Source organism: Pan paniscus, chromosome 10 (genome assembly GCF_029289425.2).
Source record: "Pan paniscus chromosome 10, NHGRI_mPanPan1-v2.0_pri, whole genome shotgun sequence".
Lineage (NCBI taxonomy): Eukaryota > Metazoa > Chordata > Mammalia > Primates > Hominidae > Pan > Pan paniscus.
Window position 1 is genome coordinate 121,664,231 of NC_073259.2, and position 72,089 is coordinate 121,736,319.

The 72,089-nt window shown below is 46.0% G+C and overlaps 1 non-coding gene across 1 annotated transcript; it reads right to left on the reverse strand.

Moving 5' to 3' along the window:
• Positions 1 to 23,616: 23,616 nt before the first annotated feature.
• LOC112436781 (U7 small nuclear RNA) lies at positions 23,617 to 23,679 on the reverse strand. Its single transcript, XR_003025475.1, has one exon. It is a non-coding gene; the product is annotated as a U7 small nuclear RNA (small nuclear RNA).
• Between the last annotated feature and the right edge of the window lie 48,410 nt (positions 23,680 to 72,089).

Consider the following 72,089-nt stretch of genomic DNA (forward strand, 5'->3'; position numbering starts at 1 on the left):
TCAACAGGAACATCTTTTGGTTAATATTTTGCTGTGGTTTGAATGTGTCTCCCAAAATTCATGTGTTGGAAATTTAATCCCTAATGCAACAGAGTTGAGAGTTGGGACCTTTAAGAGATGATTAGGTCTTGAGGGTGCTGTCCTCATGAATAGATTAATGTTGTTAATGTGAGAGTGGGTTTGTTATCAAAGTGAGTTTAGCCCTCTCTTGCTCTCTCTCCCTCTCTCACAGCGTGTTGCCTTCTGCTATGTTATGATGCAGCAAGAAGGCCCTCACCAGTTGCAGGCCCTTGATCTTGGACTTCCCAGCCTCCAGAATCTTGAGCCAGATACATTTCTGTTCATTAAAAATTACCCAGTCTGGGGTACTCTGCTATAGCAGCAGGAAACAGACTAAGACATAGTTCCTCAGCATTTTATTCTAGGTATATACTTTTAGAAAGTGGAGGTGGATGGAGCAGAGTGTGTGGCATTTTCCAATTCTTTACTTAATATATCTTCACTTAATTTATCTGTCAAGTCAGTACAGAGAAATACGCCTCATTAATAAGATCCATTTTTGAGATGTGGTTTGGAGTAAGAGAAGGGAAACATTTTGTGCTTTGTCTGATGTTCCTTATTCCTTGCTTTTTGTCTTTTTTTTTTTTTTTTTCAGGGGCAGGGCCTGATGAAGTCTAGATGGGTGAAATTAGTAGCCAAGCTAGGGTACTCAAGGTACTTGATGCCTCAGCTGGAAGGAAAGAGACCCAGAGGTCCCCAGAATGGTGGAGCAATGCTCTCCAGCCAAGTAGGAAACCCTTATTTTGCTAGAAATGATGAAGGGCTGCTTTGGTCCAAGCTAGCAACTGTGGCCCAGGCTCATGGTCGCTCAGTATTAGCTTGAGACACCTTAAAAAGATGATGTAGCTCACCTCGCTGAAGCTTCCATAGACTGAGCTGCCAGAGCTGGCCGGGACCTGGGAAATCTCCAGATGAAGGTGACTTTAGAGCCAGGAGACCTTATCTAGTTGCAGCTTGGTGAGACCCATGACACATCCTCCTCCTCCCTGGGCCCCAGTTTCCCATCTGTAAGAAAAAGAAAGTGGAGTGGGTGTTAGCATTAAATGAGAGCTTAGGAGATGCCAGGTGCTGTGCCAAGTTCTTTACATTTGATGATCTCATTTTATCCCCAGCAACTCAGCAAGGTAGGTACTGTTAGAAGAGGAGCCATGATTCAAAGAGATGAGAGAATTTCCCTGAACAGATCCAAATGATAAATACAGGGGCCAGGATTTGAACCTAGGATTGCCCAACTCCAGAGCCCAACCTCTCGACCCAATGGCCTAAGATCCCATGCCTTAAACTGACTTTCCCATAAAGACAGCCACCAAGGGGACTAGGAATGTGAATGTGTCTTTAGTGGGCTTGGGTTTGACTTTCTCCGACATTGTGTTCCTTACAATCTTCTGATGCTCTTGGCCTCTTGGAGACCAGGCTTTGGATCCTACTCATTCTTGCATCTCTAACATCCTGTGCATTGCCCTGTGCACAGAAGCACTCAAGAAATATTTGTGAAGTCATTTCATAGAGCATCTTTTGCACTCCTCTTGTACATTGGGCACTGTCCTAGGTGCTAGGGATAAATAATGAAAAATAATAGTGAGTAATAATAATAGTATTCTTTGTCTTGTGCTAGGTGGTTTGCTAAATGTACATAGGAATGCACACCCACTGTCAACTTGTTTAGTACAAACCTCAAAACAACCCTACTATACCCTCAATCCTTATATGAGAAAAAAGCTCAGAGAGGTCAAGAACTTTGTTAAGGGCACACAACTGATAAATAGTAGTGCTGGGATTTAAATATGGGTCTGTCAAGCTCCAAAGTACTCTTTGTCACTAAATTGCATTCTTCCATCTTCCCAATCTCTGGCTTCAAGTTGCTCACAGCTTACTTCAGTAGACAGGATATAGGCACAAATAACTATAATAAGAGGTAAGAGGGGGTAGGTACCGTCAGAGAACTGTAGAGAATGAACGAATAATGCAGATTTTGTGAGCTTAGAAGATGGAGAACCTACTTGTAGTTGGGAAAACAAGAAAGGTTTTAGGAAAACACAGTGGCATGTGCATTGGGCATTGGGAAACAGGTAGAATTTGCAACTGCAGAAATTGCAAGAGAGGAGCTCAAGGTGGGGTAAATGTTCAGAAGTGAGAAATTGCAGAGCAGTTGCAAGAAATGTAGGATGTGAGTTTTTGTGGAGGAAAAGAAGAGGCAGGGAAGGAAATAATAATGATTTGGACACAATGTATCTTATTAACTTAAATAATTTGTCAGTTGTTTCTTTTGCATTTTGTAGGTAGACAATCACATCACATATACATAATGTCTCTACCTTTTCAAACATCATATTTTTGTGTTTTTTTTTCTTGTCTTATTGCATTGGTTAATGCCTGAAGTACAATGTTGAGTAGTGGTGGTGATCTTGGGTAACTTCATCCCCATCTTGTATTTAAATGAAAATATTTTAAATATTTCACCAATCTGTATGTCACTTGATGAGATTTCATTAGGAACTGGAGTTGAAACAAATTGTATCTGACACATTTATGAGCCTCATCAGATTCTCTTGTCTCACCTGCTTCCCAGACCTTAGCTGTTTGGTCAGCCTTAGTCACCAACAGCAGCCAACTCACTCCACATAGTCTCATGCAATTCTGCTGTCTAGGGCTGATCAGCTACTAGCCCCGCGTCTCTGACTTTTCTTGTCACTTTTGGACTTAGGAGAAATATCACAACACAGTGTATGGCTTCCCAAGCAGCTGCCAGTGGGGCTGTATGATGCAGCCCAGAAATGCAGGGGAGTTAACCCAGGGGAGAATCTTTGACCAAGAGGATCAGAAGATAGGGAGGGAGCTGATCTGATAAATTCCCTCCTTCTTCCTCTGGTGGACTAGTCAGAGGCACAACCACATGGAGGTGCCCTGCAAAGCTGAGCAGCCCATTGGCCAAACAACCTGCTTTCCTTTCCCAAGAAGCAGTGAGCAGCATAGCAATATATCACCTTGCCTTGCTCCCATCTTCTCCTGCCTTAATTCCTCCTTCTCTCACTCTCACTGCCTTGGGTTGTACCTTTTAACAAGTTACTGTTTTCTGGAACCTGCACAAGGACATTTTCCATATTCCTATTCAGCATTTATTGAGATAATCATATCATTTTCCTCTAAGCTGATAATGTTGTGAATGTCATTGACACTTTGTTCCAAAACATGCTTGTATTCCTGGGATAAACCCAACTTGGTGAGCAGATCTTTTTGCAGGTGTGGAAGAATCTGTTTTCCATACTGTCGTATACCTTGTGAGTGTGGCTGTGTGTGCACACCTGGCCATACAAAGTGCCACAGCCTCTCTCGTTTCCAGCCGTGTTTCTCCTCTGCAGATGGAGTCAGGCAGGCTGGCAGCTGGAGATGATGGAGGTGGTGGCAGCAGCTCTGAGGAGAGTGGGAGGGGGAGAGAGTGCAGAAAGGGTGGTAATTAGAAACCAGGCGGTATCACAAATCTCCCAGCCGCACTGACACCCGGGGAGAGTGATCACACACTTGGAGTCAGCCCAGACAAGTGTGAAAGCTCTTCACTCCATCTCTAGGCAGTAAGAGGAAGGGGAAGATGAGGGCTTGGGTATCCACAGCCCCACCCCCTGCACTCAACCCAAGAGAACCATGAGGTCATCCTTGCACTCCCCCTCCCTCAGCTGTGACCTGGGTCAGGGAACTGTGACTCAGAGGTGTGGAGGAGCAGCCCAGAACCCTGTAAAGATAAGGGAAAGGTCCTGGGATGATGTGGCCCTGGAGAAGGAAAGGTGAGGAAAGAATTCATCGTGGCATCCAATCAAGGCTAGGTAGTCTTTAACAAGCAAACTCAAACTGGCCCTCATCAGAAGTGGCAAAGCATGCTTCCCAAGGTTGAAAAATTAGTCCCTGAGGAAACTGGAAATTAGTATGGGTTGAAAGGCTCCTGTGTGTGTGTACCAGGGATGAGTTAGGTTATTTCTCAACAATCCTGCTGTTTGCTGGATGAGGAAGTGGCAGCTCAGAGAGGCTGCGTCCTTGGCCTAAGGACACACAGCTCTGCAGTGGTGGAGGGGAGATCTCCCTACTTTGGAAGCCATTCATCTCCCTTTTCCCCTAATAAACAAGTGGAAGCTCTCCCTCTATGGGACAGGTGCTTGGAGGTTCAGGGTGTTTTCAGCAGCAGGGAGGTGGGCAGGTGGCCTTTTGATTCCAAAACAATAAACAAACAGGAATGTAATCCCCCACCCACTGGAGCTAGCTTCTTTTTGGGCCAGTGACTTTGGTTCCAAGGGAATTATAGAACTAGAGATTCTTCCTCTTTCTCTGGTTGCAGCAATTCCCAACCCGGGAAGGTGGCCCAAGTGAGCAGCCTTCACTGGCCACAGTGCGAGGCTCTATGGGTGATTCAGGTGTGCCCTTTCCTTCCCTTCTCAGGCCGGCCTCCTCCCTAGAGTGGATACCTGGTAAGAAGTAGAAAACTGGAGAGGTGGGGCCAGCCCATGGAAGGTTCCCCAGATCAGCCCAAGAATTCACATGGAGGATCCGTAGTGGGGTGTCCCAGCCTCTCACTGACTCACTTGTCACTTGGCTCCTGGCTTGTTCTGTTTCCAGAACATTCCAGAATGGCTTCTGGCATGGTGTTACAGGAAAGGAGTCCCAATCCAGACCCCAAAAGAGGGTTCTTGGATCTCATGCAATAAAGAATTCAGGCCGAGTCCATAAAGTAAAGTGAAAGCAAGTTTATTAGGAAAGTAAAGGAATGAAAGAATGGCTACTCCATAGGCAGAGCAGATCCAAGGGCTGCTGGTTGCCCATTTTTATGGTTATTTCTTGATGATATGCTAAACAAGGGGTGGATTATTTATGCCTCCTCCTTTTTGGCCCTTTTGGGTAACTTCTTGACATTGCCATGGCATTTGTAAACTGTCATGACGCGGGTGGGAGTGCAGCAGTGAGGGCGACCACAGGTCACTCTCGTCACCATCTTGGTTTTGGTGGGTTTTGGCTGGCTTCTTTACTTATCCTGTTTTATCAGCAAGGTCTTTATGACCTGTATTTTGTGCAGACCTCCTATCTTATCCTGTGACTCAGAATGCCTAACCATCTGGGAATGCAGCCCAGTAGGTTTCAGCCTCATTGTACCCAGCTCCTGGTCAAGATGGAGTCACTCTGGTTTAAACGCCTCTGACAACGGGGCCTCTCTACTCCTGCCTTTTCCTTTCTCTTGTAACACCCTTGATTTAGGCCTTTGCTTGGCTGTTTTCTCCTTGACAGTGAGGTCTCCACTCTGCAGAGAGGACTTCCCTGACCAAAGTAGTTCCTATTACTCTACCTTTTTTTCCCCCATGGCACTTATTACTGCCCATAGGCAAATTAACAAATAAGTTAGACACAATAATTTTTGTCTCCTTTCCATCCCATGCTCTGCTTTTAAGTGGTGGATTTTGTAAAATCTAGGATCTTGGGTATCTTGATCACTGCCGAGGCTGGGTACATAGTGGATGTTCAATAAAATAGTTGTTGAATAAATGACTGAATTAATGAAGGGAAAGCACGTAGGCTCTGCCACTTACTAGTTGCATGACCTTGAGCACGTTACTTAACTTCTCTGTGCCTCAGTTTTCTTATTTTTTAGGGATAAGGTCTCACTCTGTTGTCCAGGCTGGAGTGCAGTGGCATGATCCTAGCTCACTGCAGCCTCGATCTCCTGGGCTCAAATGATCCTCCCATCTCAGCCTCTCAAATAGTTGGAACAACAGGTGTGTGCCACCATGCCCGGTTAATTTAAAAAAAAAATTTTTTTTTTTTTTTTTTTGTCAAGACGGAGGTCTTGCTATGTTGCCCAGGCTGGTCTCAAACTGCTGTCTCAACTGTTCCTCCCGCCTTGGCCTCTCAAAGCTCTAGGATTACAGGTGTGAGCCACCATGCCTGACCTAGTTTCCCTATTTATAAAATGAGGGTGACAGCAGGACGCTCTTCTTGTGGTTGTGGCCATGAGACAATGCAGACAAGTCCTCTTATATCCTGGTCATCACTGGGTAATTAGATTACAAAGGAGGAAAGTGGGGCACAGAGAAGAGTGGCTGGTCCTGGGTCCCAGAGAGCATCAGCTGCAGGTGGAGATTGTTACTTGGATGTTCTGGCTTCTGGCATTCCTTCCTTGAGATGCTGGGACTCCATTCAGTAGGTCCTAGGATGCCATCTTAGAGGCCTGAGCAAGTATAGCCATGTCATAATTTTTAAAATGAAAGTAGAGTTTTAGAAAAAAGCATCTAGCAGACAGATGAATGTGTCCCTAGAGAAAAGTGGCCCCTGAGTTCCAGGTAGGGATGTTCATAGCAGCTCTGTTTGTAAGAAGCAAAACCAGGAAATGATCTAAATGCTCCAAGATAGGAGAGTGAAATTAATGGTGCTTTTCCCGTTGTGCGGAAGACTCAGCTGTTGGAAATGTGGATGAACTAGGGCTCCACACAGCAACCAGGAGGGATTTCACAAACTTGGCCTGAAATGAGAAGGGCAGTATAGCGTAGACAGTGGTCAGTCCTTCCCAACCAGGGGTAATTTTGTCCCCTACCCTGGCCGGGGACACTGGACAATGCCTGGAGACATTATTGGTTGTTACAATTGGGAGGTTGGGGGGTCCTACTGGCGTCTGGTGGACAGAAGCCAGGGATGCTTCTCAACATCCTGCAGTGCACAGGACAGTTCCACCACCAAGAACCATCCAGCCCCACATGTCAATCAAGCTGAGACTGAGAAACCCTTCAGTGGATCATGCTATTTAGATAAAGCTCAGAAACATGCTAAGCAAACTGCGTGTTTAGGAATATGTACATTCTTGGCAAAAGTATAAGGAAATGCATTTTACTAGATTGTTCCATGAGAGTGGGATTTTTGTTTTGTGGTTGTTCACATGTTAGATGCTTCGCCATCACCTTTTAAATGAGTGAAGTAATTACTGATAAACATCAAGTTTGGGATAGTGATTATTTCAGGGTGGGATGGAAATGGAAAATGCTTTTTTGTATATCCTTTTTTTTTTTTTTTGAGACTGGGTCTCACTTCATCACCCAGGCTGGAGTGTGGTGGCACAAACACGGCCCATTGCAGCTTTGACTTAGGCTCAAGTGATCCTCCCACCTCAGTCTCCTGCATAGCTGGGACTACAGGCATGTGGCACCATGACTGGCTAATTCTTTTATTTTATTTTTTGTAGAGATGGGGTCCCTCTGTGTTACCCAGGCTGGTTGCAAACTCCTGGGCTCAAGCAATCCTCCCACTTTGGCCTCCCAAAATGGTGGGATTACAGGCATGAGTCACCATGCCTGGTCTTTTTATGTCTTAAATATATTTCATAACAATAAAAAATTCCCTGAGAGAGGGGCAAAAACAGTGTATTCTTCCTACTTTTAAAGACAGACTCACCTCTGATCTGGGCTCCCCCTCTAACTAGCTTTATGATCTGGGCATGGTGATCAGTTTGAGTCTCAGTTTTACTCATCTGTAAACTAGGTTCCTACCTCCTGTATTTGCCATTTAAAAATGCTGACAGGGTATGATGACTCATGCCTGTAATCCCAACACTTTGAGAGGCTGACCACTTGAGGCCAGGAGTTCGAGACCAGCCTTGCCAACATGGCGAAACCTTGTCTCTACTAAAAATACAAAAATTAGCCGAGCGTGGTGGCACACAACTGTAATCCCAGATACCCAGGAGGCTGAGGCAGGAGAATTGCTTGAACCCAGGAGGCAGAGGCTGTAGTGAGCCGAGATTGCACCACTGCACCACAGCCTGAGCGACAGAGCAAGTCTCCGTCTCAAAAAAAAAAAAAAGACTGTTTCAAAAAATAAAAAAAAGATGTAGCACAGCGGCTAGGAAAATACTTGGAAAGATCTGAGGAGCAGGTAGTATTAATTCCTTTGTTTCTGTGGCTCCCCCTGCCCCTCCCCTTCATCATCCCTGAATCCTATGGCTCTATGTCTTTGAGGAGGGTCACCACTGAATCTTCAGTGGAGACGCAGCATATGCACGGATGCTACATACATGTAGTGAATTTGCAAAACTAAAGGAAGAATTTTTTAAATTTCTGGACAAAAGGCAGCCAGCAGTTGGGGAGGGGTTGGAGGCAAGCAGGGCTGTGCACATATATATGTGAATATGAAGACATGTACATGTGTACATGTGACTGTGAATGACTATATGTGTGTGAGCCTGTGTCTAGGCATGTGTATAACTATGTGTGTGCATGTGTGTGGTCTATGAGCACATATGTATCTATGTGCACATTTGATATGTGTGTGTGTGTGTGAGTGTGTGGTGTAGGCATCTTCGCATATGTGATTGTGTATATGCATGTGGTTCTGTGCCTGAAAATGTAAGTGTGGATGAGAGAGGTGCACACAAGCACATATATAAGTAAATCTTCATTCACGCATGCAGGCATCTGAGTGTGTACCAATGTATATGTATTTGTGATTATGTGCATGCAAGTGTCTACACCCTACTAAAGGTATATGTCTGAGTCTCTCTCTCTTCCTCCTTCCCACTTCCCCCACTCCTTTTCCTTCTCCTTTTGCCCAGGTGTGCTGGCCTGAGAATGACCACCTCAGGTGAGCCTCCTGGATCTCTGGCTTTGGGCATTCCCAGCAGGTGGGAGGCAGCTTAAGGCAGGCTCTTAGCAGGTGAAAATCCAGCTCCAGCCCCCGCTGAGCCCCAGTGAGAAAGGAATTGCCTGCAGGCTCTTCCCTAATCCTCCAACGGAACCTCCCTCGCTTACCTCTCTCTGTGGTAACAAAGGATCTTTCTGCTCTGGTGGTCACATTCCTGACAGCTTAGTTCAGAATGGGGGAAGGGACAGCAGGATTTTGGGGCGCCGTTGGGCAATTTCTATTGGCCTGAGTTTCCTCCTCTGAGAAACTGACAGAGTGGGAAGAAGACAAGCAGCAGAAGGGTCAGTAGGCAAAACTGTATTGCTGATGTGGTTAAGTATTACCAACCTCCACGCTTCCCCATTTCAGACTTAGATGTGCTCAGCAAGTGTTTACTGAAAACCCGGTACTGGGGGCCAAAAACCCAGAGATGAACAAAAGGCATTTTTCTATTTTGGGGAGGTGGTGTTGAAAGTGGAGATGGGAAAGGAACCTAGGGACACAGATTGCCAGAGTCCTGGTCAAACATGTTCCAGGAGGCAGGTAGGGATTTAAAACCTTTCTGCAGGCCGGGCATGGTGGCTCACGCCTGTAATCCCAACACTTTGGGAGGCTGAGGCGGGTGGATCACCTGAGGCCAGGAGTTCGAGACCAACCTGGCCAACCTGGTGAAACCCCATCTCTACTAAAATTACAAAAATTAGCTGGGTGTGGTGGTGGGTGCCTGTAATCCCAGCTACTCAGGAGGCTGAGGCAGGAGAATCACTTGAACCCAGGAGGCGGAGGTTGCAGTAAGCCGAGATCATGCCATTGTACTCCAGCCTGGGCAACAGGGCAAGACTCTGTCTTTAAAACAAACAAACAAACAAACAAAACCCCACCTTTCTGCAGCTCCATTTCACTGGCCTAATTAATGTCCATATTCTTTGCTTTGGCATTCAATGTCCTCTGTTATCGGGGGAGGGATAACTGGAGAAGGTTTCTTGTAGGTACCGGTATGTGAGAGAGAACTGGACCCTACAGAACAGGTAGAGTTTGGGGAAGTGAAGATGTGAGGGAGGGGCCTTTAGAAGAAAGCTCATGGCTTAAGAAGGGGTCAGCTTCTGGACCTTGAGTCTGGTTGGTCGTCAACCAAAGAAATTAGCGTGGTGACAAGGCTGTGCTAAATTCCATGTATTGATATTGGTGCATGGTGGAGAGTGTTCCAGTTGGCAAGGTGACTTCATTCCTGTTACTTTACCTTTTCTTCTCAACCCAGTGAGGCTGATGTTATTATGTCCATTTGACATTTGAAGAAATGGAAGAAAAGGAAATAGTAGTGACTCACTCCAAGTCTGCACAGGGCTCAGGCCAGTACTCCTTTTTCTATAGCACAGCTGCCTGCCCTGCCCCTCTGTGAGAAGAAAGTCCTTGAGATCCCAGGGCTGGGAGATCTCTTGGAGGATGGCGGATTCCTGTTACTTTTGTTTATACTTACTTACGTTTTGACTTTGTCATCAAACATCTGTTCCTTAATGTCATCACTAGGAACATGCTTCTGTTCCTATAAGTTCCCCCATTTATCCGGCCACCCTTCCATCCACTCCTCTATTCATCTACATTTTTAGCACTCCTATACATCCACTCATCCATTTATTCATCCTCTTACTACCTACTCATCCATCCATTCATCCATCCACCCATCCATCCATCCATCTACTCCCCCCAACCCACACATCCTACTTTCTCATTCATCTGCCTACTCACTATTCACCCATTCATTTCCCCATCAGTCCATGTATCCATACACCCAGTTATCCATCTTTCACCTATCTATCCATCCATACGTTCATCTATCAATGCCCTCTTGTCTGTTCACTCACTTATCCATCCACATACCCACCAATCTATACTCCTATCCATTCATCCATCCATCCATTCATCCATCCATCCATCCATCCATCCATCCATCCATCCATCCAAATACTCACCCATTCATCCATCTACCCACTATCCATTCTCTTACTTACCCACTTATCCATTTATATACCCATTTATCCATCCACACATTGACCCATCTACGTATCCACTCATCTATCCAGCCATCCACCTGCAGATTTAGCCAACCCACAATCATCTACTCATCCATTTATTCATTATTCACCTGTGTTAACCTCTACTTCATTTACCCACCACATCCATCTACGCATCCATTTACCTACCCATCTACCCACTCAGCCACACACCCACCCAATTCCCAATCAACCCTAGACTATCTACCTACCTATCTCTTTGACCAACCAATCAACCATCCATCCAAATACTCAACTGATCACCCTCCCATTAATCCATTCATCCAGTCACCTACCCACCCACCCATCATTCCTGGGCACAGACTCATCATTCCATGTGAGAGTTCAGGTTGGTCTACCCAAGCCAGTGCTGCCTGCTTACAGGGCTGCCATGACTCATCTCACATGCAGGAAGGGGAGGTGGAGAGGCAGTAACTTACATGCAATCTGCCCTAGGGTTTATTTTTATTTTTATTTTTATTTTTGAGACAGAGTCTTGCTCTGTCAGCCAGGCTGGAGTGCAATGGCACAATCTTGGCTCACTACAACCTCAGCCTCCTGGGCTCAAGCGATTCTCCTGCCTCAGCCTCCTGAGTAACTGGGATTACAGGCACATGCCACCACACCCAGCTAATTTTTTGTATTTTTAGTAGAGATGGGGTTTCACTATGTTGCCCAGGCTGGTCTTGAACTCCTGACCTCAGGTGATCCACCTGCCTCGGCCTCCCAAAGTACTGGGATTACAGGCGTGAGCCTCTGCGCCCGGCGATTTCCCCTAAGGTTTAAAGGTCACCTGAGTGCTCTTTCTTCCAGGCCCAGCGGTAAGAATTCTGGTAACTGAAAGAAAAAGAGAAACAAGGAGACAGAAACCTGGGGAAGGAGTGGAGAAGAGAGAGGAAATGATAGAGACCAGTGAGTGAACTAAAGAAGGGGAAAGAGGCCAGGTGTCATGGCTCATGCCTGTATTCTTGGAGCACTGCGAGGCTGAGGTGGGAGGATCGTTTAAGCCCAGAAGGTCGAGGCTGTAGTGAGCTATGATCCCGCACTGCACTCCAACCTGGGCGACAGAGCAAGACACTGTTTCAAAAAAAAGTAGGGGTATGGGGAGAAAAAGAAATAAACATGGGCCGGGCGCGGTGGCTCACGCCTGTATTCCCGGCACTTTGGGAGGCCGAGGTCGGCGGATCACGAGGTCAGAAGATCTAGACCATCCTGGCTAACACGGTGAAACCCCGTCTCTACTAAAAATACAAAAAATTACCCGGCCATGGTGGCAGGCGCCTGTAGTCCCAGCTACTCGGGAGGCTGAGGCAGGAGAATGGCGTGAACCCTGGAGGTGGAGCTTGCAGTGAGCCGAGATCGCGCCACTGCACTCCAGCCTGGGCGACAGAGTGAGACTCCGTCTCAAAAAGAAAGAACGAAAGAAAGAAAGAAAGAAAGAGAAAGAAAGAAAGAAAGAAAGAAAGAAAGAAAGAAAGAAAGAAAGAAAGAAAGAAAGAAAGAAAGAGAAAGATGCGTGCAGAGAGAAATAGGAAGCGGAATACAGGAACAAGGGAGAGAGACAAATAGATGATCATATGTTATGTGGGCGGCGGTGGCGGGGGGTGGGTGGGGAGGAAGCAGAGGCTAGAGTGTCCCTAGCGTCACGCCCTGTCGCCCTCCCCTGAGCTCCCGGAAGCCCATGGGGCCGCGGCCAAGTTTCCCCGCCTCCCGAGGAGAGACAGAGAAGCCACGAGTCGCCGGGTGGGCGCGGCGCTCCTGGGCTCACCGGGGCGCATTGGCACTGGCGGCGGCTGCGCGGCCTCGGCCGGCCCCACCATCAATTAAGCGACCGCGGGGTCCGGCGAGCGGCAGCGTCTGTGGAAATTACCTTTTGATTTCTTAATTACATTGTCCTCACCTGCAGCTCAACCCGCCTAGGAGAGGCGCGCGCTGAGCTCGATTCTCCGGGTGCCATAAATTAGGACGCCAGTCGCCGGCGAACGCTAGGGGCTTCCAGTGTACCTTCCAGCGCAGCCCGCAGGCTATTTTTATCTCCCTCAGCACCTCGGCACCTCGGAGGAGCTTCTGCTAATTCACTACCCCGACACCGTCTCATTTCCCCTGCAACCAAACCCAAGTCTATTCCCAGGCGTAGGGGAGTTGGGCTCTCACAGACCTGGGTTCCAAACCCAGCCTCTGCCAGGCCCTGACTGTGTGACCCTGGGCGAGGGCATCCACCTCTTAGAGCCTCAGTTTCCCCATCTGTAACATGAGAATAAAACATAGCTCCCATTTGTCTGGAGGGTAAGGCTTAAAGGAACTGCGCCTTGTGAAGGCTTAGTCCCACTGACTCTGATTCATTCGTTTCGTGAGTTCACCTTGAGTGCCTACTGTGGATCTAGTGCTATTCTAGGCTTTGCAGATAAGGAGATGAACAAAACAGTGTCTGACTTCTTGAAGTGAGCAATGGCTATGATTTATTATTATTATTATTATTTTATGATCAAAAGGTTCCGGGGTTTTTGAGACTCTTGGCGGATGCTGCAGATGGGTGCAGGGAGACATGAGGGTGCTGCTGGGGAGGGCAGGTGAGGATTTAGGGTGGAGGAATCGTCAGGTTGGAGTGGAGCTGACCCACAACACAGACATAAAGGCATCCCAGAGATCAAGGTATTTGACAGATGGGGGAGTGACTTCTCTATGCCCGGCTCAGGCACTGGTAGAGCTTGGGTCTGACCTTTCAGTGTCTTCTCTCCCCACAGCTTGGTGATGCATGAAGTGTGGTTCTAGACCAGCAGGTTCAGCCTCATGAGAATTTGTTAGAAATGCAAATTCTCAGGCTGAACCCCGAGACCTCTGAAATTAGAATCTCTAGGGGTGCATCCAAGGAATCTGTGTTTTGACAAGCTCTCAAGGGGGTTTTTTATGCCCAGTAAGGTTTGAAAAGCACAATATGGCCGGGCGCGGTGGCTCACACCTGTAATCCCAGCACTTTGGGAGGCTGAGGTGGGCAGATCACTTGAGGTCAGGAGTTGGAGACCAGCCTGGCCAACATGATGAAACCCTGTCTCTACTAAAAAAATGCAAAAATTAGGCGGGCATGGTGGTGCACGCCTGTAATCCCAGCTACTTGGGAGACTGAGGCAGGAGAATCGCTGGAGCCCGGAGGCAGAGATTGCAGTGAGCCAAGATCATGCCACTGCCCTCCAGCCTGGGGCAACAGAAAAGAAAAGAAAAGAAAAGAAAAGAGAAAAGAAAAGAAAAGCATAGAATTGCCCTAACAAATGCAGGGTTTCCCTTGTTCACTGCCTTGATCTCAGAAAATGGATCATTGTGCCTCTTTTTATAAGAATTCAAGTTGCATCCAGACTGAGACATCCCACATGCTATAAACATGTACTTCAGGGGCTCCCAGACCCACTGACACACAGGTTAGAGCCTGTGTCATAGCCCAGGCTCACGTTGGGATTACCTGGGGAGTCTGAGAAAGTTCAGATACCTAGGCCCCTCCTCAGACCAATTCAATCTGCATTGCTGGGAGAGGTCCTGAGTCTCAGTCTTCCAAAGCTGCAGGTGATTCTGATGTTAAGGGAGGATTGATAGCAACTGCCACTGTAGAAGCTGACCAGAGTGGGAAGTCAGAAGTCTCCATTTCCAAGCCCAGTAGTCCTGCCACTGACTCACTATTTGGGGCCAAATATGGTATCCCCTTCGGCACTCACCTAGGTCATATTCTGTCAGTTTATCAGGTCAGAAGCAATTGGAGAAACATGCAGAAAAGGCAGGTTCTACATGGGGTCCCCCTCCTAGAATTTGAGCCCTATGTAGGTTTGAGGTAGGGCCTGAGAATATGCTTTTTATTTTATTTATTCTTTTATTGAGACAAGGTCTTGCTCTGCCCTCCAGGCTGGAGTGCAGTGGTGTAATCATGGCTCACTGTAGCCTCAACTTCCCAGTTTCAGTGTGATCCTTCTGCCTTAGCCTCCCGAGTAGCTGGAACTACAGGTGTACCACCACACCTGGCTAATTTTTGTATTTTTTGAAGAGACAGATTTGCCCAAGTTGGTCTTGAACTCTTGGGCTCAAGTGATACTCCCTGCCTTGGCCTCCCAAATGCTGAAATTATAGGTGTGAGCTACCCTGCCTGGTGAGAATATGCATTTTAAAAGAGCTGCCAGGTAAACTTTGCTACAAACATCCACTCTGAGAGATTCCATGGGAGCAGCAGAGCAGGCAAGTTAAGGACCTGTTTGAACCCTAATTTCATTTTACATCACAATCCTGGTTGTCTCCTTTCCAACCCCTTCTCTCACCTAATTTAGAGTTATACTTTTTTCCTCTTTTGAGCATGTTTATTTAAACTCCTTTAAATTCATGTGTCTTGATATTTTTAAAATATTAATTGATAGCCAGGTGCAGTGGCTCATGCCTGAAACCCTAGCACTTTAGGAGGCTGAGTCAGGAGGATGGCTTGAGCTCAGAAGTTTGAGACCAGTCTGGGCAACATGGCGAAACCCTGTCTCTACTAAAAATACAAAAATTAGCTGGGTGTGGTGGCACCTGCCTGTAGTCCCAGCTACTTGGGGGGCTGAGGAAGGAGGATTACTTGAACCCAGGTGGTCGAGGTGGCAGTGAGTCAAGATGGTGCTACTGCACTCCAGCCTGGGTGACAAAGTGAGACCCTGTCTCAAATATATATATTAGTTGAAGGAGACAATTTTTGGGGGGTTATGGGGGAGAAGGTTCCCCCTCCCGCTGTATATGTTTATCAAATATTGATCAAAATTCTCAAAAATGCTTCTACTAAGCTCTTGCTTCCAGAAAAGGTGGCATAACAGAGACCAGATTTATTATCCTGCCTTAAACAACTGGAAAACCAGACCAAATATTTATTTATTTACTTTTACTTATTTAGTTTTAACTTTTATTTTAGGGTCAGGGGTATATGTACAGATTTGTCATATAGGTAAACTTGTGTCATGGGGGTTTGATGTACAGATTATGATGTTGTCACCCAGGTACTAAGCTTAGTAATCAATAATTATTTTTTTCTGATCCTCTCCCTCCTCCCACTGTCCACCTTCAGGTAGGCAATGGTGTCTGTTGTTCCTCTTTCTGTGTCCATGTGTTCTCATCATCTAGCTCCCACTTATAAGTGAGAACATGTGGCATTCGGTTTTCTGTTCCTGTGTTAGTTTGCTAAGGATAATGGCCTCCAGCTCCTTCCATGTTCCTGCAGAATACATGATCTTGTTCTTTTTTATGGCTGTGTAGTATTCCACTGTATATATGTACCACATCTCCTTTATCCAGTCTATCATCGATGGGCATTTAGGTTGATTCAATGTCTTTGCTGTAATGAATAGTGCATGAATGTGCATGTGCATGTGTCTTTATGGTAGAATGATTGATATTCCTTTGGGTATATTCCCAGTAATGGGATTGCTGGGTTGAATGTTCTGTTTTCAGCTCTTTGAGGAATTGCCACACTGCTTTCCACAATGGTTGAACTAATTTACACTCTCACCAACAGTACATGAGCATTCTCCTTTCTCTGGCAACCTTGCCAGCTCTGTTATTTTTTGACATTTTGACAATAGCCATTCTGACTGGTGTGAGATGGTATCTCATTGCGGTTTTGATTTGCATTTCTCTAGTGATGAGTGATGTTGAGCTTTTTTTCATGTACTTATTGGCTCCATGTATGTTTACTTTTGAAAAGTGTCTGTGCATGTCCTTTGATTATTTATTTATTTATTTAATTTATTTTTTGAGATGGAGTCTCGTTGTTGTTGCCCAGGCTGGAATGCAATGGTGCGATCTTGGCTCACTGCAACCTCTGCCTCTCAGGTTCAAGCGATTCTCCTGTCTCATCCTCCTGAGTAGCTGGGATTACAGGTGTGTGCCACCATGCCTGGATAATTTTTTTTTTGTATTCTTAGTAGAGACAGTGTTTCACGATGTTGGCCAGGCTGGTCTCAAACTCCTGACCTCAGGTGATCCGCCCGCCTTGGCCTCCCAAAGTGCTGGGATTACAGGCATGAGCCACCACCCCCAGCCCTTTGACCACTTTTTAGTGGTGGTGTTTGTTTTGTGCTTGTAAATTTCAGACAAAATATTTAAAAGCAACGGTTTTAGGCACTGAACAACAGGCAGTCTAGGTCTGTGTCACTGAGAGAAGGAAAACGAAGAACGCTCTGGGTTTCCAAGCCATAGCATGGGGAGGGGAAACCCAAAGCGCTTGATAACTTCCTGAGTGAACTCAAGATAGAGCTAGGAGTTCAAGGAGTCCAAGGGGGTAGAATTTATGGGATGGGGGAACTGGAGAGTAGAGACCTTCCTGGGGAGATAACTCCAGAAATCAGGAGAGGGGTGCTCTTATGTCCTTGGTTCTGGGTTCTGTGCATTTGCCAGAGGTAACTTCCTGAAGCCAAGGAGAGAACCACCAAAAAGAGTGGGTAGAACAATTCCTAGATCTCACATAGGGCTGGGATAGCTCATGTGACCATGGACAACCCTCATAAGAGACCAGCCATGGGGTAGGATCCTCAGAAGAGTATAGCTGTAGGAGTGGGGATAAGTTATCCCTAGATGAAAGACTGCTGCTTTGACACTGCCCTAAGAAAACATAAAAACAAGATTTGAAAGCTACAATTGGTTCTAAGTAACTTAACTGTTTGCTAGAACAAAACTCAACACTATTTAAAGGACTACAACAAAACTGAGCAACCAAAAGTAAAACTGTTTTTCTTATAAGGTTAAACGTACATTTATCGGATCCAGCAGTCCCACACTGAGGTAGTTATTCAAGAAAAATGAAAATGATATTCACACAAAGACTTATACTGAATTATTATTATTATTATTACTATTATTTTTGAGATGGAGTTTCACTCTTGTCACCCAGGCTGAAGTGCAATGGTACGTTCTTGGCTTACTGCAACCTCTGCCTCTTGGGTTCAAGTGATTCTCCTGCCTCAGCCTCCTGAGTAGCTGGGATTACAGGTGCCTGCCACCACGCCCAGCTATTTTTGTATTTTTAGTAGAGACGGAGTTTCACCATGTTGACCAGTCTTGAACTGGTCTTGAACTGACCTCAGGTGATCCGCCCGCCTCCACCTGCCAAAGTGCTGGGATTACAGGCATGAGCCACTGCTCCTGGACTATATTGAATTTTTTACAGTGGTTTTACTCAATGTACCTCCAAACTGGGAAGAATTCAAATATCCACCAAATAGTGAATGGATATCAAGCAGTGTTACTTCCACATACAAGGGAATGCTACTCAAGAGTAAAAATAAATTTACTACCGATGTACACCACACCATAGATGAATTTCAAAACCACAATGCTGAGCGAAATTAGTCAGGAATGAAAGGTTACATAGTGTATGATCCCACTGATATAAAATTCTAAAAAAGGCAAAACTATAGTGATGGAAAGCAGAACTTGGTTGCAGGGGGCTGGAAGGGGGTTGGGTGTGGGGTGGGAGAGGGAATGATGCCAAAGAAGCAGTTTTCAAGTGATGGAAATCTTCTATTTCATAATTGTAGTGGTTGTGTATAATTTGACAAAACTCATTGACTTGCACACTTAGAATTGGTTAATTTTATTCTACGCAAATTATACCTCAATAAAGCAGATTAATAAAAATGTTCATGCCCTCTGGCTACAGAATTTTACTTCTCAGAAGGTATCCCAAGGAAATATTCAGAATGTGGACAAGGATTTATGAACAAGGATGGCCTTCAAAGAATTGTTCCTTATGGTGAAAAATTATATACAAGCAAAATATCCAATTGTAGAGGTGGGATGAAATAATGATGATATGTGCATAGGATGGATTGCTGGGCAAATTATTAAAATAATTTAATGACCTGGGAAAAATACTCATGATGAAATGCCTGCTGAAAGACAAAATGTGAGCTAGGAGTGCAGATACCTGTGTTGAATCCTGGCTGTGCCACAAATGGCTGTGTGATGTTGGGAAAATGCTTAGCCTCTCTAATCCTTGATTTTCTCATCCCTACAATGGAGATGCAAGTAACACCTATTGTACAGGTTGCAGTCAGGATTAAATACAATAACACTAGTAAAATTCTTAGCATTTGGCATGTGACAAACATGGTAAATGCTAGTGAAGATTATTTGCTATGACCAAAGTCCATAAATGGCAGGACAGTTGTCTAAAATTCTCTGTAAAGGATAAGACAGAAATATACAAGCTTGTTTAGCGTGGTCATCTTTAGGCTATGGAAAGGTAGTTTATGTTATTTTTTCTCCTTATACTTGTCTTTATTTTTCAACTGTTCTGTAATAAGGATGTGTTACTTGTAGAATCAGGATCAAACCAATAAGCGTTGTAAAGAAGAGTTTCCTTTGCATTCCTGAAATTCTAAAAATGTATATAGAAGCATCATTCTAGACACAGAGTATTGATTAGGGGGTATAAGGTGGAGATGTGAGGAATACAAGGATGGGGAAAATATGATTCTTGCTTTCAAAGTGTTAGGTGGGCATGGTGGCTCACACCTGTAATCCTGGCACTTTGGGAGGACCAAGTGGGCAGATCACTTGAGGTCAGAAATTGGAGACCAGCTTGGCCAACATGGTGAAATCCTGTCTCTACTAAAAATTAGCCCAGCATGGTGGTGTGCACCTGTAATCCCAGCTAGTAGCCTCCCTAGTAGGGAGGCTGAGGCAGGAGAATCACTTGAACCCAGGAGGTGGAGGTTGCAGTGAGCTGAGATCGTGCCACTGCATTCCAGCCTGGCTGACAGCGAGACTCTGCCTCAAAACAAACAAACAAACAAGAAAAACAAACAAACAAAATAAAAACAACAACAAAAAAACAAACCCAAAGTGTTTGCAACATACTTGGGTATATACAGTTGTAAAACATAGAAACAAATAATCCTAACACAAAATGGAAAGGACAAGCAGCAAGATCTGCAGAGGTACAAGTAGTACAACAGAAGTGCTGTGGCAATGCCCTAGAAGGAAATGTTGGCGTTGCCTGGGAGCAATGGGATGGCTTCCCAGAGAATGAGTGATCAAGCCCAGCTGGGAGATGAACAGCACTCCTTGTGGAGGGCACTGCATGAGCAAAGCTCTGGAGTTGAGAATGTGCAGACCATCTTCAGAGGATGATGAGTTGACTGTTGAGGCTTGATTGCGGGGTGTGTATGACAGAGGGGAGGGGGAAGATAGAGGCAGCCAAGCTCATGAAAGGTCTTGGTTCTAGTTTTGGGGCAGTGACCACGTGTCAGCACTGTTCTGAGCACTTCACAAGTGTTTACACTTTTAAACTTACGAAACCCTGAGTCAGGCAGTATTTCAAGCTCCGTTTTACAGAGAGCAAACCGAAGCATAGACACAGGAACAGATTCGGTCACGCTCCCTACAGCTAGTAGGTGGCAAAACCGGGACTCAAATCCAGGCAGTGTGGCTCCCGGTCCCTGACTCCTTGACACAGCCCTGCACTGTGTAGATCAGGCTTGGATATTTTCCCTTTGCAATAGGAGGCCATGGATGGTTTCATACAGGAACTAAAAAGTGACTTTGGCGAAGACGTAATCCTGTTCTCTACATCAGAGTAATTGCTTTCTCTTTCTTTCCTACACAAAAAGATGTTTGGGAAGAAACCAAAGGTGATCTGCTGTACAGGGGATAGGAGATGTGGATTTAACCCTTCAACTCTGACCCTCTAGGAGAAGCAAGACGTTTCTATTCCGTGCTGTGGATTTCTTGTCTTAATAAAGTTGGAGCTGGAAGGAGGAGGAGAAGAAAAGGGAGTGTTTCTAAGTGGGGATAAAAAAATCCCCACAAAACCCTGAAATTTCATCTCAGCCTCAAGTGGAGATTAACCATGCCAAAAATCTATGTTATTGATAACAATAATAATGACGATTATTATATTTTATTTTTCAATCCTGGTAATTATTGTACATTAAATCATTAGCATTCATTATTCCTACAATGTGTAATTAGGACAATGGTGGATAGATTGCTCTTGACTGTAATGAAGTTTTTATGATTGTAATTTATTGGCATCAAATTACCTTTCTTAAAATGAATCTGAACATCGCATTCTTAATTCTGGGGAGGGGGTGGCAATTATTTTTAATTAATGTTTCTTGTTTGTGCCACACAGGGGGAGCTGTCTGACCAAGCCAATTCTCTGGGTCTGCAAGGAAGTTAACCAAGAAGAGCAAAGACATTCTTGAATCAGTATCTATCACGAAACATTTTCCTTTTTCCTGTCCCCCACCCTGGTTCCATCTCCCCTCCTTCAAGGCAGTGGCCACAGGAAAAAAAACACCCAACCATTTACCATATGATTAGCCGTGGAGATGGGAGATGATGATGCAGATTGTTTAAGTCAATTTGTTGCTAGGTTTGAGGAGAATATTTTTTTCTTCCTTCAGAAATGGCTTAATTGGGCTGGGTGCAGTGGCTCACACCTGTAATCCTAGCACTTTGGAAGGCTGAGGTGGGCGGATCGCTTGAGCCCCGCAGTTCAAGACCAGCCTAGGCAACATGGCAAAACCCCGTCTCTACAAAAAATACAAAAATTAGCTGGGTGTGGTGGTGAGCACCTGTAGTGCCAGCTACTAGGCAGGCTGAGGTGGGAGGATGGCTTGAGCCTGGGAGGTAGAGGTTGCAGTGAGCCAAGATCACATCATTGCATTCTAGCCTTGGTGACAGAGCCAGACCCTGTCTAAAAAAAGAAAGAAAGAAATGGCTCAATTGCCAGCCTGTGCCTCGGGGACTATGTGTATGTGTCGGGTGGGGGTGGTTAGGCAGTGGCTCTTGGTTTTGTTGTCTGTAAATTTTATTGTGATGATTCATATAAGATGGCAAGCTCTTCTCTCTCACCATCCCCACCCAACAATTGGCTAAAGTGGCCTCTCCAAAGATATGAATCTACTTCTTGTTTCTAGAAAGGCCAAGTGAGAAGTCTTGGGGCACGTGTTTCTACTGTTGTAATATGAAGTTGCCTGTATTTGACTGGATTTGACCTACAAAAAGGGCAATTTATTTGTTCAAACAAATCTATCCATCAGGATGGTAATCAATGAAATAACTCCTTTCCAAAGATGTTGATTAGCAGGGACAGAAAGGCCATTCGTTTTTAGGCAATTGAGTGAGCAAGAAGAGTGTTTGTAAAGAAGGAGTATAAGGAGAGAGGAGGGGGCAGACTGAGGGCTACACAGAGAAGAAGTGGCCTGGAGAGAGGGACTGACTTACTTATCAACCATCCTACACCAAGCATAGGCCAGGCCCTTTCTGTGCGCATGTTCAAGGTGATAAGTGGCACTACCCTGGATCTCTCTGACTTCCAGACACCTGCACTTTCTACTGTTCCAGAAATGGACAGCTATCAGTCATTCACGTCTTAGACTAGACACAAGACCAGCCTGATCTTTTGCCTCCTAAACTTGATCTTGGTTTCCTGGTAAAGGAACATTAGGCTTTACTGAGCTGAAAGGGAAGTAGTTCTAGATCCTGAAGACTAAGTTTCTACTGCCCCTATAGCCAGACCAAAGGGGCAGATGTCTACTTCATCTGTGATGGTGACATTCTACACCCTGGTTTGAACAGGGAGACTTTTGCCCTGTCCAGGAGGGATCTGGTGTCATGTCTGTGCTGAGATTCCAGGAGAACACACAGCCTTTGATACTCTGTATGTGTAAGGGGCTTGTGACATTTACAGTTGTCTGGTGAATATTGTTAAGGAGGACTGAATTCAGGGTAGGCACTTCTGTGGTTGGTGGTGGCTGGGGCAGGGCTTGGATCTGTGGTCAGGACTCAAGGGACCCTGACAAGTTACTACAACCAGCACCTTGGGTCCAAATTAGTTGACAGCACCCATGGATAAAGACATGGTCTTCTAGGAGATGCTGAGGGCCCCCTGGCTCCATGGAGATGTGATATTGAGGGTCTGGGATGGGCGCAATTTTCAGCACCAAGGACAGAGGCCAAGCCAAGCCAGGACCGGGGACCTTCTAAGGTGAGCTATACATAATCCTATAGTTTTTAGAGATCTCCTGGTGTCATTTTGTGCAAGCTTCTTCAGTTGGCTTTCCTCTTTCTTGCCTCTCAGGGCAAGAATCTTGATTCTTGGATTCTGATATCTTATTCTAGCTCTGTCACTTATGAGCTGGGAAAGTTTATAGAATGGGTTAATAATTGGTTGGCTTGAAGATTAATGAAATCCTGCCTATAAAAAAGCAAAGCAAGGTACCTGGTAAAGTAAGTGCTCAATAAGGGGCATTTGTGGCTATTATTCTGGAGGTGGAGTTGGTAGCTATGATTAATAATAATGATGATAGCAACCTCCACTTATCGAGTCCTTACTATATCCTAGGCTCTGTCTTAAATGCTGTAAATGCAATACTTCACTCATTATCTATAACAACCCTGTTACAGATGAGAAATTGAGGCACAGAAAGGCTAAGAAACTTGGCCAAGGTCACGCAACTGGTAAGTGGTAGAAATGGGATTTGAATGAACCCATGTGAGTAGAGAGTATAACGCTTATACTATTATGTCAATGGCCTCAATAGTTCAGCTATGAACATTCAACAGCTGGAAAAATAATAATAATTACTATTATTATCATCATCACTACCACCAGTTCCAACATCATTTATCTATTACTATTAATTATTAATTGATTCTCTACCTTCTCCCACCTCTTTCAAGAAGTTTGATCAAGGGACATGATGGGCTAAGCAGGAAGGTGCCATGACAGAAGGAAAAGATTTCCTAGGAAAAGCATGAGGCATGGTGCTGGGCACCTTGGAGGATGTAAATACAGGTCCCAAATTTGGGGGACTTCAAAGCCTAGTAGAAGAGGATTTTTTCCCCTTTTCATGTGGGTGGTTTTCTAGTGAAAACTGAAAACCTTTTAGATAAATTCTTTTAAAAAGCTGTAACACTTAGTAGGGAAGGTAGACAGTTAAACAAATAAGCACAGCACTAAGGTATAAACTACCACAGGTAAGATACGAAATGCTATGGGGAATCAGGAAGACAGCTATTTTCAGTTAGGAGTTAACTTTACGGAGGTCTGAGGGAGGAAGACTCTGAACTAAGCATGCAAATACAGGCAAGACTGGGACATCGTGCCAATGAAGAGATGTTGGAAACAAAGCAGCCTGGACTGAGGCTCTTTCCTTCCTCCTCTTCCTCATTTTCTCCATCCTCCTCTCCATCTTGTCTTTCTTCCTTCTCTTTCTCCTTTCTGTTCTTATTCTTCTCTTCTTCCTCCTCCATTTCTTTCCCTTCTCTTCTTTCTTCCCTTTGTCCTTCCTTCTCCTTTCTCTTTCTCTTCTTCTTATTCCTCCTTTTCTTCCTTCTCTTCCTCTTCCTTCCACCTTCTCCTAATTATTTTATAATAATCAATTGACTCACCATATTAGAGAATCAGCCAAAGTCTGAGGACATGAATGCTGGTAAGCCTTCCTTCCAGCTGTTTGCTTCACACTTCAGCCTTGGAGTGGAAATGCAACTCTAAGTGGAAATTGGGGTAAATTCTATTGTGGGTGAGGCAGCGTTTTTGCCAAGGAGGACAAAGCTTAATACCTACACTCAGGAAAGGCAATTAGAAGAATAAATCTGGTCAACCAGACCTTGGCACAGACCCAGCCCTGTCCTATTCTCTCTGTGTAACCTTCAGCAAATAGCTATACATCTGTTTCCACCTCCGTAAGATGAGGGTAAATTGGGATTCTCTCTTCAAGGGGTTGTCATGAAGGTTAAATGAAATAATCGATGTGAATGTATTTAGCATCATACCCAGCACATAGTAGATGCTAAAAAAATGTTCACTTCCCCATCTCCTTTAATTAATGAATCTCTATATTTAAAATGGGGTCTGTGGCTTTGGAGCGGGAGCGAGTCATGATGGGGTTGCGCCGGCAGAAGAGATGGAAGGCAGGAGAGAAGATCGCATTTCTGATGGGGTGAAGGTGGGCAGTGTAAATCTAATTTCTTGGCAAAAGCTGCAATTTGCCAGCCCTTTTAATTATTATTTTTATTATGGATACAAATTAAAAATAAACTGTGTGTCTCAATCACAGCAGGAATTAAAATTGTTCCCTAATTGTTATCTTTGAATCAATCTAGCTTCCATTAGCTTTGCTTCTCAAGGTATAATTGAGGTGTGTGTGCGTGTGCGTGTGTGTGTGTGCCTGTGTGTGTGTGAGCATGCATATGTGTCTCCTTGGTTTGTGGGGAAGGCACCTTCCTTCATTTGATGCACTCCGTTGTCTTCCAAATTCCAGTTTCCTTTTTCCTTCCCCTTTGCTAAAGGCCTTGAGTGGCAGCAGAGTTGGTGAGGCTTGAACAATAGATCCCTGTCCCTATCCCACTATCCCTAAAATTTTTGTTTCAAAAATCAACATACTTTCTACGATACTGGGGGGGCATTTTTTGATTGGGTTGAAGGTGGGAGAAGAGTGATCTACAATCAATACGTTGGGGATGGCTAAGCTCAATTTCTTCCTGAATATAGGGCTCTAGACTTTGAATTCTCTAGACGAGAAACAGGGCTTCTTGTTCATCGTGTTCTTGGCTATATTCCTGGCACCTAGAACAGTGTCTGGTACATGGTCAGTTCTCATTAAATATTGACTGATTCAACTCAATCAAGCATGTTGTACTAGAAGAAAATATGCGAAATGCATAGTACACAAATAACATGATCCCTGGTATATAGATAGTGGTAGTGATCAATAACACACAGCTCCTGTTCTTTTTATCACAGATACCCAAGCTCAGATGGACCCGAGACAATTTTTCCTCTTAAATTTTATTTTAATATTTGCAGTCTTACTAGTTGCCACTTATCAAGCTCTTGCTATATATACTTGATGCTTTACATGTGGTATTGTGAATTCTCAGGCACTCTTACTGTACCCATTTTACAGATAAGGAAACTGAGGCTCAGAGAGATGAAATCACTTGTGCAAGCTCACACAGCTGGTAAGTGATGAGGCTGGGATTCAAACTCAGATCTGCCAGGCTCCTAAACATCTATGATCTCTCTTGTCACCATCCTTCCCTACCTTATGATCAACAACTGTTTACATTTTATTTTATTATTTTATATTTTTGGACACAGCATCTCTGCTGCCCAGGCTGTAGTGCAGTGGCACCATCATAGTTCACCACAGCCTCAAATTCCCGGGCTCAAGTGATTCTCCTGCCTCAGCCTCCCAAGTAAATGGGACTACAGGCACCTGCCACCACACCCGGCTAATTTTTGTATTTTCAGTAGAGATGGGGTTTTGCCATGTTGGCCAGGCTAGTCTCAAACTCTCAATCCCAAGCGGTCCACCTGCCTTGGCCTCCCAAAGGGCTGGGACTACAGGCATGTGTCACCATGCCTGGCTAATTTTTGTTTATCTTTTTGCAGAGATGGGGCGGGGGGTGGGGTGTCTCGCTACATTGTTCAGGTTGGTCTCGAACTCCCAGCCCAAGCAATCACCCCACCTTGGACTCCCAAGGTACTGAGATTACAGGTGTGAGCCACTATGTCCAGCGTCCCACTTATTGATTTCTTCCAAGTAAGCAAGCTAAGTATTGTTGGCCTTACTCTTCATATGAAGAAAATGAGGCCCCAAGAAAATTCTTAAGACTTGTTTGGGGGTGGGAGGTATCACATGCATGAAGACCTCATGCTAGTGGCCAGTGTACCACGTATGCATCCTAACCAGGGCATCACCCATTCCCTCCTGTGCTGGGCATCCAATACAATGGAAATTTAAAAATGAGAACCTTGGGCCAGGCAAAGTGGCTCATGCCTGTAATCCCAGCCCTTTGGGAGGCCAAGGCAGGTGGACCGCTTGGGGTTGAGAGTTTGAGACCAGCCTGGCCAACATGGCAAAACCCCATCTCTACTGAAAATACAAAAATTAGCCAGGTGTGGTGGCAGGTGCCTGTAGTCCCATTTACTTGAGAGGCTGAGGCAGGAGAATTGCTTGAACCTGGGAAGTGGAGGCTGCAGTGAACCGAGATCGTGCCACTGCACTCCAGCCGGGGCGACAGAGAGAGACTCTGTCTCAAAAATAAAATGAAATATAAATAAAAATGAGAACTTCAAAAAAAGGACTTTAAATCTAATAAATAAAGTTCATATAGAGAGACCAGAGTGGCTGCATTGTGCTTTCAGCAAGAAACTGAGCTGAGGTTGTATCACTAAGAAAGGGGTGCTTTTCCAAGTGCTACACCTGGAAAGAATGAAGCATTTGTTCGTTCATGCTTGCATTAATATTCTTTGAGCACCTGTGATGTGTCAGGTCTGCACGAAGATCTAGGAATACAGCAGGAAACAAAAGAGCCAGCCCCTGCCCTCAGGAGTTTATGAGCAAGGGGGAGAGACAGATTCAAAAAATATTCCCATAAGCATATAATTACAAACTGTGATAAAACGTAGGAGGAAAAAGTACAGGGAATAACTAGAGATTATATAATAACAAGGGGACCCAATATCCCAGTGAGGGTGGGGCCGTGTGTGTTCAGGAAGGCTGAGGCATGTTTGAGCATCGATGTGGAGGAAGAGTTAACTAGGTGGCTCTTCTAGGCAGAAGGCATTGGTTGCAAATGAGTCCAGGAAAAGGGACCAAGGCATCTTCCAGGAACAGAAGAGCAGCTGTGAATGGGGCTTAGAGGATGGGGGACAAGTGTGAGACTAACCCCGGAAAGGTAGACAGGGGCCAGATCCACAGGGCTTTGAGGCCAAGGTGTGATGGCAACAGGGATCTACTGAAAATCTTGAGGCCAAGAGATACTTTAATTGGATTTGTGTTTAAAAGACTGAGGTGAGAAGATCACTTGAGGCCAAGCATGGTGGCTCACGCCTGTAATCCCGGCACTTTGGGAGGCCGAGGTGGGCTGATCAGTTGAGGTCAGGAATTTGAGACCAGGCTGGCCAACATGGTGAAACCTCATCTTTACTAAAAATACAAAAATTAGCGGGGTGTGGTAACACATGCCTGTAATCCCAGCTCCTTGGGAGGCTGAGGCAGGAGAATTGCTTGAACCCAGGAGGCAGGGGTTACAGTGAGCCAAGATCGCGCCACTGCACTCCAGCCTGGGTGACAGAGCGAGACTCCATGTCAAAAAAAAAAAAAAAAAAAAGATAACTTGAGGCCAGGAGTTCAAGACCAACCTGGGCAACATAAAAAGACCCTATCTCTATTTAAAAAAAGAAAAAAGAAAAAGATGAGCTGGCCATGGTAATGCACACCTGTAGTGCTAACTACTTAGGGGACTGAGGTGGGAGGATCACTTGAGCCCAGGAGTTCGAGGCTGCAGTGAGCCATGTTTGTGCCCCTGCACACCAGCCAGAGTGACAGAGTGAGAGTCAGTCTCAAAAGAAAAGAAGCTCATTAAAAGGACACTCAGAGCAGCTCTTCTTGTGTTTTGGTATCTTGAGAATCTGTTTTGAAATGAGAAAGAAGGATCCATTCTAGCAAGGGTGCTAAAATAGACTGATGGTGTGTGAGGAGGAGGTTTGCCTAGAATACTTTATGGAACACCAGTGGATTGAGGACAGCATTCATGGCCATCATTTTAATTTGGAAAGTTTTCTATGTGCCATCATAGTTTTGGGAGTCATCTGTGGTGGTCATTAGGGCTGTTTCCGAATGCTTTGTTCTCTGCCTTCCAGGCATGTGGCAGGAATGAGCTTCTGTGATCACTTGAAGGAGGCCAGTCAAAAAGATCACACTGTCATATCTAGGCTGAGTCTTTATGAATACTTACCTTTGCAGTCATGGAAAGTTGGGCCCAGATGATGCCTCCAAACACCTGGGTCCTCAAGTGACCCCCTACAGTCAAAGCCTCCTTGAGAACCCACAGTAAAACAAGACTGAGTGAGAAACAAACTGTTGGGGCTGTTTGTTACTGTAGCATAACCTCGCCTTCCCTGACACATACAAAAGCTCTCCCACACGCTGCTCTGCCCACTGCCCACATCCCTCCTCAACCCCTCTCTCAGGAGGCTGCAGCCCCACCCGTAAGCCACATTCCTTCCAACCCCAAGGCTTTCATACTTGCAGTTGCCTCCAACCTATACAACCTTCTTTCTCTCGTCTCTTGGCAAATCCCTGCACCTCCTTCAGGTCTCAGTTTCAGTGTCTCATCTCCCTGTTGGAGGTTTCAGAGGACATGAGATTTTCAGAGCACTGACCCCAGTATGTGATCACATCTTTATTTGTTTTTTTTTTTTTGAGACAGGGGATTGCTCTGTCACCCAGGCTGGAGTGCAGTGGTATGATCACAGTTCACTTGCAGCCTCAACCTCCTGGGCTCAAAGCCTCCTCCCTCCTCAGCCTCCCAAGTAGCTGGGACTACAGGTGCATGCCACCATGCCCAGTTAATTTTTAAATGTTTTGTAGAGATGGGGGGGTCTCACTATGTTGCCTAGGCTGGTCTCGAACTCTTGGCCTCAAGCGATCCTCCAGTCTCAGCCTCCCAAACTGCTAGGAATACAGGTGTGAGCCACTGTGCCCAGCATCTAATGCTTTTTGAATGAATAAATAGACGAATGAAAGAAACCCATGTGATCTTGAATTGCCCCTCCCAGTATGGAGGAAAGAAGGCCCCGGACTTCCATTCCCCTTATCTTTGGCCAATTCCCCTTTCTGACCTAGGGTCACATTATGACATTCATGGGTTCTTTTTTCCATAAAAAAATTAAAAAATATATTTTATGACTGTGTAGGTATAAACATGAACATAATCCAGTCTAGATTCATTAATATATATACACATTATTATTATATTCATGTTTTCTTTTGATTTAAAAGAAATTGACATTAAAACATTCAATTAACATTAGAACATTTATACGGACCCCTTGAAGTATTGCGAGCCCTAAGCACTGTGCTTCCTGTGCCTAATGGATAAGTTGGTCCCTTCTGACCCAATTCCCTGTTCATTCCTTCCTTCCTTCCTTCCTTCCTTCATTCATTCATTGAGCAAGAATTCATAGAGCAGCGTCTCAATGCAGAGACCAGCACCAATCTTTGGCATGGGGGTGCTGGGATCCCAGACCCTGGGATCCCATCGTAGGCAGAAGTAGCCACTGTCTCCTTTTTTTCTGTCTCTGATATTCTAGTGGGGGAGATAAGCACTGAACAAGTGCAACAAGAAATAAATGTGTAAGTGATTCATACGTAATGTGTTTACACATTTATTTATAAATGTATTTATACCTTATGAATTATAAATGATAATGTTTCACACATTTATTGTAAATTACCAAGTTCCAGTGTCTTTGGAAGGCCAAGAACAAGGAAGTGTGAGGTGGTCTGTGGGAGAAGGAGGGTTGCTTGAGGAAGACTTCCCCAGTCGGAGCTGCAAGTTAACTGTGCCAGGAGGGTGGGGAAGCGCATCCCAGGCAGAGGCCTGGCATGAGCAAGGGTCCTGAGGCAGGACACAGTAGAGCATCTTTGAACAACTTCTCCACCAGCTTCTTCAGCATCATCAGAAAGCCACAACCATCCCTTAGGACTTCCGGATCCTCACTTTCTCTCCAGGCCTATCCCAAACAGTTTGCAGCCTGGTCCACAAGCTCTGAGCATCAGGAGAGCCCAGGAGGGCTGGTTTGATTAGATCACTGTCAGCCAGGGACGGAGGTTAATTGCTATTCTCTTTCTGAGTCTGGCTTGGCCCAGCAGCTTTGCCCACTGCCGTGTGTGTGTGCCTGTGTGTGTGTGTCCGTGTGTCTGTGTGTCTGTAGGTCAGTTTGGCCTCGGGCTGGGCGGAGGCCGAGGGGGCTGGGGGGAGGGTTGCCCAAGATTTTTCTGTGAGTTCTGAGCCTTGTCTTGTCTGGTGTGTAGCAAAGAGGAGTGCTTAACAAGCATTAAGGGACACAAATAATTCCCCTTTTCTCCTCTCCGCCTATTCTTCCCTCTCTCTTTTCTTGTAAATCCTGCTTCTTGCATGTGAATAGCGGAATGGCTTCATCTGGGACCTTTAATCAGATCCCTGGTAGGCTCTAGGAGGGCAAAGTGCCGGAGGGATTACCTTTTATTTTAGGTTTTTCTCCCCTAGTTTTGCCATTCCCCTCTTCCCCTCCCCTGGCTGTGTTTTCCTCCCTGGCGTTTGTTCTCAGCAGAAGTAAGTAAGGAAGGCTTAAAGCGCGGGGGAGGGGGGCTTACAAACTTAAGGGGATCGGGCCCTATTCAGCCGGGCTTGTCCACAGACTTTCTGCTTTTGTTCTCGGGCCATTCTTCAGCTGATTTCTTCACTCCAGCAAAAGCACTTTAATTCCCTTTTAGATACGGAGAATCCGTCCTCTTCCCCTCGCTGCCCCCTCCCTCTCTCCACCCCACACACCCCATTTCACTTTTTCAGACCCTTTATGCTTCGTCCTCGTCCTCCCCAACAAAGACTCAACATCCTCGCAAAGTATTTCTTTCACCGATGGGGGAAGCTCTGGAGAATCAGGGGGAGGGGAAGGGGAAGAGGGAGGAGAAGAGGGGGCTTCTCCGGGACCAGACCCCCAAGCCAGGCCAGAGGAGACCCGTGGCTTCAGACTGCACCCCCTTGGTCTGAGCTTTGCCTTGGTTGGAGAAGAAAGGCACTGATGCCAGCACGAGCGTGTGGAAGGAGAAAATGTCTGAAGGTGTGTCTATGTGGTTGTGACAGGAGGGATAGAGACATCGGAGACCTGGTGTGGGCTTTGTCAGCATTCCTGAAAGGGGCAGGAGGGGTCCCAGAGAAAAGTCCGTGCAAGGAGAGGACACAGGGGCCTCCAGTCTCCGTCAAAATCCCCGAGACCTCCTGGGTGCATCCCAGCGAAGCATCCCCGGGGTACCAGAGGCGCTGGGTCCGGGGCCCTCGCTGGGGCTTTTCAGCAACCAGGGAAAGGTTTGAGACCTGGAGGAAAAGGGTTGGCTGCAAAATGAGGAAAAGAAAACCCCCAATCAAAATTAATAAGTGCCGGATTGCAAGCCTACACAACGTATTTTATGTCAACTGCACTAATTGCTCAATTTGACATTCATAAAAATTTCATTGCATATAAAAACAATTTGTGGGGCAGGTTTTCTTTTTCTTTCCATTCATAACCTGCTTCCGTCTCCCTCCCTCTCACCTTACTTCCCTCCTTCCTAATAACCTAATGAATACCTGTGAACCAGCCACCCATCCCAACACTAGAACGTGCTAGTAACTTCCACTGACTGCACACTCCGATTCTAACGCCCTCCCCCCTTGCAAGGAGTAACCATCTTCCTAAGTTTTTGTCTTTCTCTTTAAAACATAGTCGTTATCACCCATTTATATTCCTAAACAAAGTCCCTCTTTAGTTTGAGTTGATTTTCTCACTCTACCAGCGTCTGTGGGATGGCTGAGCCATCCTACCAAACCATCGATTCAGTGAGTTCCTTACAACCAAATTACAAAAGGAAAATGTGAAAAGTTCTTTCAAACATTTTTTACAGCAAAACCAGCTGTAGGAAATGGGTGTGTTGTGCTTTTAGTGGGTTTCTTAATGATGTAGGGAGGAGCCTTCAAGGTGAGAATGTCTAAGTGCCTGTTAATCACTGAAAGTGGTTCTGCCTCCAATCCTACTTTCATTAGGGGAGTAAGTCTATAGTCAATTACCAGCCTTGGCTTCCCCATCTATGAAATGGGAACAACAAATTAGCTCAGCTTTTTATTGAAAACATAAAAAGTGAGAGCGCGCGCGAGAGAAGCAATCTCACCGACTCGCATCCTAGAAAGATAAAACGAGCTTTCTCATCTTCTCTTCTTTCTGTCTGAGGCTGAGAAAGATGAGTTTCTCTTCTTCAAAATGTCGACAAATCGACGAAGGGCCATTTAAGGGAAAGTGGGCCGGGGCGGTAATAGCCCAATTGGGAGTTTGAACGGCAGAAGGGCTGGCTCCCTCTCCATGCCAGAGGATGGGCAATTACTGCGAGGCATTTTTCGGGCAAAATAGAAGGCAGAGAAATAGCAAGTAGGAGCCCCAATTATCTGGAGTCATTCTCAGGACGAAAAACGCTGTCTCATTCTCCTGCAGCAAACTGTCGGCCAGAGGTGGGGCGGTTAGAGTGGTTAGGAGAAGACGGTGGAGATTCAGCAGGGATAATGTCTGGCCTTTCTTAGTAGGGGTGGAGGAGGACGGAGGGATGGGTGCTTTGGAAGCTGGTGTAGCTTGCATCTCCCTCCTGGCTGCTGTGGGGCACGAGTATGGCATTTTATTCTCTACCTTGTTCCTGTCTCCCACACCTGGCCCCATCACAAATAAATCAAGGGTTCTTTCCCTCTCTGTGCTTTTAGCTAGGCAGACAAAAAGGACAGTGTGTCTCCAGCCACCACAAGGGCTTTAGGCAGTGGTGTGTTGGTAAGATGTTTAACAACCGGCTCTACAAAGAAGCTCTGATTTGTAGAGTTTGTCAATTTCTTCAGTGTAAATATTCCCACCTGACATCACCAGATAGAGTTTGGAAGAGATAGGCAGTAGCATACCGTTATAGAGTAGTTCTACCACCCAGAAATGACAGATAGAAATGACCTCAGAAGCATAGATAGTAGTAAAACGTAGACAAATAATCAGGACATGGTGAGTTTGGAGTGCTTATTACCTTTGCTTTAATATGATTGATTTAATTGTAAGCTTATTTTAGTTAATTTTTAATGGGTGGTTGAACACCCGGCTTGCCAAATTCCTGTACATGTGCTGGTCGGCTCTTGGGAACCAGCTCGAGCCGGCTGCAGCTCACTGCCTGCTTGCAGAATATTCTCTGTTTGCTCAGGGCCTACACACTCCTGTGTGCTTGTCATTGCTACATGATGTCAATCAGCAAATTTATCACTTTGTGATAAAGGAAAATCAATAGGCACTTTCCACTCTTCTCCCTGAAAAACAGCCTTCCAGGGGACCCTGGGAGATTGTGTTTTCAGATCAGGAAAGTGGAGTTTGCTGCATTCCCCTGTCTGGAGCTTATATTTTAGATTGCAAGATTGTGGCCTCGTTCCATGCCCATGTGTTCATTCAATAGCAAACCACGAATGCCTACTGTGTGCCAGCCTCTGGGAGAGGGAGATGGAACGAACTCAGTTACAGGCATTCTTCCCTTTCCAGAGAACCAACAACTCAGGAGCAGATGGCGGGCAAGAAGGCAGCTTCAGCCTCCATGGGTTCCTGCACTTCTCTATGAATCGGGGTTCCTCGGAAAGCCTCCCTTTGAGGACTTGCACTTCCCTCTTGCATCTCCCATTTTCTAACAAGATTTCTTCCCTTTGATCCTTAGACTGTTCCTAAGTTAGTTGATAGACTTAAATATAAAAAAGACTCCTATAACTTAATTGCAGAGTTACCTATGAGATTGGCACAGATCAGAAAGCTGAGAAATACAAAGTGTTGGTGAGGACATGGGGACACAGGAACGCAGCTGCATAGCACATTCTGGCATGACCTAGTCAGATTAAGTCTACAGATACTTCATGCCCCAGTAATTCTACTGCTGGGCATAGAGGACAGGTACATCCCTACCCAGGTCCCTCCTTCTTGCTTCTTGGGGTCACCAAACCGATAAGGGTCTAGGATGGACAGAGATCAACACTGATGGCTTTCTTTGCTTTCATCCACCTCCTGAATCTGTGTCCCCTGCATAAAACCCATTGAATGAGAGAAAAGATAAATTTTTTAACTTTAATTTTTTATTTTTTTAGAGATAAAGTCTCTCTGCTACCCAGGTTGGAGTGCAGTGATGTGATCACAGTTCACTGCAGCCTCAACCTACTAGGCTCAAGCAACCCTCCCAGCCCAGCCTCCCAAGTGACTGGGACTAAAGTTATGCACCACCACATCTGGCTAATTAAAAACAAAACAAAACAAAACACTTTTTTTTTTTTGGGTAGAGATGGGGTCTGGCTATGTTGCCTAGGCTGCCCTTAAACTCCTAGCCTCAAATGATCCTCCTGCCTTGGCCTCCCAAAGTGCTGAGATTTCAGGTCTGGCCACTGTGCCCAGCCCAGAAAAAATTGTTTTAGCTCCCTTTCAGCAATCATAATAAAATTTATTGAGCACTTACTATGCTACATGTGTTATCTCATGGAATCCTCACAACCATTCCAAGAAGGGGGACATATGATTCCTCCCAATTGAAAGTCAAGGAAACTGAGGCTCCGAGACCCACCATTTCTTGCCCAAGGTCACATAATCAGTAGATGCTGGAGCCTGCTGGGGTGTCAGCCCTGTCTGAACCTAGAGCCCATGGGACCTTTCCCCTCACTTGTCAAATTGAGTTACAACTCTCTGTTTATGCGTTCTTGAGGGCATGATCTGGGAACATTCACTGCCTAACCATAGTGTCTGGCATGCCATAGGTGCTCAATAAATGTTTTTTGTTTGTTTGTTTTTGAGGCAGGGTCTTGCTCTGTTGCTCAGGCTGGAGTGCAGTGGTGCAATAATAGCTCACTGCGGCCTCAACCTCCTGGGTTCAAGCAATTCTCCCACCTCAGCCTTTGGAGTAGCTAAGACTATAGGTGTGTGCCACCACGCCCAGCTCATTTTTGTTTATTTTTTGTAGAGATGAGGACTTGCTATGTTGCCCAAGCTAGTCTTGAACTCCTGACCTCAAGTGATCCGCCCACCTTGGTCTCCCAAAATGCTGGGGTTACAGGCATGAGCCACTGTGCCTGGCCTCAATAAATGTATGTGAAGTTAGCAAGGGGTTGAAAGAGAACATTTTTCCTCATCTTGGTATTGGGAGGATTAAAGGAGATAATGGAAACAAAATACTTAACATGTGCTCAATAATTTTTAAAAATTAGGTGTATGATGGTCTTGATCTTCCTGCAAGCTTATAAATAACCAGGTTTTTGGGAAAAGTCCCAAGCATAGGGAGTTGGGAGGGGATTTGGGGAGCAGAAGAAAATACAGTGTGAGGAAATTTTCAACACTGAATTGTTGAGCCCGGGAGCAAATGCACAAATCATGGACCCATAGAAAATCAGGCCTGGCAACAAACATTTAAAAAAATGCTCAACATCACTAAATGATCAGGGAAATATACATCAAAATCACAATGTCTTACTCCTGCAAGAATGGCCATCATCAAAAAATTTAAAAAAAATAGATGCTGACATAGATGCGGTGAAAAGGGAACACGTCTACATTGCTGGTGGGAATGTAAACTAGTACAACCACTATGGAAAACAGTGTGGAGATTCCTTAAAGAACTAAAAGTAGATCTACCATTTGATCCAGCAATCCCACTACTGGGTATCTACCCAGAGGAAAAGAAGTCATTACATGAAAAAGATACTTGCACACACACTCATAGCATCACAATTAGTAATTGCAAAAATATGGAACCAGCTCAAATGCCCATCAATCAATGAGTGCATAAAGAAACTGGTGTGTGTATATATATATATATATATACGGTGGAATACTACTCAGCCATGAAAAGGGATGAATTAATGGCATTTGCAGCAACCTGGATGTGATTGGAGACTATTATTCTAAGGGAAGTAACTCAGGAATGGAAAACCCAACATTGTATGTTTTCACTCGTAAGTGTGAGCTAAGCTATGAGGATACAGAGGCATAAGAATGATACAGTGGAATTTGGGGACTAAGGGGGAAAGGGTGGAAAGGGGGTGAGGGATAAAAGGCTACAAATTAGGTTCAGTGTATACTGCTCGGGTGATGGGTGCACCAAAATCTCACAAATCACCACTAAAGAACTTATTCATGTTACCAAATACCACATGTTTCCCAAAAACCTATGGAAAGAAAAAAAAAAAGAAAAAGAAAATCAGGCCTGGGATGATCCAGTCTTTGCTTCACAGTGATAGAGGAGAAACTGTGGCTCAGAGAGCAGCACTAATACCTGGATGTCTGGCTCCTGGGCCACTTCTTACTGCCACCTGGTTGTCCCATGAGTATCATTCCTCTCCAGAGTGGGAGAATAACTTGCCTACCCCATCAGATTTTTCTCTGACTTCCTTCTCTCCTTTCCTTTCAAGGGCTCGGGAAGAACCAGGCTCCTAAAATTTGACTTGAGCATCCATTGGTGAAGCTGCTTTCCTAGAAAAGAACTGGGTCCAGAGCCTCCTGAAAACTTGAGGTCTCTGTGTAAAGGTGGAGCAGGGGCCATCCCTCCGTGGGGACTGAGGCTGTCTTCTACACATGGCTTAGAGGTCTTATGGTTTCTTTGAGGTCACCTCTGGGCTGGTGGATGGAGCTCTGGGAGGAGCCAGAAGGCTGCTGGTGATAAAGAATACAAACTATGGCAGCAACTGGTCAAGGACACCCAAGTCCTGCATGGCTGCTGGTGGCAGCCTCTGGGGAGAGAGGCTGAGCACAAGGTGGTCCCCTAAACTGATGGGCACAGGGCAACGAGGGGATGGAGAAGGGGGAATGATGGGGATGCAGGAAGTCAGCCCAGCTGCTGAGAGCATCTCTGTCCTCTCTGTGCCTCTCTTGCAGAAGGAAGGCCCCCTCGCCGGCCATCATCCTGTTCCTTGCATGCCCCAAGCTTCCTCCTGCTGTGGGGTCTTTGTCCTGCGGTTCCTTCTGCCTTGAACACTGTCCTCTGAGATCATGGCTGGCTCCTTCACATCATGTGAGTCTCTGCTCAAATGTCATCCTCTCAGATCAGTGAATCCAAAGTCATCTCCCAGACAGTCACTTCCTAGAACATCCCCTTTCCACTTCCTTTTAGCCCTCAGCACTATCTGCAGGGACCTTCCTCATTTTCTGTGTGACTTTGGGCAGTTTCTTAACCTCTCTGTGTCACATTTTTCTTATCTGTAAAATGGTCATACTAGTACCCATCTCATGAGATTGTAATGCTGATTAAGTGAGATGATGTATGTAAAGTGCTCAGAACACTGCCTGGTATGGAGTAAGCAGTATAGAAGTGTTAACAATTATTATTATTATTATTATTATTATTATTATCACCATCATTGTGTTTGATCCATTGTCCTCCACCCCCAACTAGAACGTCATCTTAATGAGGACATATACTTTGTCTGTCTTGTATTCTAATGCCTGGTACAGGGCTTGGTTCATAGTAGGTGCCCAAGAAATATTTTTTGAGTGAATGAATGAATGAATGAATTTCTAAAAGAAACTAAGCCACAGTTTTAATGAAACCAGGCAATGGGTATTAAAAGCATTGGGGTTTGGTTAGGCTTTTGGATACATACATGGAGGTAGGCACAGTGAAGGCAGGAAGCTGGGGCACCTCCAGATGCCTGTCCCCGGGGCTGGGCCCTTCTTTCAGGTAAGGGGGCAGGAGGAGGAAGGGGCTTTCAGGAACATGGCGGGAGGTGCAATGCAGATTTAGAGGGGGTTCTGATGGGGCTGCATAGTTCCCCCCTGTTCTAGGAGCATTTGCTGTCTCAGGCACGCAATGGATCTATGATCTGGAAGGGACTCCAAAAGGAGAGGAGTGAACTCAGGAACCTGTTTATCCTCTGCCCACCTGCCATCTTGCAGAAGAGGAGGCTGAAGTCCAGCCCCAGGATTAACCCAGCATCCTGGCAGCAGGGCTGGCTCAGTCCTTCCCTGGCCCCACATCTCTGGTGTGCCTGGTCTTCATGCAGCACTGGTACGTTCCCAGAATTGAGCTCCTCCCTTTTCACCCTGGTTGTGGGTAGTTTAGGGGTCTATTTGGAAGATGAGACCTGAGGCTCTGTACAGGAAGCCCCGTGGCCCCTGAAAGGCCAAACCTTGGACCCCCGGAAGATCTTCTCAAGTGCCGGAATCCATCTGCTGACATCTGTCCTCCGGGCCTTCACTGTGACCAGACTCCAGGAGACAGCAATGGGGCAGGGCCTGGAGTGGGAGGGGCCTGTGCCAGCCCAGGTCACAGGCAGTAACGGTGATGACCCCTCTGCTCCAAGTGACAATAGCAGCAACAGTAACAACATAACAGCACTGATTTAAAAATTCATAATACTGGGCCAGGCATAGTGGCTCACACCCGTAATCCCAGCATTTTGGGAGGCTGAAGCAGGAGGATCACTTGAGCCCAGAAGATCAAGGCCAGCCTGGGCAACATAGTGAGACCCCTTCTCTAAAAAATTTTAAAAATTAGCCAGGTGTGGTGCTGTGCACCTGTAGTCTTAGCTACTCAGGAGGCTGGGGTGGGAGGATTGCTGGAGCCCAGGCGGTCGAGGCTGTAGTGAGCACTGTTTGTGCCACTGCATTCCAGCCTGGGCAACAAAATAAGATCCTGTCTCAAAAAAAATAAATGATATTTACTGAGCACTTACACTGTGCCTGGCACTGTCCTCAGGGCTTTAAAATATTACTCATTTATTTCTCACAAAACGTATGACATGTATGTTAGATAAGAGAATCGTGGCAAAGTCAAAGTCCCTGAATTGGATAATTACATGGGGGTGATGTTGTGATTAGGAAATGCACCCTAAGAACTTCATGGTGAGATGGTACAAGGCTACAACTTGCGAATGGCTCAACAAAATGAAGTAGATAGGTATGCAGATAGATGAATTCATATGGAGACATATGTGTCAACATATTAGCAATTGGGGAATACAGATAAGAATATACAAGTGTTCATGGATCTTGCAACTTTTTTATAGGTTTTAAAAATTTTTTAATAAAAAGGAAAACCAAAAATGTAAGGGCAACACTAATATTGTCCCCATTTTACAGATGGGGGAACTGAGGCACAGAGAAGTTAGCGCCCGTAGTAGATGCTTTAGAAATATCAGCTGTTTTATTATTTACATATGATGAGGCCAAGGCTCAGAGACACTCCGTAACCTGTCCACCATCGCACAGCAAGAAAGTGGGTGTTTGCCTTTGAAGGGTCCTATCTCTCTGACCTGCTAAGGTTACGTGGACCCCAGGCTGGCTTGGCTGGGGTAGGGGCGAGTGAGTAGACTCTCCCCATGCCTTCAAATCAGGCCCCTAGTGTCCTCCCAGCCTTCTCGGGCCCCTTAAGACAGGGCGAATCTTTGTGGAGCCCCCTTTCCTCCCTCCCTCCTTGCCCCTGCAGGAACCTCTCCTGGGAACCCTTACAGCCCTCCCTGATCTCCCCCATCCTCTGTGCATCAGCAGCCCCATCGGAGGGGCCTGGCAGGGTGGGGATATTTGCCAGCAAATATGAGCTGTGTGTTAAACACTCGGCCAGCAGCTTCTCCACACCCGGCAATGTTTGCTCAGCAAACATCACTAATTTTCTGGTTTCTTGGGCTGTGCTGGAGCCCCCAGAGCAAAGCCTGTTTTTCATCAGCTCCTCTGACAGTTCCCTGTCCCCATGGCCACCAACCAGGCCCCGGGGCACAGAGTTGAGACCTCCTCCCAACACAAAGTCCCAAGAAGATCTGTGGGGAGAGAGAAGGCTTCTCTGGTTTTCTGGGACAGCAACTTTAACCAGAATTCCTCTAGTGCTGGGATTCTGGGATGTAGGAGAGGGGCTTCAATTATTTCTTGACTTTGAGTGTGTTTGGGGAGTTCTTTTCCTCTCTTCTGGTCTCTGTCCCATCCATCCTCCAAGATTCAGGAAACCAGTTTATTCCAGTTCATATTCATCCATCCATCCATCCACCCATCCATCCATCCAACCATACATACATACATACATTCAGGTTTTTTTTGAGCACCCATTGTGTGTCAGGGAGGGCTGGGTGCTGGAGAAACAGCAGTGCATATGACCAGCCTGACCAGCATGATTTCTTGCCTTCCTGAAGCTGACATAATATAGCAGTTAGAGGCCAGACGCAGCGGCTCATGCCTATAATCCCAGCACTTTGGGAGGCTGAGGTAGGTGGATCACCTGAGGTCAGGAGTTTAAGACTAGCTTGCCAACATGACAGAGGGAAACCCCTTCTCTACTAAAAATACAAAAATTTGCTGGGAGTGGTGGTGGGTGCCTGTAATACCAGCTACTTAGGAGGCTGAGGCAGGAGAATTGCTTGAACCCAGGAGGCAGAGGTTGCAGTGAGCCGAGATCGTGCCACTGAATTCCAGTCGCGACAGAGTGAGACTCTTTCTCGACAACAACAACAAAAAAGCAGTGAGCAAATAAATCAACAAGGCCATTCGAGAAGGTGAAGAAAACAAAACAGGGTGATGAAGGGAGTGCTGCTAGCAAGGGTGGCCAAGAAAGACCTCCTGGAAGACGGGTTATGTGAGCTCAGCCAGTACAACTGACTTTTTTTTCCTCTCAGGCTGTGTATGGCTCAGCCTGGCACTGTTACAGGCCCTGTCTTTATTTAAAATGTGGATATCTTGTTCATCATAGATTTTTAAAGTGTAAATGCAATTTACATAACATAAAATCCATTCTGACCATTTCAAGGCGAACAATTCAGTGGCATCTAGTGCATTCACAATGTTGTGCAACCATCACCGCTATCTCACTGCAGACCATTTTCATCACCCAAAAAGGAACCCCTTATCCATTCAGCAGTCACTCCCCAGTCCTCCTTCCCTCTCCCCTGACAATTGCTAATCTGCCTCTGTCTCTGCAGATTTGTCTATTGTGCAGTCATACAAATGCAATCTGTGGTCTCTTTGCGTCTGGCTTCTGAGCGTAATGTCTTCGAGGTTCATCCATGTGGTAGCACGTGTCAGTGCTTCCTTCCTTTTTATGGCTGAGTCATTTTCTTTTGCATGGATAGGGACCATATTTTGTTTATCTGTTTATCTGTTGCTGGACACATGGGTCATCATAATTTTTTTTTTGTTTTTCATTTTGACTTTTAAAAACATCACATCAAAATTGCATCGGTCTATGGAAGAGGGTTTTAAGGAAACCTGCGTAAGGGCCTTGAAGGGGGATTATGAGCTTGAAATCAGACATTCTGGGGGAGGGAGCTCCAGGCAGAGGGAACAACCAGGGAAACCCCTGAGGCAGGAATATGCTCTGGGCAGTGGAGGAGCAGCGAGAAGCCCAGATTGGCTGGAGAGGAGTGAGCCGAGGGAGAGGGTGTAAGACTAGGCAGGGGTGGAGTGATACAGGTGAGGGTGACAGGTGGCTGGACCAGGTAAAGCCCTACAGGCCAGGGAAGGGAGTGTGGATTCCATTCTGAGTGTGACGGAAGCCACTGGTTGGTTTTGAGTTGGTGAAATTATGCAATCTAGTTTCAGTTTGCAAAGCCCTCTGGCTGCTCTGCGTAGGTGTGGGCAAACAGGAGGCAGGCAGGCTTGTTGAGGGGCTGTCCCTGGCATGGAGGTGAGACACCATGGGGGGCGGGCCTGCACCAGGGTAGTGGTGATGGCAATGGACTTGGAGAGAGCTGTCAGTTGCCACATAGATTTTGAACGCATAGAGAGATGATCCATTCATCTATTCAGTTGGCAAGCAATTACTGGGCACTAACTATATGCCAGGCAGTGCGAGATACTAGGAATACAGGCAAAAAAAAAAAAAAAAAAACCAGACAAGGACCCAGTCTTCATGGAGCTCACAGTCATTAAACAAATAATTACAGATATGCTCAGCTATGAAGGCCAAGGTGCAGGCATTTTGGCGCTATTGATCTATGGCTATTTCCAGAAATGGAATCCATCGTTCAGAGGAAGTCCCGCTGTGTCATTGGGAGATGTGCCAAAGAAAATTCTGCTTCTCTCTGATGATGCCATCAACCAAGTAGTCATTCCCAATGTCCTGCAACATGGCAGCACCCTTGGGATAAACACTTTGAAGGGGGAAACAACTGCTTTGGATGGTTGAGTTCTGAGCGGTGTTAAAAAAGAACCAGGGGCTGGGTGTGGTGGCACATGCCTGTATTCCTAGCACTTTGGGAAGCCTGGGCAACATGGTGAAACCCTGTCTCTACAAAAAATACAAAAATTAGCTGGGTATGGTGGCGTGCACCTGTAGTCCCAGCTACTAAGGAGGCTGAGGTGGCAGGATCACTTGAGCCCAAGAAGTTGAGGCTGCAGTGAGCTGTGATTGTGCCACTGCTCTCCAGCCTGAGTGACAGAGTGAGACCCTGTCTCAACAAAACAAAACAAAACAACCAAAAAACAAAGCACACACAAAAAAACAGAAACAGGGACTCTCCGCCCATCAGCTCCTCTCCCTCTCTGGTCTGTAGAGGAAATCTGTTGGCCTGCAGGGAAGCTGGAAGAGGCCCATTAGTTCCCACCAAGCCCCCTTCCTTCAGCTCTCTTCGGCCGCGGCCGGCTCCTCTGCAACCAATGATGAGTCATGGCAGGGGGCTGATTTGGAAGAAACGAGGCCAGGAGACCCTTCAGCTCTTGCAAAGGAGACACCCCATTAATCTTTAACAAATATGAAGTTCCACAAGGCCGGGCCCTCAACTAATGAGGCCTGGTTTCCCAGGGACTCCCCCGGGGAAGAGGAATTAACCACCAGAGGTACTCGCGAGCAGGGAGTGGGTCTTCTGAATGAGGGCGGGTTTTTCCCTAGACTCACTCATCAGGGGCCACCCTGACAGTTCCCCCATAGACTCAGGCCATACGTACCACTATTCCCTGAATATGCCTCTTTATAGACACTTGCTTTTAAAAACGGCCTTACGGAGGTGTAATTGACACAGAATAAATCGTGCTTATTTAACGTGTACAGCTGAGTAAGTTTTGATATATTATACAACCACGAAGCCATCATCACAATCAAGGCAACAAACACATCCATCACCTGCAAAAGTTTCTTCTTTGTAATTCCTCCCTCTCATTCCTCTCTTCCATCCCCAGGCAGCCACTGGTCTGCTTTCTGTCACTACAGATGAGTGTGAGCATTTTCTAAGGTTTTATATAAAAGGAATCATACTCTTTTTTTTTTTTTTTTGGTCTGTCTATAAGTGAAAGAAACTCAGCATAATGCTTTGGAGAATCATCAATGTTCATCATCGTTCATCCCATCAATAGTTCATTTCTTTTTATTCATTTTTAATTTATTTTAAAATTTTATTATTATTACTTAGAGATGGTCTTACTCTGTTGCCCAAGCTGAAGTACGTGGTGCAATCATAGCTCACTGTAGCCTCCAATTCCTGGGCTCAAGCAATCCTCCTGTCTCAGCCTCCTGAATCGCTGGGACTACAGGTGCACACCATCATGCCCAGCTAATTAAAAAAAAAAAAATTGTGTAGAGATGGGGTCTCACTATGTTTCCCAGGCTGATCTTGAACTCTTGGCCTCAAGTGATCCTGCTGCCTCAGCCTTCCAAAGTGCTGGGATTATGGGCATAAGTCACCATGTCTGGCCCATTCCTTTTTATGGAGCAGTAGTATTCTGTTGTATGGATATACCACCAGTTTGTTTATTGATTTCTCTGTGTCCATCAGGACATTTGTACATCCATTCTCTTTTTCAAAAAATAAATTTATAATTTTAGAATAGTTTTAGACTTAGAAAGATTGTGAAGAAAGTATAGAGACTTCCTATATAACCCCACTCAGTTTCCCTTGTTATTAACATCTTAAATGGTTCATTTGTTACAACTAATGAAACAATGTTGAAACACTGTCATCATTAACTAAAGTCCGTACTTCACTGAGATTGCCCCAGTTTTTACCCAATGTTCTTTTTCTGTCCCAGGATCTATCCAGGATCCCACATTACATTTAGTTCTCACGTCTCCTGAGGCTCCTCTTGGCTGTGACAGTTTCTCAGGCTTTCCTTATTTTTGATGGCCTTGACAGTTTTGAAAAGTACTGCTCAGGTATCTGGTAGAATGTCCCTCAATTAGGGTTTGTCTGATGTTTTTCTAATGACTAGACCAGGGCTATGGGCTTCAAGGAGGAAGACCACAGAGCTGGACCGCCATTCTCATGACATAATATCAAGGGTATGTCCACTATCATCGTGATGTGCCATTGTTGGCACTAACCTTGATCACCTGCCTGAGGTTGTGTTTGTCAGGTTTCTCCACTGTAAAGTTACTCTTTTGCCGCTCTTTCCATACAGTATTCTTTGAAAAGAAGTCACTATGTGCAGGCTACTCTTAAGAAGCGGGGAGTTGGCTGGGCATACTGGCTAGAATCTGTAATCCCAGCACTTTGGGAGGCTGAGGCAAGATAATCTTTTGAGCTCAGAAGTTTAAGACCAGCCTAGACAATACAGTGGGACCCCATGTCTAAAAAAAATTTTTTTTAAATCAACTGGGCATGGTGGTATGCGCCTGTAGTTCCAGCTCCTCTGGAGGCTGAGGCAGGAGGATCGCTTGAGCCTGGGAGGTTGAGGCTTCCATGAGCTATGATCACGCCACTGAACTCTAGCCTGGGCAACAGAGCAAGACCCTGTGTCAGAAAAAAAAAAAACAAAAAAGAAGCAAGGAGTTATGCTTCACTTCCTTGAGGGCTGAATATCCACATAAATTATTTGGAATTTTTTTTTTGCATGGAGATTTGCCTGTTCTCACCCATTAACTTATTATTCAATCAGTTATTTGTTTGTATCAGTATGAACGCATGGATATTTATTTTATACTTTGAGTTATAATCCAGTTCTACTCTATTAATTTTGTTGCTGAAATTGTTTCAGGTTTGGCCATTGGAAACTCTTTCAGTTGGATACTGTATCCCTTTGACATGTTCTCATTATTCTGTGTGTGTGTGTGTGTGTGTGTGTGTCTGTGTGTCTGTGTGTGTCTGTGTCTGAGCACTTTATTACTTTCTGGTATGACAAGATGCTCAAAGCTCATTTTTTATATTTCCTTCCCCAACCCCAGAACGATCCATTTCTCCAAGGAATCCTGGTTCCTTTTATTGGAATAGTACTAAACCAAGATCTGGGCACTAAAGTGTGCTCATTGCTTCTGGGGTGTTGTGTCAAGGCCCTGTTGGCTGACAGAGCAACGAAATGTAGGCATGCATACATCTCTCTCTCTCTCTTTTTTTTTTTTTTTGAGACAGGGTCTTACTCTGTGGCTGAGGCTAGAGTGTAGTGGTGTGATCATAGCTCATTGCAACCTCAACCTTCTGGGCTTAAATGATCCTCCCACCTCAGACTCCTGAGTAGCTGGGACTACAGGCATGCACCACCAGGTGTATAATAATACACCTGGCTAATTTTTTTAATTTTTTTTAGAGATGGGGTCTTACCATGTTTCCCAGAATGGTCTTGAACTCCCAGACTCAAGTGATCCTCCTGCTTTGGCCTCCCAAAGTGCTGGGATTACAGGCGTGAGCCACTGTGCCTGGAATCTCTCTCTATTTTTATATGCATCTATCAGTATCTATATTAAGCTGAACATGAGTTCACACTGATGTCACCAATGCTAATGTATAATACTTGGATCATTTAGCCTCCTCTCCTTGCTTATCTGAAACTTTTCACTCCAACAATGAGAATTCTGGCTCCTACCATCTGCCTTCCATTTACTTAATTGTTTAATTCCGGTATACATGTATAGTGGTTTCAGAATTTTTAACCCATATGCTTGTGGGAAACAAGCTTATCAATTAGAGTACTGTGCTTGCATACAGTTCCTTTTGCCTTTAGTCTTTTTTTCTTTTTTTTTTTTTCAGACGGGGTCTCACTCTGTCACCCAGGCTAGGGTACAGGCATGATCATGGCTCACTGCAGTCTTGACCTCCCCAGGCTCAAGTGATCCTCCCACCTCAGCCTCCTGAGTACAGCCTCCTGAGACTAAAGGTGAGCGTCACCCTGCCTGGCTAATTTTTCTATTTTTGTAGAGACAGGTGTCTCACTGTGTTGCCCAGTCTGGTGTCAAACTTCTGGGCTCAAGTAATCCACCCATCTCAGCTTCCCAAAGTGCTGGGATTACAGGCCTGAGCCACCATGCCTGGCCCCATTTTGAGTTAATTTTTGTGAATTATATAAGGTCTGTGTCTTGCCTCTTCTTGTTATTATTGATTCATGCATTTATTTTTAGCATTTGGATGTTCAATTGTTCTAGCATTATTTGTTGAAACAAATGATCCCTTCTTCATTGAATTGCCTGTACCGTTGTAGAAAATCAGTTGACTATGTTTGTGTACAATCCACTTTAAAATTAAAATTTACTTTCAGAAGAAACTTTACAGACTTACCAGCATCTCTTGCCATAAATATAAGGAGATTTTGAAAATAAAATAGAAATGGATATTATAGTTAAATACTCTGCTGTCTGCCATGATTTTGGGGCTGGGACTGGCAGCATCATTACTGAAGGGAGGTGAGTGTATGTGTTAGAGAGGTGTTCATGTGCATCTGCTCTCTGGTCCAACAATTCAACTCCTGGGTCGATATCCAAGAGAAATGAATGTTTATTTGCTTAAAACATGTACAAAAATATTTACAGTAGCCCAAATTCCACTAACAGGGGGATAAAACAGCAAATTGTTGATGGAATGCTATATAGTTATAATATAATATTATATATAAATAAGTATTATATATTATGGTATTATTGTATAATATAGTTATTACTGCATAATACATGATATGGTTTGACTGTGTCCCCACCCAAATCTCATCTTGAATTGTAGCTCCCTTAATTCCCATGTGTTGTGGGAGGGACCTGGTGAGAGGTAATTGAATCATGGGGGCAGTTCTCCCATACTGTTCTCGTGGTGGTGAATAAGTCTCACGAGATCTGATGGTTTTATAAGGGGAAACCCCTTTCATTTGGTTCTCATCCTCTTCTCTTGTTTGCCACCATGCGAGATGTGACTTTTACCTTCTGTGTTGTGATTGTGAGGCCTCCCCAGCCACATGAAACTGTGAGTCCATTAAACCTCTTTCTTTTGTAAATTGACTTTATCAGCAGTGTGAAAACAGATTAATACAATATATATAATGTATATATTGCACTACGATATATATTATATTATATAGTATAACATATAGCATATAGTGTAATACCTATTATACTATAGTAAATATATAATAGTAATATAGTAATAATATATAGTAATAAAAATGAATAAACTACTGATGCATGTTGTATTAGGCTGTTCTTACATTGCTATAAAGAAATACCTGAGACTGGATAATTTACAAAGAAAAGAGGTTTAATTAGCTCATGGTTCTGCAGGTTGTACAGGAAGCACAGTGCTGGCATCTGCTTGGCTTCTAGGGAGGCCTCAGGAAGCTTACAGTCATGGCAGAAGGTGAGCAGTGAGCAGGCACGTCACATGGTGAAAGTAGGAGCAAGCGAGGGTGGGTCACTTTGAAATTACCAGATGTCATGATAACTCACTATCAGGAAGACAGCACCAAACCATGAGGGATCCACACCCATGATCCAAATACATTCCACCAGGCCCCAGCTCCAGCATGGGGGACTACAATTCATATTGAGATTTGGGAGGAGACAAATATCCAAACTATATCACATACAAAATGGATTAATCTCAAAAACATTACGCCAAGCTAAAGAAGCCAGAAACAGGAGTTCACCCTGTATAATTCAATTTCAATGAAGGTTTAGAACCAAAAAGCCAAGTCTACATTGATTGCCATTGGGACTGATCTGGCAAGGGAGAACTTGAGACAGTATTGTGGCAGGCTGTGGGTGGAGGTGGGATAGAGAGTGATGTAATAATAACAAGGGGGAACATTTAACAAGTGTGAACTATGTGCCAGCCACTGTTTTTAAGACCTTGTGTGTATTAATTCATTTAATCTTCCCAGCAACTTCACGAGTGAGTACTGTCACTATCCCCATTTCACAGTGAAGGAAGCTGAGGTACTAGGAGGTCAGGCCACTTTCCCAAGGTCACACAGTGAAGTCAAGAAGTAGGATTCACACATGGCCTATCAAGTTCCTGTATTTTTCCACTCATTGTGCTGCTTCTCGAAGAAGCAAAAGGGAGACTGTTGGGGGTTAGTGGCAGAAGAAGATGGAGTTTTGGAGTCAACAAGCTCATTGGAGTCCTGAATGGGCCACTTGCTACCTGTGTGATCTTAGGCAAGTCTCTTAATTCAATTCCTCATGTGAACAATGGTGCTACCAGTCACTCCTACCATGTTGGATTTGGGGATGACACCCAGCACATAGCCACAGCCCAATGAATGGCAGTAAGAAAACAAATCATCTACATTTCTATAGCTATGCTGGGATTGCTTTTGGAGTCATAAATAGTGAGATTACTTCTCATTTTGTGGATGTGGAAACAGAGGCTCTGAGATGAGAGGGACTTTCCCAATTTCATCTGGCTGGAATTCATAGCTCCTGGCTCCTAGTGCAGCCTAGCACATCTCTGAGGGAAGTGGAGAAAGCAGTGAGCCAGGAGGGGCTGCAGAGAATTCTCCCATGTCACTAATGTACCCTCCAAGGTTTTCTAATAGGACAGCACATCAGAAAGAGTAGCCACAGAATGAGGTAGGAGAGATGATGTCAGATGAATAGGAGGGGAAATGGAGAGGTGTCTTTCATTCTTTGTTCACTTATTTATTCGTTCCTATTTATTAGGTGCCACTGCATACCAGGCATCAAGCCATGGACTGAGGAGGTAATAATCACTGCCATCATGGAGCTTATGGTTTCAAGAGGGAAGTTGCTCAAGCAATTATACAAGTAAATGTGAAATTCTAGCTGTGGCAAAGTGTCATAGAGGTGAGAAACATGATGCCATGAGCACCAACAACAGGAGGGTTTGACTTGGTTGAGAAGGTCAAGGATGGCTTCTTTGGGAAGGCAATACTTGAGCTAAAATCTGAAAGAAGAGTAAATATGTGGAGTAGTCATCAGGATTGTTCATAAATATTTGATTCCTTCTCTTTGTCCAGGGATATGCATGGTAGGGTTGTACTTTCCTGCCCCATTGAACCCAAGAGTGGTCATTGCTTCAACCAGTGAAATGTGAACAGAAGCAATGGCTCACTTCCAGGCAAAAGATCTCAGAGGCAGTACACATTTTGCAATATTCTCTTTTTCCTCTCTCATAGTTGCTAGCAATATTTCAGATAGTGCTTGCCCAGGGGCCTGGATCCCAGAGTACAAATGAGAGTAAAAATGCAGGGCAGAATGCCCTGCTAAACCATGACAAACATGAAAAGTGTACAAGTAAAGGATGCAGTGATGAGTTTGTCATTCATTCAGCAAGTATTTGGAATGCCTACTGTGTCCCAGATACCAAGTTTAGCAGATTCATCCTAGATGGAGTGACCAAGGGGAGGGTGGTATCTGAGCTAGGCTTTGAAAAAGACATAGGATGTTGACTGCTTTAGAAGAAAGGGGTTGGGGAAGACATTTCAGGCAGGATAAATATCACTTGCAAAAGTGTAGGTATATGAAAACTATCAGCTTGTTGGAGAGACAGCTGGGGGAGTAGAAACTGAAGACAGAAAAGCAGGTGGGGCAAGGCCTTGAATGCCAAGCTAAAGAACTGGGGGCCTTTCATCTGAGAGCCATAGGGAGTCACTGAAAAAGTTTGAGCTGAGAACAGTCATCATATAAGCTGTTCTTGAGGAACTGGCTAGGAAGCAATGCCCTGTGATGGCAAGGGTCAGAGAGTGCATATGGGAGCATTTCAGCTTGGAGAACTGTTTGGAAACTGATCCTTATAAGTTGCTGGGGAGGAGAAAAGAGTCCTAGAGGGCTGTGATCATTGCCTTAAAATGTTCAAAAAGCAACAAGTGGGTGGGTGAGTGAGTGGGAATCATGGGTAGTCTAAGAGAGCAAAAGAGGGTTCAAAGATAGTGATGGCTGGGAGGTAGATTTGTTCCAGCAAACAGAACTTCCTGACAATGATAGCAACTATATTTATTTTCTTTTGCTGGCCTAACAAATTACCATAAATGTAGTGGCATAAAATGACACAAATAGATTTTCTCATAGTTCTGTAGGTCATAGTTCAGATGGCCATTACTCGTCCTCTGCTTAGGGTTTCACAAGGCCAAAATCAAGGTGTCATCAGTGCTACATTCCTTCCTGGAGGCTCTAGGGGGGAGTCCATTAATGTAGTTGGACAAATGCAGTTCCTTGCCATTGTAGGAGTGAGGTCCTCATTTCCTTGATGGCTGTTCACTGAGGGATTGTATTTGCTCCTAGAGGTTGCCCACATTCCTTCCCAAGCTTTCCATGTGTTCCCCTCATCCCCTCCACCACAAATGCAGGTGGCATTTTTCTCATGCTTCACTATGCTCAGGCAGGTGGAGACAAATTTGATTTCTTTTTTTGCCACATCTCCCTGACTCCAGCTAGAAAAACTTCTCTGCTCTTAATTTGTCATATAATTAGATTATATCTACCATCTGGGTCATCCAGAATAATCTCCCTTTCTTAAGGGCAAAACTTTAATTATATCTGCAAAATTCCTTTTGCCATGTATTTACACATTCTGGAGAATAAGATGGGGGCATGATAGAATTTACTACAGCAACACAATAAGCTGACTCAAGTTGGTAGTGAGCTCCCATTTCTGGATGGCAATAAGCATTCATTCGTTCACCAAACATCCACTGGACACTTACTCTTTTTAATGTCATTCTCCTTAAATTCCATTGTGTATGTTATTAATATGGCTGTATACCAGCTTGTTTTTGTTAGTATTTGCCTTGTACCTGATTTTACCCTTTTAGTTGTATGCTTTCTGTCATTTCTTTAAACAACATATAGCTAATTTTGTATTTTAACTGACTTGAGAATCTCAATCATTTAATGGATAAATTTAGACCCTTTACATTTATTGTAAGTTATGTGGTTATAATTATTTCTGTCATTTTATTTCTTATTTTTTGATTACTATACTTTATTATACTGTGGTGTATGTGTGTGTGTTTCTGATTACTATACTTTTTATTTTCTCTTCCCCTTTTCCCTTCTCTGCTTTCTGTTGAATTGATTGAGATCATTGATTTCCTTTTACTGTTTTGGAAGTTATATATTGGATTTTTTTTCCTTCTAGTGATTCTACATTTAAAAAATTCTTATTTGCTTATACTTATTTAACATCTATTCAGTGCCAGCCTAGTTGTAGTTACGCCTTCAGTTGGCAATTCCATTTTGGGATCCTGGAGAAGTAACTGCTACCTTTGGAAGAAAGATAGAATGAGCTCTAGAGTCCTCTTGACTTTAACATCTTAGGGTTTTACAAGTCTGTAATTCTAAGATTTTAAAATTCGGTAATTCTCACACTCTCTACATTTTATTCTAATATTCCATTAGTTTAATATTCTAACATTCTGTGGTTCCCTGTTCTTAATATAATTCTGAAATTTCAAGGACATGAGGCACCCTATATCTAGTGCTTATAAAATTAATTAGCTTACTATTCTAGAATTTTTTAATTCTAAAGATTTACTTAGGTTTTAATTAAATTAGTAGTTTAAAATTACTTAGTTAAAACTAAGGTTTTAAAATTTTCTCTTTAAAACTGAAGGTTAAAAGGAGTTTCATTTTTAAAGCTTTCTCCAGTTCTAAAATTCTGTGGTTCTAAGTCTCCTATAAAGCTAGAATTTTAGAATTTATTGGTTTAATATTATAGAAATATATCTATATATTTTAGATATGGAGTCTCGCTCTGTCGCCCAGGATGGAGTGCAGTGGTGCGATCTCTGTTCACTGCAACCTCCGCCTCCCAGGTTCAAGTGAATCTCCTGCCTCAGCCTCCCAAGTAGCTGGGACTACAGGCATGTGCCACTACACCCAGCTATTTTTTGTATTTTTAGTAGAGATGGGTTTTCACCATGTTGGCCAGGATGGTCTCTATCTCTTGACCTCGTGATCCACCCACCTTTGCCTCCCAAAGTGCTGGGATTACAGGCGTGAGCCACCACGCACGGCTGAATTCTATAATTTTAAGATGTTGTTGTTGAGTCTTCTAAAATAATATGGTTCTAAATGTCTCTTGAGCAGTTTTTAAAATTCTCTTGCTCCAAGTGTCTAAGATTCAATCTTAGGTCCCTTTCAGAATCTGCATTTGGTCTCAGCCTAGGTCTCTTGCAGAATCTTGCAGAATCTCTGAGGAGGCTGAAGCCAATCGGTCTACCTTCCTCACACTTGATCCCAGTGCAACCAGCTCTGTCCCAGGTCCTCCTGGGACTGTCTAGTCCAGTTCTGGATTAAAGTCAGGCTCTGGCACCTGTCCCTGGAATAGTACTTGAAGATCAGCAGTTTCACCTGGCTCCATCACAGGCCAGGTCTCCTTAAATGCAGTGAGGTCTGGTTCCCCTGGACCCATGAGCCCTCAGTAGCATGGAGGTACTGAGCAATTTAACGAAGTGGCCGACACCTGATTGATGATGGGTCCTTTAGAAAGTAGGACACAGGACCGATAAGTTGTGCTGAGAGTTGCTTAGATGGCAGGCTCTTGTACCTGGTGTAGATGGAGATATGACATGTTTCTTCTACAGCCTTTCCACCTTTCCTATTCTGAAATATTGCCTGGAGCCAGTCCTTGCTAAAGGCCAATTTTCTTCTCCATCTACCTACAATTTATGGTCCTTCCAGATTGCTATCTTTGCTAGGTAACAGAGATGAGTGAACAAGGTAGGTGATCATCTTGGAGCAAATAGAGAAGTCAAAGCAATTTCTCCTCATCCTACCAATTTCTTCCTTCACATTCCTTACATCTCTTGGAGAAGGCATATCAGGCAAGAGTTTTTCAGTTGCAAAAACAGGAACCCCACTCTGTCAGTTAGAATTGTATTTCCTTGAAATGCAAATATAGTAGCTTAAATAAGCAAAGTGTTTATTTTTCATAGGTATTAAGAAATCCAAAGATAGGCATTGCATTTGTAATTCAGGCAGGAAAAGGGCAAAAGAGCAAAAAGGCAAAGAGCTTTCTTTTGGGGTCTTGTCTTTTTATTTGGGAATGACATTTCTCCCAAGGAGTCATTGCTGAGAACTGGGTCACATGGCCACTCAGAGCTACAAAAAAGTACAAACAAGTGTTTCAGAGAGCTGCATTGCTATATGAAATGCCAATAGCATTGGAAAGGGAAAATGAATTCTGATCGGTGACCAGCAGCATCTGCCATACCCATTAAAACTTATGTAATTGGAAAACAACTCTAGGTGTATGCAGGCTTCAGGCATAGCTGGATCCAGGGGTTCAGTGTTGCTAGATATAGTGGTTACTCTGTGTGGTTCCATTCTTGGTGGCAAAATGGCTCACAGGCTGGGTATGAACCCAGCACTATAATCCCAGCACTTTGGGAGGCCAAGGCTGGAGGATCACTTGAGCTTACAAGTTCAAGGCCAGCCTGGGCAACATAGGGAGGCCCCATCTCTATTTTAAAATAAAATAAAATAAAACAACAACAACAAACAATAACAACAAATGGCTACCAGAAGCTGCAACTGACATTACATTAGTTTAGCAATCCCAGGAATTGAGAACACTCAATTTTGTTGTTGTTGTTGTTGCTGATAGTTCCAGCAAAAAGCCTAGACTAGAGTCTCATTGTCCTGGCTTGGATCACATGTCCATCCCTGGATAATCCATTATGCCTGGGGACAGAGCTTGTGGTAGAAAATATACTCTGATTGGTCCCAGTTGGGCAATGTCTCTCCCTTGGAGCTTCAGGGTAGGGTCAGCCCCATTGAAAACATATGGACTGAGACCAGGTGAGGATGAGGCACCACAAAGGAGAAGGGATATTGGGCAGGTAAAAGTCACTAGTTCCCACTTGGGGATGTGCATGTGCTTTCTTCATTATGCCAAGTCAGCATCAACAGAGGATCAGCCAAGTTATTGGACCTTGAGTCATAAGTCACAAGGTTTGGGTTCCACTCATTCATTCATTCATCCATCCATTCATTCATGCATCAAATAATCCTTACATTTCCTGTGTGATTCAAGCTGGCCACACTCCTTTTCAATGGCTTCAGTGTCCTTTCTGGCATAGGAGTAGATACTCCCATAAAATCCCATAATTTTTAAAAGTGTGAACCCCAGGCTCAGACACCTTTGTTTCATTCCAGGTTCTGCCACCTCTGTGACCTTGGGCAAGTCACTTCCCCATTTGGATCTAAGTTTCCCCAGTGTCCATAATCCCACCTACTTATTGGTTGTTGTGAAGAGGGTGAATGAGATCATGAATATGACACATGTACCTGGGTCCTGGGCTATAGTTAGCATTTCCTATCCGGTGGCTATCATCATCATCATCACCATCATCATCATCATCATCAGCAGCAGCAGCAGCAGCATCAACATCGTTACCTGTCTCAGGACACCGGCCAAGAATACTTTCATTGAATTGCAAAGCATCTTAATCAAAAACAAACCGCCAAATGCCAAAGCTCAGTACCCCCTGTCTACCCCTTGTCCTGCCCCAATCACCCCCCTTTTCCAGTTTTTCCTGGGCCAAGAGAAGAGTCTCCCTGTCCCAGGAGCTTTGGGGACGGCACGCTGACCCCTTCTTTAAATTCATCTCCCTCAGTGTTCCAGGCCCATCCCTATTGGAAAAAATGACTCTCACAAAAGATCCCTCAGCAGCAATTATCTAAATGGGAGGCTGCGAGGGGGAGAACCATTTAGAATCCACTTCATTGCAGGATTAGCTAATTAATTAACGGTTTCACTGACAACTCGTTGGAGAAGTGTATGTTAAACAGGAGCACAGTGGGCCGTGATTTATAGACTCTGACACCCCCCCTAATCCCTGGCCTCTCCACCCAGGCTCCCTCTTTCCCACCCCCACCCTTCTGCTCACCCCCAGAGCAGGGAAATCTGTGGGGACCCTCTTGCAAGCTCCCTCTGGAGTTCCAGGGCTGGGCTGCTGGCCGAGGGGGACCCTATGGAGTTGACAGAAGGGCAACTGAGGAGGGGGTGGGCTGGGGAGACAGGGGACAATGAGGAGATAACAAGAGGGCTGAGGCCCCAGGGGTGGCTGCATCTGCCCCTTGCCCCCAGCCCAGAGCCCCTCCATCTGTGCCCATCCCGGCACGTGGGGCCCTGTAGGCACCTGCTGGCCACGGCTGTTTCCTTGCTCCTAGAGTTCAGGGCTTTCCAGAGCCCCCCCCCCCCCCACTCTCTGCTTGGAAGAGACAGCACTGTTCAGGGAGCCCAGAGACTTGGCTTTGCCTTTCTTTTGGGAAGCGGGTTTTCAGAGGACGTAAACTAGACTAGAACGAAGGGCAGGATGTCAAAACAGGGTAAGGAAAAGGAGAAGAAGCCAGAAGTGAGGACGATGGACAAGAAGCCAGTGGTAACATCCTGGACGAGGGTTTCTCAAAACACACCGCATGGGCCACCTGTGTCAACACAACTGCGGTGGCACATGAAACACACAAATGTCTGACCCAGATAGATTTCATAGCAACCCAATATCAAACCCTGGTGTGGGCGCTGGGTATCTGACTTTTAACACCCTGATTCTGAATGCCATGGATGTTTAGGAGCCCGACTTAGGGCCGGGTGCAGTGGCTCACGTCTATAATCTCAGCACTTTGGGAGGCCGAGGCAGGTGGATCACTTGAAGCCAGGAGTTTGAGACCAGCCTAGTCAACATGGCAAAACCCTGTCTCTACTGAAAAAAAAAAAAAAAAAAAGAGCAAAAAAAATTAGCCAAGTGTGGCGATGTGTGCCAGTAATCCCAGCTACTTGGGAGGCTGAGGCAGGAGAATCACTTGAACCCCGGAGGCGAAGGTTGCAGTGAGCCGAGATCACTCCAGCCTGGGGGCCAACAGAGTAAGACTCCATCTCAAAAAAAAAAAAAAAAAAAAAGAGCCTGACTTAGAAGCTTGCTAAAGGAGAACGACAAATTTGCTGTATACCGAGAGCCCACAGCAAAGCGGAGCCTACATTCCAGCTTTGGATCCTTTCTGCTACCAACGAGGTTCTAATCTGGGCTTCAGGGGTGCTGGGGTGGATATGGGAACCTCCTGAGGCTGCAAACAAAATGTTCTGAATGTAGACAAGTATTTTTCTGGGGAGAGGGTCTGGAGCTTACATAAGGCTTAAAGAGGAACGTAACCCCAGATGAGGTTAAGCATCTTCAAATTAGCTTCTCTGAGCTTCAATTTCTTTGGCTGCGATTCTAGAAGAATCACCTCCGTCTCACACACCATAGGGGAATGTGAGCAAAAACACCAGCAGAGATATACATGCTCTCCAATGCAAGGCATGAGGTGCCCCAAAAGGGATCTTCTCACCCTATCCTCAGAGGGCCCCATTTCTCAGTTATTAGGGGTTCAGTCAGCAGTACCTGAGAGGAAAAGGAGGAGGGAACCTGGGCTGGGTCGTGTTACCCGGGGAAATTCTCCAAGGAGGAATGCATCACAGAGGGCTGGATGGGAGCCACCTTGCCAGGGACTCCCAGGGACAAGGGTGGATGGGAGAAGAGAAAAGGGGCCACACCTGCCAGAGCTCAGCATCGAGGCATCTGGAAGGGAAGGAAAGGAATTCATGGTGCCCTGCGTGTCTCCATTTTATAGATGTGCAAACAGAGGCATTATGAGATTAAGTGATAAAGCCAGTAAATAATGGAGTTCCATAAATGTTTGATATATTATAAACATTCAGCGAATGCTTAAATATCATAAAATATATATCAGAAGATTAGAATAGTTCCCGGCACATAGTAAGGGCTCAGTAAATGTTATTATTATGCATTATGTTTACCTATATGCATAGGCCCCACTAGATGGTTGACCCATTTACTGCTCACGATGGCCTCCTAAGGTAGCTAGTGTAATGTTCTCCACTGCACAGGGAGGAAACTGAGAAGGTAGGGGACTGACTCTCTTCTAAGGTCGCACAGCCTAACCTGTGGAGCCTGTCTCACTGTTTCTATGTGAAAGGACAGGTTAGGGGTCCCAGCCTGGCCTCATTGAGCGCCCCAGAACCCACAGACCGGCACTGTGCTGCCAGGGCTGACTTTGTGTGACCTTGAGGCCAGCCTCTCTCCGAGTCATCTGTGAGACCCCTTCCAGTCCTCTGGTTTTGAGCTTTTTTTTTTTTTTTTTTTTTTGAGACGGAGTCTTGCTCTGCAGCCCAGGCTGGAGTGCAATGGCACCATCCTGGCTCACTGAAACCTCCACCTCCCGGGTTCAAGCGATTCTCCTGCCTCAGTCTTACGAGTAGCTGGGACTACAGGCACGTGCCACCATGCCTGGCTAATTTTTGTATTTTTTAGTAGAGACGGGGTTTCACCATGTTGGCCAGGCTGGTCTTAAGCTCCTGACCTCAAGTGATCCGCCCGCCTCAGCCTCCCAAAGTGCTGGGGTTAGAGGTGTGAGCCACCGCACCCGGCAAGCGTTATATATATATACATATATATACACACACAAACATATATACATATATATACACACATACATACATACATACATGCATATTATACATATATATTGGCTTTTCTTTTTTAATATATGAGAAGGGGGTCTCACTATGTTTCCCAGGCTGGTCTTGAACTCCTGGGCTCAAAGTAATCCTCCTACCTCAGCCTCCCAAGTAGGGGACTACAGTGCTTGCCACTATGCTCAGCTGTTTTGCTGTTGTTCTTCACTTGATGTTAGCCAAAAGGCCGAGAAGCGATTTTGCTGTTGTACTTGTTGTACATAAGGGGGTCTCACTATGTTGCCCAGGCTGGTCTCAAACTCCTGGGCTCAAGCCATCCTCCCACCTCGGCCTCCCAAAGTGCTGGGATTACAGGCGTGAGCCACAGGTTTGAGCGCCCGGCGCCGGGTCCACCCTCTGGTTATCAGGTGGGGAGGTGGGGCTCAGAGAAGTCCAGGCACTTGGCCTAGGTCACACAGCACATCAGGGCGAGCGGAGGAGAACCTTGACCTCCTGCCCTCCCCTCCTCCCCTGCTCCCACCGCCCTACCCCCACCCCTTCCCCAGCTCGAGTTCAAGGACGCAGAGAGGACGGGAGGGGGTTAAAGCCCATTCAAACGCGCAGCCCCCCGCCCCCGGCTCGCCCCCCACTCCCCGCCGGCCGCCCGCATCTGGGCGCGCAGAGGAACAGATTTCGCGTTTCACACAGCGCACAATGGCCGCCCTCAAAGGCGCGCCGCCCGCATTGTTCGGGCCGGCGCCCGCGCGTCCTACCTCCGCGCGCGAATTAACCCCCGTCACCCCGCCATTGTCACCGCGCACTTCGGGGCCGGCCACAAAGGCGCCAGAAAACCCTGCCGTGTTCGGAAGGGTGGGGGGTGGGGGGCTGGGGGGAGGGAAGCAACAGGGACTGGAGGGAGGGGGGCACTGGAGGGATGGGGAGGGCTTGGAGGGGAGGGAGGCCACCGGGGAGAGGGGGCGGACGCAGACTGGGTGGGGGGGCCTGGAGCAGGGCGTGGGGGCGCAGGCTAGGAGAGGGGGCGCTGGGAGTAGGCGGGTAGGAGGGAAGAAGGGGGTGCATAGGCTGGGAGGGGTGGGGGGCTCTTGCCGGCTAGAAGGGCTGCTGGGGACGGGAGCTAGGTGCAGGGAGGAGGCGCTTGGGGGCTGCCTGTCCACCCCTGTGCCTTCGGATCTCTGATTAGCCTCCTTTATCTATTCCGCCTCTGGCTTCTCTGTTCTCTTCCTCCGGTCGTCTCTCTCCGTTCTTTCTCTTGCTGTCTCTGTGTCTGTGTCTATTTTTTCTTTGCCTCTAGTTCTCCCTCGCTTTCTCTCTCTCCGCCTCTTATTATTTGTCTCTCTGTCTCTGTCCCTCTCTCTTCATCTCTGTATCTATTTCTTCCTCTCCTTCTTTCTTATCTTTTCTTTCTTTTTTAAGGCAAGGGCTTGCTCTGTCTCCCCGGCTGGAGTGCAGGAATGGGATCCTGGCTCACTGCAGCTTGGATCTCCCTGGCTCAAGTGATCCTCCTGCCTCAGCCTCCTGAGTAGCTAGCTAGGCCACCAAACCGCGCTATTTTTTTTTTTTTTTTTTGGTAGAGAACGAGTCTCACTATTTTGCCCATGCTGGTCTTGAACTCCTGGGCTCAAGCGATCCTCCCACCTCGGCCTCCCGAAATGCTGGGATTACAGGTGTGAGCCAGGGTGCCTGGCACTGTCTATTTCTTACTGTCTCTCTCCGCCTGTCTGATGATCTTTGTCTCCCTGTTTCTCTCGTTCCCTCCCTGACTCTCAGTCAGTTTACCTCTCTGTCTCTCTGTCTGCTTCTGACAGTGTCTCCCTCTCTGTTTCTCTTGGCCTCTTGAATTCTCTGTCTCTGAACATGTGTGTCTGTCTCTCTTTCTCCAGGATAAAGAATGCTGGCCTCGGTGGGCACCCACAGTCCCTGCAGTTGGACTACCCTGCTCCCAGCTCCCATAAATAGTTTGGCTGATACCTTGAGGACTAAAGAAGTGCATGGTGGGGCACTAGTCCCAGTGGGGCTCCTCATCTCCTGTCATGACCCCCTCAGGGACTGGGACTGGTACTCTCTCAGGGACTGGGTTTCGATTGTCCCTAATCTTGTCGCATGTTAGAGCACTTGCATGTGCACATTTGCGCACACACACATGCACACATGCACACACACGCGCGCACGTGCACACACACGTGCGCGCCTTTCACTTGCTCCTCCGTAGTGGCAGAAATCAGACCCATTGTACAGATGGGGAAGTTGAGGTTCAAAAGATACAGCCACCCACCCAGGGCCACACTGTGATTAGAGGCCCTCTGACTCCTGGGCCTTTACACCCATCTATAGGAGGATGGCCAGACCTGGTTGGTGAAATTGAAGTACCCCCACTCCCACTCAAGGCCAGGTCCTCTAGGTATGGGAGACCTGTCTGAGGAGGAACCTGGTAGGACTCCACAGCCTCCCAGAGGGCACATCCTGCTCAGGTGACCTCAGCCAGGGTCTCACCTCCAAACCAGTCCAAACCCAAGGGACCTTTCAGAGGTTCCCCATCACCTTCCCCAAAGACGAGGCACAGCTGCATTTGAATCCTCTTCCAGTGCCAGCAAATTACCTTCTGCATTTAGCCTGAGTCGCTCATACAGGAAAGTGCCCTCAGGCCCCAGACTCTGGGCCTGGCTGGGGAAACTAATAATGCCCATGCCCAGGCAGTACTTACCATGAGCTGGGCAGCATACTAGGGAATCTTTAACTCATTTTCATATCCACTTTAAGAGGTTGCCGATGTTATCCTTATTTTTCAGTTGGGAAAACTGAGGTACAGAGTGTTTAAGTAACTTGCCAAGCTTACACAAAGCTGGTGGTATATACTGATGGCATAAACAAAGTAGATTTGGTTCTAATATGTCTGTGTATATATTTATAGGGACAAATATGGATATATATGTATAGGTGTGTGATATATATGTAAATATCTCTATAGATGAATATAGACATATACGCGCGTGTGTTTGTTAGTATTGCTATTGTTATTGTAGTTACAGTTTTTGGCTTAATCTGTTTGAATAATGGACTGATTCTTGAGCACGTTTCTGTTCCTCTAGAGCTTTGTGATCTTTTTCCCTACAGGGGCATTGGGAATCTGGGGAATGGACCTTAGGACCTTATAGAATTTGTGTTTTTCCACCTTTTGATCTGATGAGCAGCTAAGAGAAGCCTCTCTTCTCCACTTCCCCAACCATGCTGGCTCCAAGTGCCCCCTAGGCCAGGCCCTTGAAGGAAAAATCAAACCCTAAATTTGAAGGTTACTGAAGCTGTCCCTCCACCCCCTGTCAATTTACTAAGAGAGGGTTAGAGGAAAAGTAACCCCTTCACAACAACGTCCAGAGATGTGTGTGGCCCTTGGTCAGGAACCAAAATGGTTCTGTTATCTCATGTAATCCTTATAACAACAAGAGAAGATAGGTGCTATTAAGATTTCAAACCCAGGTCTACTCCAAGCCCCTGGCTCATGAGGATCTCTAGGTGACTTCTCTGTTCTCTGCCCTCTGCTCATGCCAATATCATTGAAGCATAATGGGAAGTTACCTACTGCCTCCTAATGAGTCGATTTACCAGTCTGTAAAATGGGCATAATGTTGCCGCTTCTCCCTGGGGCCTTGTGAGGATTAAATGTGGGGAAGCAGGTGCTCCCAGAAAGTGTAGTTTAGACTGTGTCCTCTCCTCCTGGCACTATCTTTCTCTGTCCTACCCTTCATCTACTTGTTCCTCCCAGTATCACCCATCCATCCCTTCCTCCACCTCCACCCCAGCTCCCCGAGTCAATATTCATAAAAATAACTAAGTTGTCCAAATGTGACCTGCAGCATCCTGGGCGATTCTTTCTTTCTGGCTGGTGCCTTGGGTCTCCTGGGCAGGCAGGTCCCTATGTCCCCCAGTCCCCCATCTTGGGGACAGCTTGGCGGGACCTCAACTCACCGTCCCCTGCTCAGCTGTGGATGCCCTTCTGACTGCCCTCACCCCTCACTTGGCTCTGGTTCCCCAGTGCACCCAGCTGGGATGTTTCCCTGCTGGAGCCTTCTGCTAGGCTGGAGTGGGGTGATGTGGAGGGGGGACAGACAGCCAACGTGGCTGCACAGCGTCCTCCCCCTGGAGAGAGAAAGCCCCCAGCCAGGCCTGCTGTGGGTTAGATAAGGAGCGCAAGCCACGCAGCTTGTCCTCTTTTTTGTAATCTCCTCCTCCACCTCCACCGCTCCCTGCCACCGACTCCCCCACTTTTTTTTATATCATCTTTATGGCTTTGGAATGATCTGGGCTGACACTGCGTTCACTTAGCCAAGGGCAGGTGGGGTCACAGGAGACAACTTACTCCTACGTGTATATATTCATGGGGGCCGATAAGGGAGCAGCCCCAGCCCCTCCTCCCTAGCGGGGAAGAGAGAATAAGGAGACTGGCTGGAGGAGAGGTTGGGGACATGGTGACAATCAGTTCAGGGCAGAAAACAGATTTTGAGCGCCAGAAACCCTGCGGTGGCAGAGGCGAGCTCTCAGGGAGCTGTGGCCAAACCTCTGATGGGGAGAATCATGTAAGGTCGAAAGAAGCACTGATTGGCAAAGGAGCTGAGTTTTTAAACTTATTATTTTCTTTCTTTCTTTCTTTCTTTCTTTCTTTCTTCCTTTCTTTCTTTCTTTCTTTCTTTCTTTCTTTCTTTCTTTCTTTCTTTCTTTCTTTCTTTCTTTCTTTCCCTCTCTCCCTCCCTCCCTCACTCCCTCACTCCCTTCCTTCCTTCCTTCCTTTCTTTCCTTCCTTCCTTCCTTCTTTCCTTCCCTCCTTTCCCTTCTCCTTCTTCTTCTTCTTCTTCTTTTTTTTTTTTAAAAGATGGAGTCTCTCTATGTTGCCCAGGCAGAACTCGAACTCCTGGGCTCAAGTGATCCTTCTGCCTTGGCCTCCAGACTAGCTCTGCCTAACTAGATGAACTGAATTTTATCTCTAAATATTCTTTTCTTCCTTCCCCGCTCCCTCGCTCCCTTCTTTCCTTCCCCCTGCCTCCCTCTCTCCCTTCCTTCCTTCCTTCTTTCCTTCCTTCCTTCCCTCCCTCTCTCCTTCCTTCCTTACCTCTCTCCTCTCTCTCCTTCCTTCCTTCTCCCCTCCATCCCTCCTTCCTTCCTTCCTTCGCTCCCTCCCTTCCTCCCTCCCCCTCCCTCCCTCCCTTCCTTCCTTCCTTCCTCCCTTCCTTCCTTCCTTCCTCCCCTTCCTCCCTCCTTCCTTCTTTCCCTTCTTCCTCCTTCCCTCCCTCAAACAGTAGACCTTGAGTTTCAGGACACGGTTTTAGTTGTTACCTGGTTCGAGCCTGGCTTTTGCAGGCTGTGTGACACTGGGTAAGTGGCTTCACCTCTCTGAGCCTCAGTTTCCCCATCTATAAAATGGAGACAGTAACAGAGCCCACTTCCAGCTGTATTATGAAAACTAGATGAAGAAATTAATGAAAGTGCTTGGCACATAGTACGGGTGGAATCATTGCTGCCTGTTATTTTTCTAAATTATTATTTATTGCATGCATCTCATGTACCAGTGGGGCACAGAGACGAATCGCACAGCCTGTGCCCCCAAAAGTGCTCACTGACATGACAGCTCTCATAAGCAACCCCAAGTTATGTTTTTAAAATAGTATTTTATGTCTGGGCAGGAATACAGATACGTTCACAGCGCTCAAAAGAAAAGTGATACTGAACTTATGAAGCAGATAAATTAGGGGTGATTATTCTCATTACAAAAGGATACACTACAGGGATTCTTTAAGTGGTAAGTCCTCTAATACTGGAAGCGTGGAAGCCTTAGCTGGAGCTCTCTCTGCCCTGGCTCCCCCACAGAGCAGTTAATGGTGGTGAAATGAGAGAGCCTGGCCTGAGACAGGAACTCCAAATTTGCACCTCATCACTGACTGGTCAGGCAGCCTGCGGCAGGCAGTGTCCCCTCGTGGACTCTCAGTTTCCCCAATGACTGGACGACTGGATGGGATTGCATCTCTGCAGTGTCCCCATCCCCATCTGAGCCCAGATGACAGCTTTGCTACTGGCCTCTCTGCTGCCACTCCTCCCCCAATCCCTTCTCCATATCACAGCTGCAGGGATCTTCTAAAAGCCCAAATCAGTTTCCCCTACATAAAGCCCTCCAGTGGCTTCCCCTAACCCTCAGGACCTTACCCTCACTTCCAGCCCAGCTGATCTCATCTGTTCCCCTTTCCACCTTGCTCCTGCACCTCTAGCCTCGCCAGTGCATTCCTACCCCAGGGCCTTTGCACTTGCTGGTCCTTCCTGGAACTTTGCCTCAGGCCCCTTTTCTTGTTACTAAGTTTCTAGTTGAAATGTCACCATCTTAGGATCCCCCATCTAATAAATATCTAGTACTCACTGGATCATTTTTGTTTTATCTTTATTATCTTAATTGTACTTGGCACTGATATGATCATGTGTCTTTGCTTCTTTAATGTCTTTCATCTACCAAGAATGTTAGCCAAGGACAGAGACTGGGTCTGTCTTCACTGTTGGCTTCTCAGCCCCTTACATGGGAACTGGCACTTAGGAGGGGCTCAGCAGTTATGTGCTGAAGTCATCATTGGACTTCGATGTTTCAATATACTCATTTTAGGTGTGTTTAAGTTTTGTGCAAAGGAGTGAGTGATTGGTTTCCTAACTTTTGGAAAGTAAAGATGATGTGAATCCAGTCATATAGGACAGTCTCCTTGATGCACCTGCGGTCAGGCTGGTGCTGTCTTGGGTCGAAAGCAAAGGAGTGGACTCAGAACCAGCCCCGAGGGGACATGTTACCCCTGGGTGCAAATAGCATCAGGATCTGGGGCTGCTCACCACAGATACCATAATGGAAAAGGTCACCGGCAACTGGCCTGCATGGTTTTCATGTCTTGGCCACGTGGTTCTTTAATTATTTTTATTTTCATTTATTTATTTTGAGACAGGTTCTCTCTCTGTCACCCAGGCTGGAGTGTAGTGACTCAATCATAGCTCACTGCGGCCTCAAACTCCTAGACTCAAGTGATCCTCCCACCTCAGCCTCCCAAGTAGATGGAACTACAGGTATGTGCCATCACACTTAGCTAAGTTTTATTTTTATTTTAAAAATTATTACTATTATTATTATTGTATTTTTTTGTAGAGACAGGGTTTCACCATGTTGCCAGGCTGGTCTCAAACTCCTGGGCTTAAGGGATCCACCTGCCTCAGCCTCCCAAAGTGCTGGAGTTACAGGCGTGAGCCATCACTCCCAGCCTTTATTTTAATTTTTTTGTAGAGACAAGATCTCACAATGTTGCCCAAGCTGGTCTTGAACTCCTGGCCTCAAGTGATCCTCCTGCTTCAGCCTCCTGAGTTGCTGGGATTACAGGCGTGAGCCGCTGCACCCAGCTTTAGTCAACCAAGACAGCAGCAATGCAAAACAAAATGAAGGCGCTCAGAGAGACACAGGGGACATGCCGAGGAGCCCTGGAGGAAGGAGAGAATTATTCTGATGGGAGAGATCTGGAAGGACGAGGCTGGAGTGAGATGGAATGGTGGAACAGCAGGCAGGGGATTGCGCTTGCTGGTACCTGGTTCTGGGAGTGGGGGCTGGGTCTTTTCTTTCAGGTTCCTCTCGTTTGGAATTGATTCTGATGCTCCTAAAAGATGGTTCACTTGATCCCCTTGAAATGATCATACTGAAGTAGGTGCCAGAGGGGACCAATAGTTACCAAGAACTTACCATGTGCTGGACCTACATAAAATATTTCACTTGTGCTGCTTGACTTAATCTTCACATTGGCTGATGCCAGCCAAGTGATGGTATCCTAATTTCAGGGATTCGGAAACAGGCCCAGAGAGGTTGTGACTTTTCTAAGCACACACAGCAAATAAATGCTGAGGCTGGGATTTGAACTCAAGTCTGCCTGGTTTTGGAGCCAGTGCTTGCCGGAGACATCAAGATGCCTCCTGAATTCAAGAAGGGAGGAAGGGTGATGCTGGGTGTTGTGAGAGCAGGGATAAGATTTAGGAGCAGAAGGTACAATGAAGAGGGGGCCATAGGTCGGGGTTCAGAGGTGGAAGGGAAGAACATTCTGGTCCCAGAGAAGACTCCTGCCTCCAAGCTCCCGGCCCCACTCCACCCAGCCCTCTCTGCCCCTGGCCCGGAGCAGCCCCGGGTGGGGGACGTGGGGAGGAGAACTAAGCATCATGTAATTGCCCTGGCTCTTCTGTGAAATTTGTTTCGGGACACATTAGTTCCAGTGAATTTAGCCGAACAGCGGGGAGCCCTGAGAAATGATTTGCAATTAGCCGCAGCCCTACGGCCCCCCATTGGGATGCGAGGCTTGGGCACTGAGTGGGGAATGGCCAAGGGGGTGGAGCCACCACCCAGTGCCTGTGGAAACGCCAGCAAGCAGGCAGGAGTGGCTGAACTGGTGCATTTCAGACCCGACGTCTCTCTGAGCCTGGCAGAGGCTGACAGGGGCTGAAGTAGAAGCATTTGACCCCAAAACTGTCAAGGCCAAGACTTAGCCAGGCCAGAGGGGCATTTGAAATGATCAAATCCAATTCTCCTGCTTTGCAGAGGGGATGCGGGAGGTGAGCATTGCACATGTTCGCCTCTGTGGGGACGGCTCCTGGAGCATCTCCTTGTGATCACTGTGCCGGGTACTTCTCTAATCATAAATCCTCCCCAACAGTTGGGGAGGCAGGGAGATGATGCCCATTTTGCAGGGAAGGAAATGGATGCCCAGAGAGATGAAGGGAATCTTGCCAGGTTAACTGGAATGTGGCAGGAGGAGGACTTGAACCCTGGCCTCTTGGACTCTCCATGTCGTTACAGCTGCTTCCTTTGATGGCCTCTAAGTGGAGGCAGAATGGCAGTCATTAGGGCCCTGAAGCCAGGCACACCTGGCACAAGTCTCAGCTCTACCACTTTCTGGCCTTGTCACCTTGCACAGGTCACTTCTGCTCTCTGAGACTGTTTCCTCATCTGAAAAATAAGAATACGCTACCCATATCATGGTGTATCTTCTAGGATTAAATGAGAATATAAAATGTTATGGCAACGGGAAGAGCTCAATCAGTAACAGCCATTACTATTACTATCATTGATTGATTGATTGACTGATTGGAGACAGGGTCTCACCCTGTCATCACCCAATCTAGAGAGCAGTGGTGCAATCATAGCTCATTGCAGCTTCAAACTCCTGGGCCCAAAGGATCTTCTTGCTTCAGTCTCCTGAGTAGCCAGGACCATAGGTGTGCCCCACCATGCCTGGCTAATTTTTAAAACACTATTTTGTAGAGATGGGGTCTCGCTATGTTGCCCAGGCTGGTCTCTAACTCCTGGCCTCTAGTGATCCTCCTGCTTCTGCCTCCTTAATTGCTGGGATTACAGGCTGGGATTATACCATGCCCACCCATTATTGCTATTGTTATTATTGCATCCTGATCAAACTTGTCTGTAGAGGAGGGAAGGGACTGGAGAAAGATCCCATGTTCCCAATAGGTGGCTGCTTGCCCACATACATAGCCTTCCCAGCTCAGTTAGTCCCCTCTGTCCTAGTCATCGGGTGGGCATGGAGATGATCAAGACATAGTCCTGGCCTCACACAAATGCTTCTGGAGTGAGCTGAGCAGTTGGAGCCGTGGGTCTTCATGGCACACAGAGGTCTCGTGGAATGGGTAGTTAGGGAGGGCACCTGAGGGGAGGTGACTTTGTCCCAGTATTGTCCCTGTCATATTGGTGGATCTCCATTGTACAACCCCAGGGGGCGCCCTTCACATTGTGTTTGATGTCAAGCAACACAGTGGCTGGGATTTTGATAAAAATGGCAGACACTCGCCATATGCCAGACACTATTCTAAGCACCTTACAAATTTTATTAGCTAATTTACTCCTCACAGTAATATTACCAGGTAGGCCCTATTATAATTCTACTTTTCAATGAGGAAGAAAATAAAGCAAAGAAGTCTTTTGTGCCTTCCTTCTCCCTGGTCACACGGCAAAAGGCATTGCTGAGACTCGACCCAGGCTAGCTGGTTCTAGAACCACCCTAATCACTACACTACTCTGCCTGCTTCCCCAGGGCCCTTTTTCCCTCCTGCTGGTCACTTGCCATACTTTGTCCTCCCCATGAATAAAGGAGGCAGGACAAGAATGTGAATCTGGGCCTGGCGCGGTGGCTCTCGCCTGTAATCCCAACACTTTGAGAGGCCGAGGTAGGTGGATCACTTGAGGTCAGGAGTTTGAGACCAGCCAACCAATGTGGTGAAGCCCCATCTCTACTAAATAGAAAAAATAGCCAAGCATAGTGGTGGGCGACTGAAATCTCAGCTACTCAGGAGGCTGAGGCAGGAGAATCATTTGAACCCAGGAGGCGGGGGTTGCAGTAAGCCCAGACCGCACCACTGTACTCCAGCCTGGGCAACAAAGCGAGACTCTGTCTCAAAAAAAAAAAAAAAAAAAAAGAATGTCAATCTGGTGCCCCAGGTAAGACCCTCAGGGGCTTTGCCCAGGGTCTCACACATGCCCTGAGAATGCCAGGTAATGACTCAAGATTGGCAGTGACCCCATGCTGGGGTCTTATCTGAAAGCCAGGGTGCTTCCTGCATGGCATGAGGATGTGATCAGCCATTTAGCTAAGGGGATCCAGGGCCCCACAGCTGCTCAGGGATTCTCCAGAGAAGAGGAAGAAGAGGAGGCAGAGAAAGAGGTGGCTATTTTATGTCAGCAGTCATCCTGCTGGCTGCTGGTGCAGTGCCGGGCACATAATAGGCCTTCAGTAAAGTGAACTTGGGAATCTTGGAGAAATAAATCATTTCCTCCTTAGCCTGACATCTCAGAGATTTGTCCAGCCTTAGATTGTAGCAGGGATAGGAAATTCCTGATTTCAAAGCAGGAGTGAAAGAAGAAAGCTAGTATGTGGTTAAGAGTTTATGTGTGCCGGGCGCAGTGGCTCATGCCTGTAATCCCAGCTCTTTGGAAGGCCGAGGCAGGTGGATCACTTGAGGCTAGGAGTTTGAGACCAGCCTGACCAACATGGTGAAATCCCGTCTCTACTAAAAATACAAAAATTAGCTGGGCATGGTGGTGCGCACCTGTAGTCCCAGCTACTCGGGAGGCTGAGGCAAGAGAGTCGCTTTAATCCAGGAGGTGGAGGTTGCAGTGAGCTGACATTATGCCACTGCACTCCAGCCTGGATGACAGAGAAAGACTGTCTCAAAGAAAAAAAAAAAGTTTATGTGTCACTCAGTTCAAGAAGAAAGAGCCAGACAGATGAGTCTTCATGGCACGCAGAGGTCTCTGTGGGCTCAGGTGGTCAGGGAGGTCTTCTAGGAGAAGGTGGCCTTGATCTGGAATTGTCTCTGTTACGGTGGAGGGCTTCACATTGCACAACTCCATGGGGCTTTCACCTCCCTCCATGGAGGCCAGAGAGGTAGGTCTCATCTTTCTCAGGTCTACAGATGAGGAAACTGAGGACCAATTGCCCAATGTCATGTAGCTAAAATGTAGGGTGACCAGCCCACCTGACTTGCCTGGGGCTGTCTGGGTTTAGCACTGAAATTCCCACATCCTAGGAAATCCTTCAGTCCCTGGCAAGCTGGGGTGGTTGTTCACCTCGTTTTTAGGGACAGGGCTGGGATTTGAACCCAAGACTGGCCGACCCCCGCATCCCCTTGTCCCTCTGCACCATCCTGTTCTTTTTGAGTTCGCTCCCTGTTCCTCTTCTGAATTTATCAGCTCTGACTCCCTTGGTCCCGGGAGAACTGCCCTGTCCCACGCCTTCTGCGCATCTCCCCAGTGCCCGGGGCTGTGCTTTCTCTCCCTCCAGCGCCTTATCTTCCCTTGTCTTCTTGTGGAAGAAGAGATAAAAGTAATTCTTATGGCCGCTTCACCACTGGCGACGGCCAGCCCCGTCCCCCTCCTGCTGCATTTCCCTGGTCCAGCCAGATAAAGGGTTAGGCCTAAGCACATGTCATTTTCTTTGTGTGAAATCAATATTCAGCAAAGTTTATCTGCCCGACATAGCAGGAAGTGCTAATTTCATCCGCGTCAATTATTTTGATGAATGTTCATAATGCCCGGGGTGTGAGCAGAAGATAAAAGAATTACTGGAATAACGCATACGTACTCCTTGCACACACACACACACTCGCCCACAAGTTCACACTGGGGCACACACAGGCCTGGCCAGGGGAAGGTGTTAACTGACAGCTGCCCTGTCCTCCCCAGCTGCTGATGGTTCAAAACATCTCCGAAAGAGGGATCAGGAGAGGGGATTTGTGTGAGAGTGTTATCAGTCCTTGATTTTTGGGATAGAACAGAGGTTCTCAACTAGTGAGTGATTTTGACCCCCAGGGGAATTTTGGCAATGTCTGGAGCCATTTTTCATTGAGGAGGGGAGAGGCTACTGGCATCTGGTGGGTAGAGGCCAGGGTTCCTGCTAAACATCGTGTAGTGCCCAGCACAGCCTGAAAACAAAGAATTCTCTAGCCCACACTTCAGCACTGTTGAGGCTAAGCTATATTAGAATGGAGTTTTAAAAAATTTTACTTTTAAAGCATTTCTCTGTAAATACATGTTTCTAATTTCTAGCAGTACTGGCAAGAAAATATCTGTGGGTTTGCCCATATAGTTCTAAGATAGGATGAAGAAACAAGAAATCAGATGCTAAATACAAGTAGAGAAATATTTTTACTTAGGTAATTCCACCTCCTGGTGATTCTCTGTGACATTTAAAAAGATATGGTAGAATAAAGACAAATCTGAGTTTTAAAAATTGGCCTGGTAGAAATTCTCACGGGCTATAAGCCATGGGCCAAGCCATAGTCAACAGAATAGGAATGCTAGGAATGAATTCTGGAGGGTCTGAGAGTCTCTCTTGGATGTGTGTGTGTGGGGCTCTGCAGGTGAGGGGGCCCTTGCTCTGCCCCTGGGGTCCTGCCACGTGTGAGTGGAGGCAAACATCATCCCACACATATTTGTCATCGCAGGACATGTACACAGACCGGAGGACCCCTGCCTTCTACTTAGAAGCAGCTAAATTTGAGTGTCTTGTCGGACAGCACGTCTTAAACTGTAACATGCTCACAGATCACCTGCAAATCTTATCAAAATGCAAAGTCTGATTCAGCAGGTCTGGGGTGGGGTCAGAGATGCTGCATTTTTGACCAGTTTGGTGCAAGAAGCCAAATACTTTTTCTATGAGTCTGGCCTAAACTACGTGTCATAGATGAGGTGCTACAGGCTATGTGGTGCTGGGATTTTTCTGCCTTCCTTCATGTCAGCCTCCAGAACCTGTGAAAAACTCCTCGCCTTCTAACAAAAGTCAGCAGCACATACAAATATATATATTTTTAAACAAATATATCTGAAGATGCCCCTTCTAGGATGAAATGCTGCATGTCGATCACATAATATATGATGTTGTGAGCAGATGTCATGATATAATATGATAAAATATTATGAGCAGATGATATGCTATTTATTATAAGTGGGTGATATATGACGCCATATTACGATTATGGATGATGATGTATTGTGTATCCTGGCATATGCGGGAGATTGTGTATTCACATGCTCTGGCACAAAGAGTCTGATTTAAGAACTTCCTTCAACTCACCTACCTCTGGCTCTGCCAATCAAAGTCTCTCTGCTGAGTGGGACAGAGGATCAAAACTCATCAATCCTTAGGACTAAGCCATGTGTGGATTTGAGATTTCTGGGGATTTTAGGCCCATGGGCCACGAATTCTGAATATTCTGCAACCTGCTCAGGGCTTTGGGTCTGCAAGAGCTGGTTCTCAGATCCATTTGTAGCATGAGTAATATTAAGAATAAAATTTCTGCAAGCCAATGGCCGGTCCAAGGCATGTAAAGAAAAAGCTGGATATACTCATGATCTTGAAACTAAATTATAATGAGCAAAAATGGAATCAAGAGGGAATATCTGAAAGTAATAACAGGAACCCTTCAGAGTTCATTTCATCAAAGCAACCAACCGTCAGGTGAATACCAATGCAAATACTCTGTAGATAAACAATCACTCCTTGCCAATTTGGAGGGAAGGAGAGAGCAAAGAGGAGTTTGAATGAATAGCAGGTCTGAAAACTAAATATCCTCCAATAAAAAAAAAATCCATTTCCTGCACATCAAATTCTAAGGTCTTGCATTTTTAAATGCAGAGGTAAAATTCACTGGTAATTAACAATTGCAGAGGCA